This window comes from Cryptomeria japonica, chromosome 1 (genome assembly GCF_030272615.1).
Source record: "Cryptomeria japonica chromosome 1, Sugi_1.0, whole genome shotgun sequence".
Taxonomy (NCBI): Eukaryota; Viridiplantae; Streptophyta; class Pinopsida; order Cupressales; family Cupressaceae; genus Cryptomeria; species Cryptomeria japonica.
In genome coordinates this window covers 621,486,268-621,558,356 of record NC_081405.1, presented here as the reverse complement: position 1 = coordinate 621,558,356, position 72,089 = coordinate 621,486,268, and positions in this window count along the sequence as shown.

Sequence of the window (72,089 nt, the reverse complement as noted above, 5' to 3'; positions counted from 1 at the left end):
GGACTAAATTAAAGAGGTTCCCTTTATGTGATTAATCGTTAATTTGAATTGCTCAATTCAAGTTGGTAGCAAGTTTGATTAAATGGTTAAATTTAAAGGATAAATCTATTTTGTTTATGATTTTGGAAAAGAAAGATTTAAATTTATTTGAAATAAAATTAATTTAATTTCTTTCCCCTAAAAAAAAAAAAGAAAAAAAAGAAATAGAGTTAAAACTATTGCCTTAATTACTTCTAGAAAAGTTATTTAAATGTCATGAGAAAAGAGAAATAAAAGAAACGATTTTTACAAATAACTTTCCCATTTACTTTTTGAAAATTAGAAAAATAATTTCTTTAATTATTAAATATTATTATTTATTAGTAAAACATTTTTCAACTAAAAAGTTTAGGTTGAATATTTTTCTATATTATGCCTGTGAGTTCACGGAAAAAAAAAGGCATATTTTTGGAGAAATTTTGGATGCCTGATGGGAAAGCAGAACTAGAGCTTGGAGGTTTGATTCAAATTGTTTGCAGAGTATTCATCCAGCAATGAAATACTTCTCTGTATGTTGATTTTTCTGATAGATCCCTGTTCGGAGAGTTCTTAAAGTTGTTTAAATTTGAGAAAGGGTTTCCTAGTTTGGGAAAGGGTTTTGTTTTCCTATTGTATGAATTTGAAAATTTGTGGTGAAAGGAAAAGTCATGCTAGTAAATTTTTTGTAAATTTCTTCTTTCTGTGTATTTTTGTGTTCTTCCTGTGTAAGGAGAAAATTAGAGATTTTTGGTTTAATAAATTTCCCTTAAGGCTTGTGAAAGAAAGATTTAGGAAACTTTATGTTTTCCAAATCTCTGTTCTGTCACATATAGTTTTTTTTGGTTCCTAGTATAAATTCTTTTTCAAAAAATAATTTTATGGATGGTTGTAGTTTATTAAACATTTTTTATTTAAACAAAAATAAATTTGTCTGTGATTTTATTAAACTCTATTTTCTCAAGTGTTGCGAAAAGAGATTTTTTTTATTATACCTCAGAAAAGAGATTTTTTATAATCTCTAATTAAAAAATAAATAAAATAAAAGATATGTTTTGTTGGGCCTGTGTATACCCACAATTTGGGTATTGAGTTTATTAGTTTTAATAAATTTAAAAAATAAAATAAAAATCATTCCATGCTTATTTCACTCAGAAAATTTTCAAAATAAACTTGGCAATGGGAGTTTGATTTCTACGAATTGAAATTTTAGTTAAAAAAAAAAGGTTTTTAATTTTATTTAATTGGTAAAGTTTTATTATTAGTTATTAATTGTTTATATTTTATTAATCATGAATTAATAAATATTTATTAATTAATATTTAATTTTGGTTTTTGTCTTTATGTACGCAGGAAGTATTTTTTTTAGGAAAAGGATAAAATAATGTATTATTTGGAAACATTGGAAATTTAGTAATGTATCATTTGGAAAATTGGCAAGTAAATGATATTTTCATTTAGTAAAATAAATTGTTTAATTTATATTTCTCTTTGTATTGGGAAATAGGAAAAATTGTACTATTCAAATTGTGGTATTGAATTTATCTTGTATGCTAATTTTCAGTTATTATTTTTTGAAAACTTAGATCCTTTAGAAAACTGGATCGATTGTTGTGTGAAAACAATAGGAAAGAAGATTATCTTTTCCAATCTATGCCTATGCATGTTTAATTTTAGGTATTCATTTTATTTGTTGGATCCTATCATAGGTTTGTATTGGGTACCTATTTCTGTCCTCGATTGTCCCTTATGCGGGTGTTGAATGTTGATTTGTGGTTGACCATAGCTAGTCAAGTCTCTAGTTAGAGTACCATCATCCAGTACACCTCGTATGAAGTCTTGTTTCAACAAGTAGGTATTCCTACCATGTTGAACTCTATTTCCTTGACCTTGTGTATTCCCTGGTTTAGGAGTTCATTTGAGTATAGTCGGGAGTCATTTGGGGAAGTGGCTTTTGATTGGGGGCCACATCCAAAGTGGTTGCTGGGTACCGCATCGAAAGTGTGTCTAAATAAGTGATAATCTAATAGCATATTAGAGAGTTAGTTAATGAATCACTAAGTAAGATAATTGTGCCTCACGCATGGGATGAGTGCTAGCACAGATTCGTCATGCAGTGAGAAGGCCTGAAATGCCAAACCATCAACCTCGTCTTCAAGAAAGGTTGTGTTGGGTCCACATGAGTCTTGGATGGGCCGGAGGTTCAGAATAGGTTGTCAGGGTAAATGAGTAGATGGGACCAAATCCTATGAAGACCTACCATGTTAACCATACCAGGTTAAGTGATGACACTTGTCCCTTATGTTCGCTAGTGTGTTGTTTTATTGTCTTGATAGGAGCATTGTTGAGGAGTCATCCTGATGTTTATGCCCTCGTGAGAACGTGATATTAGGTTAGACCTTAGGTTGTGAATATTTAGTTTCACTGATGCTCCAGTTGATCTTTTGTAATTGCTTCTGATTATGTTTAGTTGGATCCTTTCCTAATGAGGGATCATTCATGTATTTATTTGACCAATGGGGTCATATGTATTATTGGTTATGTTCGCCTTGATGGAAAGATTGTGAATGATGTGAACCTTATGTATTCTTCTCTATTATATAATTATTAGAGGGGTCTTGTAGTTAAGGAGACCCGGAGATGTATCCCACTAGGGGTGAACTCCTAGATCATTTTGGTGTTATATGGTGTTTTACATTCTTATGTTTCCTTTTAATTTAGCATGTATGGATGACATTATGTTAGTATGTATAATGTGGATTAGATAAATTTAATCTCAAATCCATGTATGTAGTCTTTTTATTAAATGCAGTAAATTGGATCATGAAGAATGTAGATTTAAATAATGGAATGTATTCAATTATTGATTATGCAATTAAGTATGCATGGAAATTATTCATTAGTTTATGATCAAATTAAAGTACAATATGCAATTAGATGTGTAAGGCCTTCCATAAACCAAGCTTTGATTTACTTGTTTAACCATTTTTTACCCTATTAATAAATGCTAGATAATTCAATAGAGTGGACTGTGTTAGACAGATAGATTGGTGAGAAAAGTAACTGAACCAAGTTATAGAGTTATTTCACCTTGTGGTATACATTTTGATGTGTTATGAATTTGAAATCTTAAAAGATCCACTGATTGCACTAATACATTTGGACTATATTTGATTTTTTTGAAAAAATGCCCGCATTCATCGTAATTCTGATGGAAATTACCCATTTGATTTCGACGAAGAAGGCATTAGCAATGAGAATTTTCTTTTTTTCAAAAAAGTGCTCGAGTTCATCGTAATTCTAATGACAACGTCCATTACAAAATAAAAAAAGAGGTGGGGAATTCATTTGTGAATTGCAATCCCACATAGGCATCCATGGCAACTTCAACCCCCAAGAACATCAAACCCGCATCAAAGGCAATCCCACATAGGAGGTAGATTCAAATTGCCCTAGTTTTTAATTTCATGTTGCAAAAAATATACATGTGGTGGTTAATTGTCCTAGTTTAATCACATAAAACCATAGAACTGTTATTGAGGAGTGAGAGTTCAATTTTGTATCAGCAATCCCTTCCTCCCGTATACGCACGTGTTGATTGTTCACATGAGATCACATCTCTTTGTGGTATCGTATCAAATAATTCATGAGCCTTGTCCATGTTTCCACATTTTTCATTCATGTCAAGCAGGGCATTTGCAAGTACAACACCTAACAAAATTCCTCTATCTATTATGCTTTGATGGATGTCCATACCTTGTTCCAAAGCTCCCAATTTTGCACAGGCAGGGAGGATGCTGGCAAAGGTTGTAGAATTTGGCTTTATGCCTTCCAATTTCATTTGTTTGAAAGCATCTAAAGCCTTTTCGACAAATCCATTTTGTGCATATCAAGCAATTGTTGCAGTCCACAAGACAACATTTCTTTCAGGCATTCTATCAAATAGTTCACGTCCCTTGTCTATGCTTCCACATTTTGCATAAATGTCTACCAAGGCAGTTACAACTACAAAATCTGACAAAATTTATCTATCCTTTATGCTTCGATGAATGTCCACACCCTATTAAAAATCTCCCATTTTGGCACAGGCAGGGAGGATAGTAGCAATGGTTGTGGAATTTGGCTTTACACCTACCGATTGAATTTGCTTGAAAGTTTCTAAAGCCTTCTCAACAAATCCATTTTGTGCAGTTGCAACTACATCTAACAAAATTCCTCTATCTTTTATGCTTTGATGGGTGTCCATACCCTATTCCAAAGCTCCCATTTTGGCACAGGCTAGGAGTAGGCTAGCAAACACAACTAAAGAAATGCAATGATCAGCTCCAAAGACATCAAATCACTACTAACAAAACTGAGAGTCTAAAATATGATAGGGAATAGTGTGAGCTATCCTGAAATAAAATATTTTATTTTCAATTTCAACTAAAACATAATTACTCAGCCATTTAATGTTATTAATAAGTGTTTAATTTATGAAAGAGATAAATGGTTGGCCACAAGTACATGAGTTACTAAATTCACACAAATAAGTGAATGTGATATTCAAAACTATCTACAATGAATTCAATTCTTGTCCATTAGTCATTTATGTTTGCAATAAGAATCTTTCTTTGTTTTTCTTAATCTTTATTCATAGTTATGTGCATATTTCACATTCTATAATTAGGATATCAATTGCTATGGCTAAACACTAGCATGTTGTTTGTGTTGTGGTATAGATGTGTGGAAACATAATTATGGGATTGTTGTATTATAGAGATCATAAATATAGATATCACATATTAGTTATAGCTCTTCTTGGAATGAATCTAAAGTTGACATCCAGTCATAAAGCCATTATTAGCAGATCTATACATTTCTAGTAAAGACAATTGAGAAAGTCATTTTGATATTGAGAGTTTCGTATCTATTTACATATTGATCATTATTAAGCCATAATATTTAGGTATATTTATCTCTCTTGCAAAACCTTTGTAAGTGTCCTAGATTGTCCCTACTACTCACTCTTAAATTCAGAAAAATGGAGTTCTAAAGATTTGTTGCATAAGATGGTGTTGAACGTATCAACAAGGCTAGCATGGAAGGCATTTTCAAGCTTCCACTTGTACAACTTACAAAAAATTATTTGTTGATAGAAGAAATTCCTGAAATAGGGATACAAACGAAAGACAAGTAAGTACATACAAACCTCCTCAGTTGAAAATAAAATTTGTGTATAAAAAGAGTACATTGAATCCAAATCCATAAACACAATAGAGATACCGATGGAGACTTAATTGGATGTAGGATGTCGTACCAAAGTTGTTAGAGTATGCTAAGCTAGTACATAATGTTTCGTAAAGCCACATTAGTATTTTACCTAGATCATTATCTACCAAAACTAACTATAGTAATCCTTTTGAGGATTAATTTCATGGTGCTAGATCTGCATTTAGTTCCACTTCTTGTTGGAGAAAAGAACAATTATTTCTTGAGGTAGATGAATATCCCATCAACAAAGGACAAGACCCTTTCTAGAATGTAACAAATTCTACTCCAACAAAAGATCATGGGGGTTTCACTAGAGATATTGAATAAGAGATAGACTTCTACTGCTACATTAAAAGCATTGGCATGTTCTTCATTTATTGATGTAAACTCTTTGTGATGCCACCACAACCAACAAAGGTGTAAAAAGTTGTTTGCAATGGATGGATTTTTAGGATTGTCCTTTGAGAAAATAGAATTAAAGTATGGAAGTAGGATTTGCCAGCTCCTGAGGGAAAGACCATGTCAGACGATAATTTCTATTTTCTTGCCTGTGAAGAAAGACTGTGTCAGATAATATCAACGAACAACAAAATAAGGAGACAATTGCTAGATTGTGGTCTAACTTGAAAAGAAAAGGTGATGGAAAATGTTATTCTCTGTGCAAAATTTGTAAGGGGTTAAAGACTAGAAGACTTCTAATCAAAACAACAAAGAAACATTATAGGCTACATGGTCACATTGAAGTTGGACATGATTATCATCCATTAGTAAGTTTTTCATTATATCATTTTGACAATTTATATACATAATAAATCACGTGATGATGAGATCATGATCATGGTTTATTTATGTATATCAATTTTATATAGGTCGAGCACTCCTGAGCACATGGTATGGATCAACACAACCCTGAGAATATGGTTTTTGAAGTGGACAAACATGGAGGTGTGAATGTCGAAGCTGAAGATAATGATCCCATGGAAGATGATGATCATGAGCCAGAAAACACAATTGAAGATGATGGTACAAATACATTGATCCATGACTCATTTAGTACTCGCGCAGCTGATCATGATGATGAAGATGACCTTGATGTTGTTCATGATGTCCCTCTACTTGAGAAGGCATCTGAGGCCCTTTATGAAGGCTCACAGGCAACTCTTCTCTCCACTATATTGTTGTTGGTGAACTTGAAGGTTATGAATGGTTTATCGAACATAACAATGTCACATATGTTAAGGCATGTCATATATGTCATAATAAACTGTGAATCATGTTGTATCATTAATATTCATTATTATAACAAATTATATTTTGTTGTTGTAGATTGATAGGTGAGTTTTTGTTACCACCATCAAATATTCTACCTCGCTCATACCAAGAATTATCTGTCGTTATGAAAGATATTGGAATGGAGTATCAAGCAATAAATGCTTGTCCCAATTATCATATTATATATCACAAACAACATGAATTTTGAACTAAATGCCCTAAATGTCATATCAATAGATATCAAACAGATCAAATAACAAAAAGGGTTCCTCGCAAGGTTCTTTGCTATATTCCCATTATTCCACATATGCAACGATTATTCAAGTGCACTAGCTTGGCACAATTTATGGATTACCATGCATGCAATAGAAGTCAAGATGACATTATTCGAATGCCTACGGATGGTTAAGAATTTATGGACATAGAGGAAAAGTGGCCACACTTTAAAGAAGAACCTTGTAATCTCAGGCTTTCATTGGCAGCGGATGGTGTCAATCCATTTGGAGAGATGAGATCTATTTACTCAGTGTGGCTTGTTTTTGTTATCAACAATAACATTCCTCCATGGATGTCAATAAAGAGGGGCCACATAATGTTGGCAATGATTGTTCTAGGTATTTTATCATTTAAATATAGTCATCTAAATTTAATTATAAATATTGCAGTAAAATAGTCATAATAATTATGTAATGTTTTTATTCATTTGATTAGGTAAGTACCAAGTTAAACATATGAATGTATATATCAAGCCTCTTATCAACAAGTTGCTAGAGTTATGGAATGGTGTTACTATGTATGACATCTCTAGACCAATAGGACAAAAAAAATTTCAATTCTGTGCGATGCTTCTATGGACAATACACGATGCCCCGAGGCTAACACATTTTTGTGGTATGTTATAGTGTTTAAGTTGTGCATGAACATTATAATTCAAAAAATTATGATATTTAATCCAATTATACATTATCTTGTAGGTCTTCAAACAAATGGAAAATTTGCATGTCCTATTTGTGGTCCAAAGATGAAATATCGTCATTCAAAAAGTTTAGAAAAGCAGGTGTTTGATGAGTATAGGCACTTTCTCCACAAAAATCATAAGTATCGAAATACTGAAAAACATCTTTTCAATGGGAAAGAAGAGAATACATCAAAGCCATGAAGAATGACACCTCACTTGTGGAAGTTGGAATGTAATAGAATTAATCATCAAGGTAATGCCATTCCATCTATTAGTTTGTCATAAAACATCTTTACTATTTTGTTTTGTTTACTAATGATGTTATTGATGATCATGAAGGTCATGAAGGCATAAATGACCACCTTCCTAAGGGAATAAAAAGTTATCCCCGACAATTTAGTAGGTTGCCTTACTAAGAGAAGTTACAAATTGTTCATTTGTTCGATAGTATGCATATTGGAAATAATAGAATAGAGACATTATGGAAAATATTGGATGGAAGGCATGACAAAGAAAAAATTGTCAAAATATATAGTGACATTCAAGATTCCAATCATGCAATGATAAATGTCATTCAATCAAATAGCCATGGAGACTAGATTAATATAAGTGAGCTTCCTTGGTTATTAACGGACCAGCAAAGCAATGCTATAAAAGAAGTCATATGAAAAATTCGATTTCCCATAGGATTTGTTGTGAACATAAACAATCTCATATCATAGAAAAGTGAATTTGGGCTAGGGATGAAAACGCATGATTGGCATACCTTCATCAAGGTAATTCATGTTCTTGTGTTTTTATTATGTATTTAAGTACTGAGCGTACGTGTCCTTTTCATTATGTTACAAAAAAATGAAAAGATAATTTTATAATTGTTGCAATACATTCTACCTCTATCTCTCCCAGACGACTTCGACAATAATGTCAAGCAAGTCATATATGATCTTGGAAAATACATGAGGTAAGTAGTGATATTTTTTTAGTTCGTTGTATAGATATTATATTTGTGATTTGTTTTACTTCTTATGTAATATATTTTTTTGCATCTTGAATACGTTGTAGGTGGTTGTCATGTAAAGAAATCCATAAAGATGATATAAAATATTGGAAGAGAAAAATTCCTCATTTAATGTGTGAAATGGAAAAGTGTCTACCTCCAACATTTTTCAATGCACAAGAACACTACCTCATACACCAAGTTGAGGAGATTGAATTGTGTGGACCTGAACACACTAGGTCAATGTGGATGGTTGATAGGCACTTGAAAATTTTGAAGGCTTTGGTTCGATAAAGACCACATCCTGAGGGTTCTATGGTGGAGGGATATATGGTATACCAGACTATGGTGTACATTTCTAAATATCTTCCTAAGTTTGCAACAAAGATCCATGTGGATCACATTTGGGATCCCAACACCATTAACAAATTTGAAGGGGGGTACTTGATGAGGATAGGTAGATTGAGAAAAGTGAGAGGTAATTATAAGATGTTATTGTAGCTAATTAATTCCTAATCTTAAAAATAAATCAATTGTAAGACGTCTATTTATTTTTTGTACACTTGGTCGAGAGTGGGATATACTACATTTGTATATTGCAAACAATATTGATTGGATGATGGTATGGATTGAATGTTGTCAACATTCTAGATGCACATTAACATGGGAAGGTGTGGCTTCATTGGTTAAAGAAGCACATCGTAATGGAGATTCCAATGTTACGCAAAGGGAAATTGATTTAGCATATGGTTTAAGAGATAAATAGGTACGTATAAATTTATTAATCACCCATATGTTTATCAACTCACAATGCAATAAATTTTACATGTTTGACATATCACAGGTCAAACACCACAATGCTATGTGTTGGAATGGTCATAAATTTCGCATAAATAAGTTGGATGACATGAAGAAAACTTGTAATTCTGGCATCATTGCAGTCTTTGAGGTGACAAATATTTCATCGAGAAATGACATTCATCCTCAATAGTCTCAAAATCGATACTATGGCATTTTGGATGATATACTTGAGTGTGACTTTAATTCCTTCAAATTAGTTTTGTTCATCATCAAATGGTATAGGCTACGATTGAATAAAAATGATCCTGATAGAACTGTTATTGAACATGATAATGGTTTTATAATGCTAAATACAAGGTCATTTGAACCAGTTGGGGATGAGCCCTATGTTCTTCCAAGCCAATGTGAGCAAGTATTTTACTCAGAGGTTCCACATAAACCGGGTTGGTCATTTGTTGTTAAACATGATCCAAGAGGAAGGCCGATAAAGTATAATGTGATGGAAGAAGAAGATACCAAAGAAGTAGAAGATGATCATGATCGACAGTTTCACAATAATGATGAAGAAGAACAAGAAGAAGAAGAAGAAGAAGATGATGATGATGATGATGATGATGATGATGATGATGATGATGATGATGATGGCGATGGTGATGATGGTGATTATGATGGCAAAGACGTTGATGATGTTGAAGATGACGATGACGACGATGACGACGATGACGACGATGATGATGATGATGATGATGATGATGATGATGATGATGATGATGATGATGAGGAATGAAATGTATGAGGAATGCGATTAGTATATTATCTATTGAATATTGAATTGATAGAATTATTTTTACATAATTAATTCATTCTATTTTGAATTCTAATGCCATTACATAATTAGTTCATGATGCACCTTTTAATATGGAGATGGAGATAGGGGGTGTGACTATTTATGTGACAATTTTTAAACTGTGTTTATTTATGGAAATTGGATTGTTTATTAGTTATGTGACTATTTATGTGACCATTTAGTTGAGGATCCTGCATAGTCTACATAAAGTAAAGGTAAGGAGTTAAAAAATTTACAATGATTTTGATGAAAACATCTTTTTATTATTTAATACTCTTTTTGTCTAAAAACTTCATGTTGTTCATGTTGTGTATGATGTAATTGCGCTAATTTTTTTTATATTTTTTCTTTGTCACAGGCCGACATGGATCTATCACATATCGCAAACAGAGATTTACCTTGCGACACTTCTATCAAGTAGGTAAACCTCATTGTAATCATACAAATTAGGTAGAAGCAAACTGTTACATTATTATGTTCTTTTTTTAGTGATTTATACTAATTTTGTAATTGTTAATGATATTCTTGACACAGATGGATGTTTGGGGAAAGGGAGTTGCAGTACCTGAGCACCTTTCTATGGATGTGGAATCATTAGGGTTAAGCAATGATGACCCTGAAGATCCCATAGACCATGTGAAATTCTTTAAAATGCCTCTTATAAAAATTAGAAAAGATATTGTTGCTTTGGTAGCCATGCATCCTACCACTGATGAGATACAACAGAGGGTGGAATTATTGTATAAGATAGCAGAAAAATTGCAAGTAAGCAGTAATGAAAGCTTTAATTATAACAAAAGTTCAATAATGGTTTATAATTTATTCTCTTTTTATGTCATTAACTAAAATATGTACATATTGTTTTTATAGCAATTTATCCGCCCTCATGAAAGTCGTTCCTATGATTAGGGTGTTGTAGGATCAGGTGATGACGATTTTCTTGTATTATCACTTGCTTGGCTTATCACTCTAAGTACCCAAAACACATCATACTTGATACTTTCAATTTTCAAAATAAAGGTTCTTCCTTGTTTACAATTCTTGCACTTTTCATATATTTAATGTTTGATATATTTAATGTATTATTCTTTAGCTGTTGTCAATGTTACTGTGCAAATGTCGATGTTGCCTCATCAGAGGTCACCCTCAAATGTATTGCCGACTACAATGTCGGTAACACATAGCATGCAGACATCCTCTAGTGCATGTCATATTGGCCTGCCCACTGTTGGTAGATCCCTCTTTTGCTCTATCTTCTGTAATGTCTTTATTTCCCTTCAAGTGTTCTTTCTTGAATTCTAATGCCATTTCATAGTGGATTCATTTTTTGCAGGAGGAGATGCACATGAGGATGTGCCACAGGCAACTATTGCTGATAACATAACATCATTTCCTGGATCTTCTCGTATTGCTAGTACAAGAACATTGCATGCCACATTCATGGTGAACGATGAAGAAATGCTTCCCTTAAAGATACAAAAGGTTCCAAGTACTTTAAAATTATTATTATATATAATCTAATTGTAATTTACTTTATGATCACTTGTTTTGGACTAATATTGATCCCATGAATTTTTTGCAAGCAATGATATTTTCTATAAACATCTTAGTGACATTGCATTGCAAATATTTGGGCCCACCATACGTAAAAGGTGGTACATCATATGTGAACCAACCCTTATCCACTTTTGATTTCATATCATTGCTAGAATACTTTTCCTTTGTTCCATTTCTTGAAGTGGCATAAATGTAGCTTCAATTCATTTCTGAATCTAACAGGTTTGTTTTTGCTTTATAAGGTGGAATGACTAAGAAAAAAGGTTAAAAGATGAATTGACAAACCAAATGGTTGAGTGTTTTTGAAATGACACCTTTGACAAAACCAAGCTCCTTGAAAAAGCTAGCACATATCTAAAGTATGTGAGGGACCAATACAGGACCCATCTGGAGAGGAACCTAAAGTACGAGTCTCCCCCCATGATTCCAGAGAGGGAGTGGAAGGACCTGATTTTGGATGCCAAGGAGAAAATTGAAAGGAAAAAAGGAAATACACCAGTAGATGCCAGAAGAAGGTACATGATACTATTAAGAATGTAATTATGTACTAATTAATTACTCTTTATATTTATATAATCTAACATATTTTAGACTTTTTATAGACTAAGTGACATGTCAAAGGCAACCAAGGCAAGGCAAGAAAATCACAGGCAACACAAACTCAACTCTAGTGGTTACATGAAACTTGTTGCAAGAATTGTAAGTAACTCATGTAAACTCCCATATTGTCTCAAAATATTAATAAATTGGAGACATTTTCTTTTTATCAAACAATGCAAGTAAAATTCATGGTACCAAGCAAAAATGCAGGGCTCTGAATTCAATAGAGCACCCAAAGAAGATGACAAGAGAATTGCCTACTAGCAAGGCTATTCAGTTGTGGCTGATCGGCTATGAGAATTGAGTGGGCATACACTACATTCGAGTGCATTCCTCACATAGGCAAATATGCTAAATGGAAGTTATTTCAAATTGAATCCTTTACCAATAATCTAATTGATGTTGAGTTCCAACATAAAGTGACTATGTTTGTTTTAAATAAGCAAGCAATGATAACAATGTGCATGTCATTGGAATGCAGCCTGCTAATTGTGAAACACCACCTACACATGAAGGTCTAGATGTGCATCCAAGTAGTGGAGGTATTCATTTGCTATTCAAATTTATTTATTTAGCTATTAATACAATTAAACATCTTAATTTGTAATTAGAGTAGTAATTAATGTAACCTTTCTTGTTAATATTTTAGAGCATGTAGTCGGTGGTGAGCAAGTGGAGCATGATCTAGGTACACAACCTCAAGAACATGATGTTCCCCACTCAGGTAAAGAGGACCATGGTGCTCAGCATGTTGAGGTTGAGGCTACACAAAATGATGTGGCCCCATCAGGTAAAAAGCACAACAATTATGTTCTCTAAATTAATGAAATACTTGTAACAATAATAATTTTTATTTTTAATTTAACCCATTTCTTTGTTATTGCAGAGGACCCCCCTTCACTTTAGTGTCCTCGTCCTTAGTATAGGACTAGGCATACATTGAGATCATGAGCAGTTGACAGAACATCTGCAGAGGGGGGAAATGGTGAAGACACTGATGTTCCACTTAGTCTTTTCATAGCTTCAAAGAAAAAACAAAGAAAGAAATGATTGTAATATAACTTATTTGATAATGACTGATTTTTATGTGTTAGTGAACGTAATTATATGCTAATTAATGGTTATGGCTGATATGTGTGAATTAATATTGATGAATGTTGTGTGTTAATTAATGTTAATCAATGTTATGTGTTAATGAACATTATGTGATATTAATGAATGAATGCTATATTTTATTAATGGTAGAAAAAATTAATTAATGAATGTTATAAGATGTTAACGGGTAATTTAGAGTGATGTTAGCATGGGGGGGAGGGGCCAAATGAGCTTCCACCTTCACGTGGTTGGCCCTGTTAAGTAGAGAATATTAAACTATTCTCGAAACCAAGCAAAGCTCAACAAGGTAACACACTTTTCAATATTTTATTATGTTGCACAATTAATCTTATTGAATAATGTATATTGAATCTTCATTGTAGGGTCCAATAGAGCCAACATGAACAAAAACACTATGAGTTGCTTCTAGTGTTGATATCCAAGGTGGGACTGCAAAAGTTATGAATATGCCTCATCCTTGTAAGTTTTTTTATTACAACTCCTAATTCTTGAGACTAAAATTTTTGTTCTTGATGTTTTTCACTAGTTGTCATAACCTCTGACTTTGGTGCTTGTGCCTTAATAGAACTAGATGTTTCTTGTATGCATACTTGGTCAAGGACTACATTATGATGCTATAGGGCTACAAACTAAGATTATTTATTATATTGAGTTGCGCATTTGACATGAGTTGCCCTATGACTGCTATGCACATTTATGTATATACACTATTTCTAGTCTGTATATTGATATTAATTTTTAGAAAATATTACAAAACTCAGAGTATTCTCCATAAGACTAGAAAAAACCTCAGACAAATTTCTGCAACGTTTTCTTACAATTACTTGCGATCATTTTTTTAGGAGTGGTTATAAGTCCTTTTCAGCATCTGCGGCTTCCTCTGCTTTTTGTTTTGTTGCAACCTCCCGTAACTACTCGTGAGAATCTTCTTTCTATCCCATATACTTAGCTTTCCACTCCTGATACACATCATCAGTAGGCCAAGTAAAACTAGCAATCTTCTTTTCCATATCTTCTAGCCGCTTCCAAGTGACTCGTACATGCCCAATCTTTGTTTCTATGAAACCATAATGAGATTTCACTTTTTCAATTTCCTCAATTGTTTGGACAAATAAGGATGTGTCATCAGTACTAATAATCTGATTGATCCTTAGGGACAAATTGTGGTCCACCTCCTTTAACCAAGTCTTCTCTTCCTTTAGCTGGACAGGACCAATGAAACCTCCTGGAAACATTTCAAATTTATGATTTGAATATTATTTCCTATAAAGTTGGGATTTTCTTTTTATACCTGCTCCTTCCACTGAAAGAATATTCATCTCTTTTATAAACTCACATGTGGACCTTAGATTGTCATTCCCTTCTGCATCTGCATGGGAAGAACACATGAGCTCTAACTCTTTACCTCTAGGCACCCACTTATTTAGGATTGGTTCCAAAGTGGCTTCTACTTCTCTCAATTTGATCAAAATCTCAAGAATCCTCTTCATATTTATGTATACATTGGAGGTTTTGACTAAGTTAGCAAACTTCAAGATGGTGGCTTTCACCTTCTCCTCATATTTGTTTGCATACAATGTCTGAGCTTGATTCAATTTTTCCAACTCATGTTGGACATTTTCAAGTAATTGGGAACTAGAAGGCATAGGAGAAGGGGGATATTCAATGATGGGACTAGTAGGAGGGGGTCTTGCTGGACATGAGGCTATCATGAGTGTAGAAGATTCACCAAGATGATATTAACCTGCCAGTTGACTATGGAGTCTAGCAATTATGTTGTCTTTGTTGGCTATTCCTTCTTTAGCATCATTGTAAGCTTTTAAAATAGTCTCCAACTTCAATTGGAGATTAGTCTTTTCTTGTGCCTCTTTCTTTGCCACCGCAACATTGAATTTTGCAGTCTCTAGGACTATGCTTCCAACTGCCACTACCCCTGTGTCTTGGACTGTTTTAACTATCATGCCTCCTAAGAGGCTAGAATCTGATGCATCCTTCCTTCTTTTGTTTTCATGCTTCTTTAAAGACCACATGACAAGAGAAGCATTACCTTTGTTGAATGTCACTCCTTCCATAGGCTTTGTTTCTTTCCTCACTGCACCAAGCACTAAGGCATTAGCCATATCCCATTCAGGGAGAATCAACACACTAGCCTTTGCTACCATTTCTCTTCCTTTCTCAGGGGTGATTGCTTTGAACTCCTCCATCATTTCTTGCTTAACATGTTCTTCTGCCTGAGTTGTATTTTTAAGAGGTTGTTCACTTTTCCTCTATTCACATCTAGTCTTGAATTGATCAATATTTTGCTTCCATAGAAACTATATAAAAGCTCTTGATGTGACAAAATTACTGTTAGCTAGGAATTCTTCACTATCTTTCTTAATAGTAAGGTCCATTTCTTGGCCCTTTAACTCACCATCAATCAAATCCATTTCAGCATTAGGTGGCTCTTCGAGCATCCCCTCTTAGGTCTCCTCATAGGTATAGGCAATCTCACCGAGACTCCCTAACTATAATAATTGTTTAGCCACAGCTTGTTCATCTCCAATGTGGATAGGAGACTAAGATGGAGAATATTGAGGCTCATCAGTTTCAATTTCCTTTCCCACTCTCTACTTCTTAGGGGAATCCTAGATGTCAATGACATCTTCAATTTTCCTCTTCCCTTTTGAAGTGGAAGGCTCACCTGTCACTGGCATTATCACAGTGTACTTTGACCTTTTGTGCATTACATAGTCACCGCATGGGATATCTCTAGCAAAGGCAGGCTTAGCCAATACCATCTTAGCCTTATTAGGCTCATTTTGCATTATGGCCTCCCTCTTTTCTTTTAAGGTCTGCATGAGATCTTCAAAATAAAGAATCAGGAATTTTATTTTCTCCTCAAATGGATTGAAGCTAGAAAGGGGGTCATAGCCAGTGTCAAATTGATGGATAAAATCAAGGCCTTTCTTATATGTCATCCAGTTCTCCTTCCTCAACTCTTTCTCATCTAAGCTGAATTCATTTCTAATCAGATCTTCTAGGAACTGAAATTGATGTGGCCTACCTCTACACACTACTCTTTTTCTGAACATGCCATTGAAAAAATCCTTGGGGTCTGCACATCTTGAAACTACAGTAGACAGCCTATATGGCTTAAATAATTCTTCAAAAAATCTCCATCCAACCTTAGTGATCACAAAATGGTGAGCCATGGTAATAGTTGGGAAAATAGTCCCTTTACCTCTATTGGTTAGCTTTTCTTCTTATACTCCCCCAATTTATCTCTAAATCCAAACACTCTAAAAATAGTAGACATAGGGTACAAATATATGTCTCCCCAATTATGGATAATCTTGATATCCTCTGCAAACTCCTTTGGTCTAAGAAACTCCAAAAGAGCCTTAGGAATTCTAGGGTTTTCTCTACATAGAAGAATCCTAATTTTAGATGCAAAGCATCTATCAAACTTTAAATAACTTGCATCTTCTCTATCCCAAGATAGAATAGTACTCCATAATTGCACTGGCATCTCCTCTTTATCCTTGACCTTAATCAAGTCCATCTCCTTTCCAAAATAATCAGTCCCTTTGAATAGAAACATATGCATTAACATGGAGTACCATCCAAATGGCCTATCCACCTTACCATTTTTTATTCGTACTAGCCCTTTATGAATTGCATCAGCAAGGTATGAGGCATAATCAAATGTTATTGCTAGGGATGGGTTTATAATTTGTGCAATCATTAACATATAATGGGTTGGCATATTCTTCTCAACATCCTTTCCAAAAATCTGGCATAATGCCCAATACATACCCTTAGCTCTCAGAGTGAATAGGTTGAGAGAGAATGGTTCCATTGTGCTGGGGCCTACAACTGTTAACCCCCCTATCTTTACAAATAATTCTTTCAATGGGACACTTCTAAGATGATCCCTTTGTGTGTTGTAAACTTGGGCTAACGACTCAAAGTCAATAGGTTCTAACAAATTGGAGGATTCACTGAGTTTAAACACTTTCCTGAATTTATCTTCATTTATCTCAATCAAGACCGATCCCTTTATGTTCCTGATGCATCTTGCCATAGAGTCATAATTCTATGCCATTCAGGCTAACAGATCTATATCCATTAAAACACCTGGGACCACAAGCTTTCCTACATCCTACTCCCATATGCCATTCAAAGGAGCTGGGGAATTCCTCTACCCAAAACTGACTTTGAAGAGTCCTAAGCCTGACAATCCTATTTCGGGGTCCCTCAACCAATTACCCTTATCATAAAGGCCATCTCCAATTTTTAGATGAGGGTTCTTAGGTACTAGCTCTTTGGCCTTAGCCCCAGCATTGGTGGACATGGTTAACTGCTCTAAAAATCATCATAGATATTTCGGTCCTGGTAATTCACTTTCCCTATAAATTCTCTTTTGGGTGCCATTCTGGTCAAACAATTATACCACTAGAAGCTAGCACAGACCTCTACTGAAGTAATTTGCACAGCAGTATTTGAGAACAAACCAAGAGTTATCAAGAAAAACACAAGAAACCTGATTATTTGCCTGAAGAAAATCGCTCTTCAACAATTCGCTCTGCAACAAACTTCGATGAAACAATACTCAGCAATCAAGTTGATGCGGAATAAAAAGGGCAAGTGGGCATTTAATTTTGTAGAAATTAACTTCACATGCTTCGACTTTCTTTTCAGAATTAAATTTGCCAAATCGAAATCAAAACTGGCTCCAACGGGTCATAATTTCTCTAAGTCTTTCCTCTGTTTCGCTCTTTTGCTACTTCATAGAACATAAAACCCGTGCTCTTTTCTTTCACGAAACAACGTTGGCCATTGGATCTCGAGAACTTACATCACTTTTATCTTTGTTTAATCTCTTTTCTTTAGTGTCGGGCCCTACCTTATTTTCACCACTTCGCGGAGTTTAACAGTCATGCACTTTTCCTTCCCGAGGCCATGCCAAGTGTTAGATCAAACTCAAATCACCTAGCCTTTAACTCCAATCGGGACCGTCAATCCTTTTAACAGGCCACGCCTCATCTTGACGGCTTACGGTTTTCCCCATTTCACTGAGTTTAAGAAGCGGGCATCTTCGAGTCACGAAACAACGAGAAGCATTTGGTCAATCTTGACATGAATGCCTTTTAAGTGGGCCCTTTATCCAGGAATTACTTACCCCACTTGTTATCTAGTTAATAAACACCACATGGAAATCAACCATTAGGCCTGGAAACTCCTTTTGGTTCCACCCTTAATCTGCCGCGTGCTCCCTTTTTCTATTCCCACATAACTGTCAGTTACACCTAGGCGGGCCCTCAACCACTTTTTAAAACCACGTGTCACTCAACACATTACTATCAAGCTCTACAAAAAGTGGCAGCTGTTATGCCATGTCACTCCTCTGTGTGATTTCCACCTATCTTTCGCAACTTTGCAAACATTATTCTTTGTTTGGCTTGCAGCCATAAAACCATGAGAATCGTTAGATCAAAACAGACCTGATCTACTTTTAACTTCATGCCATGCCTGTCCCTTAGGCCCATCAACTTTTTTGCTACTTTGCAATGACTAACTTGCTAGCATCTTATCTTCACGAATTCACGTAAGCTGTTAAATCTCAATAACTTGCTCATTGTTTACTCTTTTTATGACAACCTTGCCTGGACCCACAACATACCACCAACTGAGTGCCTTGTCACCGCCATGTCATCGCCAACTATGGTTACCACATTTACTACCACTCTTAGCAGGACCCTCCACCATTTTACTATTTTGTTGAAGGTATAGCTCGTGCATCTCCCGGCCATGAAACAATGAGAAGAGATTGATCTTTTTCCAACCCAATCAATCTTTAACCAAAGAAGACCACTTATCTCTGGGACCCGCCAAACCCTTTCGCCACTTTGCGAAGGTTAAAATACATTCAACTTGATCTCACAAAACCACGCTGTCCATCCAATCAGATGAAACAAAGAGAGATGGCTTCTATCGATGAAACCATGTGTATCAGAGACATGCCTTTTAGTCTCCTTGAAACTCATTCTCATCGAAATATTTTGGCTGTCCATCGGGTTTCACGTCGAAGAGACTTTGGACTTTAGTGACTTCTTTTGTCCTCCCATCAAAACTCATATCCTTATCAATATCATTCATCGATCTAGTTTCTTCTGTTTTATCGATATCACTTTTTCGATGAGAATGCTTCTTTCAGTGAATCTTCTTTATCTTGCATCAATTATATTGTTTCTTCGAGTGCCTTTTCTCATCGGTGGGGTCCACCTCTACTTTCTTCAATACCTTTTGTTGGTGGGACCATCCCTTTCGGTGAGTCTTTTTGAACCAATAGTGTTATATCATCGAAGACCTTTTCTTGTTGATGAGAACCATCTCCACTTTCCTTGATATCTTTAATCGATGGAGTTACTATCTTCGATGAGTCCTTTCTGAAGTTCATCAGTGTTTGCTTTCTTTGATACCCCTTTTATATCGATGAGACATCACTGGGTTTCATCGATATTGTTTGAATCTTAAATACTTTGATAGAATGCTTTTAGCCAAGAAAGAAGTCCTTATCATTGGGTCCCACCAAACCTTTTCACTACTACGCGATAGGTAACTTTCGGGCATGTTGAGTTCACAAATCTACATGAGCCATCCGATTATCTGAGAGTTGTGCAACAATTACAAGGCCTGATGGTCATTAGAAAAGGCAATTTAAAGGCAAATAAAAATTAAAACATTTAAAAGGACCGCCTAGGTAAAAAACAATGGAGGGAATACTTTGCATGACAAAAGGACCCATTACTTAAGTGAATAAAGTAACATGGAAATAGAATTATAAGGGTTTTTTCTCAGACATTTTGAAAGTGATTAAACCTAAACCCTAAACACTCTTTAGGACCCAAAGCAATAGAAGTCACAAGGCCATACCAGACCCAAGAATTTCATAGACTTAGCCAATTATGGAAAAGAATACCCATTTTTTAAATAGTGATAACAGTAACCTCTGAACCTTTATCTCTTCCATCAAAAATGAAACTTGCCATTTGAATTCCTTTCTCATATTCATTAGCTTAATAATATTTGTTCAATGTTTTTTATCATTAAAACATTACCTTCCTTTTAGATAAATTAGCTAGATTCTTATTATGTTGAAGAACATATAGTTAGTTTTCTCCTTCAACTAAAGTAGTTATGTTTTATTTTGAAATGCTCAATTTTTTATCTTAATATAGATCATAATTTATTTTCTTTAAGTATAGAATTAATGGAATATTACATATGGTGTCAGAGCAACCAAGTTCAACATTGAACCTCAGGCTTTCTACCTATAAACAAAACTATATACATATGCAGGCACACCATGGCTAAGATAATATGCATGCGCACTATATACAAAACTATATTCATAAGTAAATCTTTTATTCAAATCCACAATATGAAACACAGAGTTTTACTGGAAGAACACAAGTAACCTTATCTCCTTTAGATAATATCACAAGTAACTACCTACAGAAAGATGCAGTAATGCATAGCATATACACAAAGGAAAGATGATTGATTATATTATGTATGTTTGCAAAATGGTAGAATATTAAGCCTAAGGCTATATTCTACTTCTTCTCTAATGATCCTTATTATTACAAAAATTCCCTCATTTATATGAGGGTATACATTGTCACCAAGCATCGTGGCTTTTCATCACATAACTATTAATTAGCACTTTTGTTAACAAACTGGAAGATAAACAAGTTCAACATTCCTATGTGTTCAATGTACTTATCATCTTTATACGTTAGAATGCCATTTTTTAGTGTCCTCATGTCACTTTCTATCTGGAAATGATTGGATAGAATATTGTTAACACAAAGTGACAAATCTTTTTCCCAATCCAACTCTGCTACTGGTCGATTCTTCTCAACACTGAACTCTTGTTTCCACTATTCCAATGATACTAACTCACCATTACTGTAAAAAGAGGGCACCCTAGGGGTATTCCCCTCATCCACCCTCTGATGGTCTTTCCTTAATTGATTTGCCAATTCATCATGGGACTTTAAGTGAGCCTCGACTTCAATTTTCTCACTTGGATTCATTAGACTATTGTCATTCATCAAGCCTTACAACTGAGACCTAAACCTTTCATGCTCTTTCACAGCTTTGACTATTCCAGTGTATGTCTTCCAATAGATTTCTGCAACCTGCATCATACTTTTGAATCTATGGTCAATGACCTTGAGAACTAAGTTATCCATCTTTTGCTGTTCCTTTTTTAGTTGTCGAGATGTCTTTTCAGCCTGGTTCCTCCAATACATAGCATTTGTCAAGGAATCCATGGCATCTCTATCAACATCATATGTCATCCCTATTTGACTAGTACTTGTATCAATCTGAAGGAATCTTGCTTGCAGGCTCTGTTTTTCTTCATCGGTTTTCTCATATAGGCTTTTGTACGTACAATTTTCTCAGACCAGAAACTCTATATGATCTTGGTTCAATTTAGCAATATCCAAATTTAGTTTGGCAGTTGTTCTAGGGTCAGTCTTTCCAACCTACTACACCATGAAATGTCCAAAATCTTCTTTGGAATCGACCAATATAGGGCTTTTATCTTTGGGATAGATAGTCCACTGTAGAAGAGCCTTCTGATCTAGATCATATCCTGATCCTCTAAAGAGTTTATCAATCTCTTTTGGCATCATTTGCCTACTTGGGTCCTATTTCTTGAGGAATCCATCAAACAATAAGGCAGATTTCATGTCCCATCCAGAGTATAATAGCACACCAGCTTCCTTAAGCAATTGTCTTCCCTTCTTAGGTGTCAATTCTCTCATCACAAGATCCATCTCCTCTTGTAACTTTTGAAGTTGCTGCTCTTCTTCACTATTTCTCATCTTATTCCTAATTTGAGATCCTTTATGTTGATAGAGGAATGTGGTGAACTCCTTGGAAGCAATGAAGGCACTATTAGCAATGAAATCCTCATGCTCCAGGAATCTGATGTCAGCCACTTCTCAGACATTCAATTGTCCCACTTCCAAGTCTATCGGTGTATCCTCTACATAACTAGGGGGGTAATCCTCTCGAGGAGTGAATGGAATGTTACCAGATGTGGAAGAAGGAGATATATGAGCCAAAGGCTCTATATTCCTAATAGTATCAATGTAATCCCTAAAAACATGAGGCAGGACTCCCTCAAGTATTTTCAATTCATGCTCCATAAGTTTGTTGGTCAACTCCAAGGGATCTTCAATCTGTTATGGTACATTCTCATCCATTTTCCTTCTATAAAGCTTCCATTTATAAACCTGCATTACTTTCTCAAACTTTATTCGCTTCACTTTGGCCTCTTCTCTGCCAATGTTCTTAATGAGGTCATCCGATAGGTAAGATTTATTCTCTCTAGCCTTCAGCTTTTGTGATGACCGGGCTATCCTTATGTATCCTTTAGGATTGAAATTGGGCCTTGGATCCCCCATAGCCATGCCATAATAATCCAATTTGTCTACAGCGGGCCATAACTCTTTGAACTTTTCATAATAAAATCTGAAAATACTAACAACCTAGGTATAATTGATTGTTTTCCATGGCTTGTCAGATGTTCTGCACTCACTATTGATAGTTGCCTCACAATTTCTAGACAAACCACTCTGTTAGGGACTGTAAGTGGTAGTAAGTATGGTCTCCCTTCAGACCTGTATACCCTGACTTGTGTGCAGTCTGAAAAACAATACCAATCTCCCCAATTGTGTTCAATTGAGGGATCTTCAGCAAAATCTTTTGGTCTTAGGAATCTTTGAACCTCTGGTGCAAGGGCGTGATTGCATGGGCATCCCAATAGTCTATATAATGGCTTGACAAATAAATCCTCAAAATGCCAATATTGATTATTCACATACCTCTGGTCCCATGAAGAAACCTGTAGTTGCACTGGTTTTCTCATTCCAGCATTGTCATATGTCCTGACACATAACTCTTCTGGCCATAACCCTTCATCTTGTCTGACATACAATAGCATATGCATAAGTAAGGAATAATGCTTGAAATGAACATTGATGACATCCCCCTTTAAATTTTCTAACCCATGATTCAAAACCTCAACCAAATAAGCATAAAAATCAAAGAAGCGAGGGTCCTTAGAGTACAGATTGACACAAATGACCATGGCTGCAATATCCATCAAAGGATGGGCTTTTATCCATAGCACTTGGGCAACACAGTAATAGGTATACTTGAAATATGGATGGAAAGAGTTGACATCATAGGGAGCTTTGTCATCCTCACCTAGTGGCACTAAGGACCCTGCATTCCTAGGTCTATGTATAGGGAGTCTCCACATTTTGTAAATGTCCTCTAGGTTAAAATATTCACTTGTTAACTTCTTGAGGTCAATCAATTCTTCAAATCCCTAATCCAACTCGAACACGGTGTCAATAACCTCCATTGTGATTTCAAGAATTGGCTCACACATGTAGTTATATATGGTCCTGGTTTTAGGGTCATAGTTGTTTGCCAATGCCTTCATGAGCTCCCCATTCATGAATACATTAGCCACAACTAACCTTCCTAAGTTCAATCACCATAAATTGTTGATAGGTTGAGGGGCAACTCTTTTGTTGTACTCATATATGAATAAGTCATACCCTCTCAACTCTATCCATATGTCTCCAAGATCCTCAAACCGGTCCTCCAAGCCTTCTTCATCAGCTCTAATCTTCTTGGACCTCAAACTAGATGATGGGCACTGGTCAATCAGGTCCTGGGCCAAAGAACACCCTTCCCTTTTTCTGTCTTTTAGGTTTTTCTTCTGCAATGATAGGTTCTTTTCCCTTTCTAGTCTTATTAGTTTTAGATGATGATTCCATTTGAATTTTGTAAAAAAGGTCTGTGTGCAAACAACTTACTTGGAATTTCTGAGCTTTATCTATGAATTCGCCCAATTCCTACTTTCAGTTTGTCGCCTATGAATTCCTTAATGCTATGCCCTTTGAAGGTTGATCCACTACTTACAGCGTATTTAATCAGTTAGTAATGGCACTTTGGACAATGGTCACTCGGGCACACGTTTGAATTTAATGGCGATGTGACCTTCCCTGGGATTTGTTTATGATTTTCATAGCAATCAATAATCATTTCAATGAGGATATGTCTTTCGATCATTTGTTTCTATCGACAATACTTTTGTTTCGAATATTACTTCAATCAAGTATTTTTTCCCTTCATCGAATTACTGTATTCGGTTAGTATGGCTATCTCCTCATTGAAACATATCTGATATCCATCAGGTCTTATGTCGAAGAAACCTTGGGCTTCGGCATCCTCCTTTATTTTTCCATCAGAATACTTCTTTCATCGATATCACTATGCCCCATCGATGAATGAGTCTATTATCTCACCGAAGCTTTTCTTTATTTTCCCTTATCATTCTTCACCAATAAAGTTACATCGGCATAACCACGCATATTGAGAACATGCCTTTTAACATCCTTGAAACCTATACCCTCATTGATATCTTTTACTGATGTAGCTTCCTTTTCTTTGATCGATAATATTCTTTCGATGAAAACACTCCTTTTGGTGGGTCCTTTTTATGTTGCACCGATAGTATTATTTCCTCGAGAACTTTTCCTGTCGATGAAGACCCTCTCTGCTTTCTTTGATATCTTTTGTCAATGAATTTTATCCTCCTCGAAACCTATATCCTCATCAATATCTTTTATCGATGTAGCTTCCTTTTCTCTTATCGATATTATTCTTTTGATGAAAATGCTCCTTTCGGTGGGTCCTTTTTATGTTGCACCGATAGTATTATTTCCTCGAGAACTTTTCCCGTCGAAGAAGACCCTCTCTTCTTTCTTTGATATCTTTTGTCGATGAAGTTTAACCTCCTCGAAACCTATATCCTCATCGATATCTTCTATCGATGTAGCTTCTTTTTATCTGATCGATATTATTCTTTCGATGAAAACGCTCCTTTCGGTGGGTCCTTTTTATGTTGCATCGATAGTATTATTTCCTCGAGAACTTTTCCCATCGATGAAGACCCTCTCTACATTCTTCAATATCTTTTGTCAATGAAGTTATTATCTTCAGTGAGTCCTTTTGGCATTTCCTTCCTTTGATGGTTCTTTTATATTGATGATAATTATTTATTTTTTTATAAAAATGATCATCATCAGAATTACGATGAATACCAAGCTTTCGACTTACGACTTCTTTGACCATCGGCAGAGTCCATTGGATTGTCAAATTTTTGACAGGCATGGCATTGTCGACCAATCCGACGTCGAGTTTTTGACGATCGGTTTTGTCGACACTTCGACGAAAATTCATCGAAAATCCGACAAATGGCCGTCGGAAATCAGCTCTGAATGTACTAGTGTTGGATAATCTTGAACTAACGTATGTCAGCTATATTTGGATTTGTGAAACTTTATTATGATGTTGGAAGTATGATGCGTATCTAATAAGTGAATGAAATTATGAGGATTATGATAATGGCTTGTGTGGATAAATTGAGATATATGAGATATTAATTTGTTAATGTCAATTGTATGTAGAATGTTTGATGTGTATTCTTATTCATGTGTTTAATATTTTATGAGGATATTTGGAAGCACTAATATGTAATTTAGATGCGTAGGAAAATTATACATGTGACCATGGAAATATTATGGAGAACCAAACCTAGACCTATGTACGTTTGCAAAACTAGGGTTTGTCTATCTGGAGAGACAACACCCCATTTGTATAGTATTTTATTTGTGAAAGTGGATGTTGCATGTGTGTTAGATTGAATTTATTTATTTGTGTAAATCCAACAAGAGACAAGATTCATGTATAATTTTGTAAAAGTATTTTTATTGTGTCACTTGACATGTGTTGATTTATGTTTGATTTTTGAATTGTCTCTTGGAGGGAGTCATTTAACCATAGCTTTATCAAATAAATTAATGTGGTTCTATATTTTTCTAGGGTAACGAATCTTTGGGGTGGTCAACTTAGGTTTGACCCGAAAATTAACTTCAGAGGGGTTTAAAAGGGGTTAAATGGACACCTAGGGGTAGTTTACAAGTGTTTCCTAAAGCCCAAAAGTTATACCTAAGGGTTAGGAGTAATTTTAGGCATGTTTCAACTCCCATGTGACCATTTAAACACCCTAAAAAAGTGGTTTCCCAAGTTGAGCGAAAATTGAATTTAGAAGGCATCATCTAGGCTAGTAAACTTTCCTTTTGATGAGAGATCCCTTTTGATCTTTTTTGGACTTTTTCATTTTTCAATTTTAGAAACCTGTGAGAACTCTCACTAAGGTCTTCTTAGGCAAGAATGTGAGATTTTGTGGGCAATCACCCACTCTCCATTTTTGGAGACAAGGAATATTGAAAGAAAAAGATAGATTTGAATTAGGTATTTGGCTAAGTGTAGAGAAGGAAGGGGTTGTGGAATTGTGCTGCTCATCCTCAACTAATCTAGCATACCTTTGGGTAGTTTGAAGGTTGGTTTAACTTTTCTTGTAATGTTTTTCACATTGCATGTTATGTAGAAAAGAATTGCTTGTATAAAAAGGCTAGTTTCTTGTATGTTTTTCTTGGAAAATTATTTGTGTTGTATGTTTTACTTATTGTATGCATTTTATGTGCTTTGGGAGTAACCAAGGCCTCCTACTCTTGGGAGAGAGGATGGTCTTGTGGATGGTAGAAGTTTGACAGCCCTTGAGTGAGAGGCTCTCATTATGAGAGTGATCACAAAGGATATTTATGTGACCCTTGCTGCATGGCTTGTTTATGCATTTGGTTGTCATAAGGAGGAAAATAAGGCATGAATGCCTTGGGGGGCATAAGGATGTGGGGTTGTTATACTTATGATATATTTGGTTTTCCATGAGGTGGCTTTGTGTTTTACCATACTTGCAGTCTCCTTAGGGTACTTGGTCCACTACCACCCTTGAAAAGACATCACAATGTGTGGTGCACTGTAACCTAGGTTGGGAATGTGTACGCGATTGTTTTTCCCATGTTTATTGTGTTTGCATGTGTGTAACCTGTCTAGGGCTTGGTTTTCCAAGCTCGGGGGTGGCTACTAGTTATCCTAGGCTAGGAGGTGAGCACTCCATGGTCATAGCTTATGATTTATTCGCAGGTTGTTGGAAGAAAGGAAGAGGACAAGTAGAAGTTACAGGTTTTAATAGTTTTCAGAAAAGATTTGGGAATGGAAAATTTATGGTTTTAAGTTGCAGCAACGTAAAGGGGAACTATGTGTACCTATTTTCGAAAGGAAATGTATTTTATATATTTTTTTAAAAAGATCCTCATTTAATAGAAATGAGAGATCCAGTTTTAAAGTTGACTATAATGTATTTTAAATATACTTCAGGGAAATACATTGTTTTTATTAAAGTATTATTTGGTTATAAAATGAATTATTGATGTTGAGCTTACATTTTGAATTGTTCTTGGAATTTTAAATAACTGCGCGCATGTTACTTTGATAACAAAAGTTTAAGTTTACTTTGCATGTAAATTCTGAAAAAAATAAAAGAATCTATTTATTTCCTATGCATATCTCTAAGATTAGATTTAAATAATAACACATTTATTTAGTTGCTGCTAAATTAATTGAATTCTGTCATTTATATAGTTACTGTTAAAATTATTAAATTTTATCATTTGCTTATTTGCAGAAAATAAAATCTAGAAGTTAAATAGACTATTTGTTTTTAATAATTTCGTAATCTATAGTTTCTACTTATATTTATTTGGATTACAGTCCATCATTTATTATAGAAAATAAAACAAACAAACAAATTTTTTTTACATAAAACAAAATTTAAAAAAAAATTGAAGTATGAAAAAAAAAAAGGGTTTGGGGGGGGGGGGGGGGGGGGGGGCGAACCCACTATGTGTACACACAGTGGGTGGCACCTAAGCACCACCATTGTGTGGACACATAGTGGGCCAGTGCCCCGCGCCACCACCATGTGCACACACAATGGGCGGCACCCGTGCGTACCCAGGCTAGGGTTTTATTTTTTCCCTTTTTTTTTGGTTGCAAGGCGGACAACGAAGAGTAGCGGCATTTTTTTTAAGAGGTGGTGGGGGTGTCGGGCACCACCCACTGTGTGGACACACAGTGGACAGCGTCGGTGCCCCCACTGTGTGGTCATATAGTGGGTGGTGCCCGACACCCCCACCGCCTCTTAAAAAAGTTTAAGTTATAAAAGATTAAGAAAAAATTTAGCTTATATAATTTATTAAGGGTTTATAAATTATATATGCTTTAATGAACATATGGGCAAATAATTGTTTGATAACCATAAGGATAAATTTTTTTTTAAAATGATGTTCAAATTATATTATTATTATTTTGGAGTTTTAATATGAGATTTAAACTTAACAGGTAAATATTCTTTAGGAATTTAATTGACTTAAAATAAATTTTAGACATTATAAACAAAGTGCTAGGACTAATTTAATTAGTTCCTTAAAGCATTTATTGATTACTGAAAATTAATAATACCTTCGCTAGTTATTTTAGAGAGTTGTGATTTAATTAATCTATTGACCAAAATTGATGATGTAATAAATAGTCCTTTTTAGTTTTCTGCATTTAATTTTAAATTATTTATGTTTACTTAAGTTAGTGGTTTAAGTTAACTAAAACATAGTTAAGACGAAACTTGTTAAGTGCATTTCATATTAGTGTATTTAATGTTATTAAGTGATGATTTAAAAAAAAATTATCCCATTCATGCCCAAAAGTTTGGGCATGACAAGATGCATGGCATATGTTTAATGTTAAGATTGTACATAATGCTTGGTTAAATTTTATTGGATAAACTTAATCATGTCACCTATACTTTTAACCCAAATGGATGAACCTTATCATGTGATCTATATTTTTATCTTACCGAAATAAATTATCCTTGTTTAAGTATTATCTTGTCATTATGTTAATCAACTTAATTGGATTAATTAACATGAGTTGAGTTAAATGTTGGATTAAGTAATCACGTTGGGAAACTCTTTAGGTGTTATTTAGTCTTCTGCTATAGTATCTGAACTTATGATAACTCATTGTACCGTTGTGTTGTGTTAAATTTTAAAAAAAAAATTAATTTGCACTCTATTCTTGTGTTTTAGCTTAATCCCTTTGGGGTTTCCTCGCGGGGCATTACATTTGGTATCAGAGCCAGGTTTGCAAACACTGGGATCTCTGGTCGCTTGTGCCCTTAGTTGGTGTGATGTGTATCGACCTTATGTTCTATGCTTTTCCTCCTTTTATATGTGTGTGATTGAGGCATAGTATCTTGAAGATATTAAGGACTCATGTTATGTTCTTTTGCATAATCTTTTGAGCAAACCTTAATTGTGTGTAACGTGTGTGTTCACACCTTACTTTCACCTTCTTGATGTTGCTTCTTTTTGAGTGATTATATGTGCTTGTCTTGAATCTAAAAGTAAGAAATATGCTTTTATTAAGATTATGATCTAGCTTAGTGTTATACACATGAAGGACTTGTATAGTAGATATTGAAGGCTTATTTTATAGCAAATTGAACGATTATCACCCTTCCTCCTCTTTCTCTCTAGAAATTAAAATTTTTGTTGTATGTATATGTATCTCTTATGTGAGTTTTCTTATTGAAAGAGAAAGGTTGTGACTTCTTGAACCCTTGTGTGAACCTTATGATGCTTTTGTGCTTCTAGATGATAAGAGGGCTATGGGTTTACAAGATCATAGTGGTTATTGGGAGGAATTTTTTTATGTTTTTGTAAGAGGATTCTCCATGTGTATTGTAGGAGTAACATAATTAAATTCTATCTTAAGTAATGTGCATTAATGTGCGAATAGTTTTTATGTGAAACTGCCTTTTGGGTAAAAGAGGTATAAAAAGGGAACATGTTATAGTGGCTAAGAGTGTATTAATGTGTTCCATGAAATATTGTTTGATGTATTTCATTATACCAATTTGATTGAGGACCTATTTTAACATTGCTACACTGAACTTGCTTTTGGATATATATAATAACTTAGCTTGACTAGAGAGTGCAAAATGAAAAAGTTTGTTTCATGTGCATGTATTGATGTATATTATTTAGTTGATAGTTCATGGTTACCTTCTTATCATACCTTAGGTTTTCAAAGAAAGGATGCATTGATTTAATTAGAATGTTTATAAAGCATATGAAATTGTATTTTTGTATTTTGACTTCTTATTGAAAGATGGAAGTCTTAAGATTCAGAAAGAAAATTTGCCTATCTAGCAATGTGAATATGAATGCTTATTGGAATTAGTGAAAGATATTGGAATGACGTTACTTCCTTAAGTAATTTTGAATTGTTTAGAATTTCAGTACTTTTAACTAGAATAAAATTTCTCTAGTTATTCATGTGAAAAACATAATTAAAACCTTCCTTGAGTAGATGATAGCATACAAAAAAGTACTCCCTATAAATGTGACTAAACCAGTACTAGTGCTTTCTTTGTGTAATGTAAGAAACCCATGCTTGCTTTATGTGCCCATGGGATGATGAAGTAATCTACCATGGATGATATGTTTACTTATGAGTATGGGAAAACCATACTGTTTATGAGATGTTGCTTATTGGTTACCCTACAGAGTACCAAACCTCAGGTTGTTGGTAATTCAATATGTTAAGGGGTAGTATTAGAAGTCACCATTCCTTGAATAGTATGGATCGGCGTACGATTAATGTCAACATGAAGTGACTTTAGCTTCTCTATTTTGAGGAAAAATATAGTTATATAGTCAAACTATTTTAAAGGTGTACTCAATACTTTCCCTTTTTGATGAACCAATTTATAAGGTTTATGTGTGCCAACCTGTTCCTCTCCTTTATTTGAGCATATTGATGGAAATTATCACACATTGTGATGGTGTATTTTGGAGGATCTTTTGCCTTGTCTTCATGAAAGGTAGGTTTTGTCCACATGAGCTGCTAGTTAGTAGGTGTTGGTAGACATTTGGGTGGACCTTAGCCATGTATACCTCTGGCTTATGATGAGTATCTTGTGAGGTACGTCATTATGCAGGATCGGACCTACGTGTACTTTTTTCCGTGAGGTACACTACCATATGGGATACGTCCATTGTGTTTCTTCTCCGCTTGGAGTATTGCCATGCCACGTGATGATGTGATGTGGGGTGATGTCGAGGTGCACACTACCATGTCGTGTGGATGTGTGACTAGGCCGCACCACATGATGAGCTACTATGACAGCTATACGATTGTTCCCTCCTTCCTCGTAGGTGGCTAGATGCTATTCACATAGCGATGTTATGTGCAGTTGTGATATTCTTATTTATTTCTTTGTGGACCAGCAATTTATTCTACTTTGACTTTGAATGTTTAGCCACGATCTTATGATCTTTTTCTTCTTGATTTGGTGTTGCAAATTCTAGATTATTTTCTTGCCTTATTGTTGGAATTGATGATTTATTATCTTTATTCATCTATACGTTGGTGGCTAAACTAGTTTATCCTAATTGTTTTTGTATGTTGGTCTTGCGTTGAAATGTGAAATCCTCTCCAAGGATGTATGAGATGGTCTTGGTTGAGTGTGTACGAGGAAGTAGACATAGGGAACCTTGAGGATGGGAGTATGTGAGGTTGTGATGTAGCTAGGATTCACTACCTATCTATGTGTGGTGACTATCTCTTGGAGGCTAACCAGTTTACTCAATAGGGGATGTTCACGAAGGTCTTGTATGGAAGGTAGCACCACTACGGTGTGTCGTAGCACCATCGAGCCCTTGAGTGAGATGTTGGATATTAATGATCATGTTAGTGTTCTGAGGTCAGGCATAGAGATGTTGATTGTGCATGTTATCTTTCACCGAGCATTAGACATGCTCACATGTGGCCTTTTGAGTTGTGCATTCTAGTTATGTGGATGTTTATTATGTGTAATCATGGAGTAAAATTGTGTTATCTTGTCACTATGTTATGGGACATAGTCATTGAAAAGGTTCTTATATGCCTAGAAAGTGTAAGCAATTGTGTTCTATATGTTGTTCATATTCCACGAAAGCTAACTTGATTGTAGAATTTGAATTTTTAAGCTAGTTCTATGCAATAAAGTTTAATGAAAAGATGGATTGGTAAAGGAAATTGATCATGATGGCATGTTTTCTTGTCATATTGGTAAATGAGTATGGTAATTGTTGGTTACCTTTTTTTATGATTTAATTTGGTATGATGAAAAGGAGAAAATTCTTGTTTCTCTGCTATGATTATAGATAGTTCTTAGAATATTTTAAGAAAAGTATGGATTTATATGTATCTTGTCAATGGATAATGGCATTTGTAGAGGATTTAGCAATAATATTTCATTTATTTGTGGAAATATTCTTATGTGCAATTTGATATTTGTTGAATGAGTTTCAAGGCTAATGCGTGTGACATGTTATTCGTCTAGCCTTACAACTTCCGGGAGTAAGTTGGAACCTATAGGGGGAGAATGTAGTACCCTTATCCTAATCAGATTCTAATTTTGGTTTGACCTTGGTTAGTTTATCATGTTATAATGTTATAGTCATATGTTTTGATTATTGTGAGTATCGGTTAATGTGGTTTTCACATCAATTTGTATGTAAGCTTATGAGTTCTCCTAATTCGTGTTATTAATCTCGGGCTAACACTTTTATTAAATAAATATATGTATGCATGTGTGATTCATGGTTGTAGGAGATTGTAGGTACAGTACCGCATGGGTGCGAGGGTCATCTTCACCTAGATTCACAGGTTTGAGTGTTCCTCATTGACCCTTTGAAATTGGATTAGGTGGTCGTGAGACCCTCGTTTGACCATAGTCATGCTCAAGTGTGCATCGTCAATCGTCCGTCAATATCCCCTTTAGTGGGGTATGGAGGTCGTCTGTCTGTTTGTCTTTCTTGGGTTGCATGTTTTGTGTATGATTAAATTGAGTAATTAATCTTTAAATGTTTAAATTGATTTAATGTGTGTTTACACATTAGTAATTAAGGGACTGAATTAAATAGGTTCCCATTATGCGATTAATCGTTAATTAGAATTGCTCAATTCAAGTTGGTAGTAAGTTCAATTAAATGGTTAATTTTAAATGATAAATTTATTCTATTTATGGTTTTGGAAAGGAAACATTTACATTTATCTAAAATAGAATTAATTTAATTTCTTTGCCCTTTAAAAAAAAAACAGAGTTAAAACTATTGCCTTTGTTAGATTTTGCCAAGATCAAGAGCTCAATGAAATGTACAAAATAGAGACATAATATGGGACAAGAATAAACTATATTCTCATCAATAGAAAATGATCTATAATATGATTCAACAGTTACATACAATGTAGATGAGGCTGCTTATATAGGCAAGGCTAGGGATATGTGAGCACACAAACATGACATGTGGCTCAATAAGAAACAAGGGTAGGTAGGAAATAGGTGTGGGTAGGTAGGAGAAATAATATAATAGTCCACATGAGGTGGATCACCAACTGAATGTGGAGTGTAACAACAAGAGTGGAGTGTAACAACAAGATCAACACCATAAAAGGTGGAATTTCTCCTACACCCACTATCGCAATGTGGCACAAACACCCAAGTGTCTCATACCCAAACTACTATGAAATGCATTATCCTAAGTAAACTTAAATTAAGTGTAATAATATCCATGATGAATAATTATTTACACCAACACCCCCCCTTAAGTGCAGCTTAGGGGAATGCACTTAAGTCTACAATGCAACTAAGCAATGCAAGATGGGTCCCGGCTACGAGGCCATGTTAGGTACCCATGTACAAATGCAAATGCATGCAAACCAATGCAATGAAAACTCTTACAAAGTGGGGAAAGAGAGAAAAACCCAATGGGAAAAAACCCTCCCCCAAAAGAGAGATGAAAACATACAAGAGAACTCTCATAGAAGAATGTGAAGAACAAAACCCCATGTGAGGAAAAAGTCCCCCCCATATGAGAGAAGAAGAGAAGTCAAACTATGACCCCCCCTCAATGGAGAATCTGCACCAATGATAGAAGCTCGATGTATGAAGAAACTACTCCACGAACGTCGAACAACACTCCTCCCCTTAGGAAGAAACAAAACCAAAGGTGTATCCATGAAGTCTCCCCAATCATGAAGGGAAGATGTATGAAGAAAACTCATGATGAAAGGAATCTCTGAAAACTGCTCAAGTGTCCCCATGTCGATGATGAAAGATACCCCCTCCAAAGGTGGTAAACTGTGTCACACTGCTGAAAAAGGCACTCCAAGATCTAGTGGAGATGGATGTAGAACATGTCCCAAAGACTCACATGTCTCCTCAAAACATAAAGAGACCTCCTCCAACTGCTGTACATAAGTATCCATAATCATGTCAACCTCGAAAGAATGATCATGTAGAGAATGAACAAGAGAGTCAGACTGTGCCCTCGCAACAATCAAAGATGGATCATCTTCATCAAAGAGAAGATGAATGTCATCAATGATGTCTCCCAAATCTGCAATGTAGGATTCCATAAATAAACTTTCAATATCTATCATGTAATCATCCCATGAATCGGAAGCTGGAAGACAATGAATATCTTGCTGGACTGAATCACATGAAGGCAAAACTGTCACACTATCCGCATCATTAGGTACAATAGGTGATGTGATATCAATATGAGGAGATGAAATACAAGACTCAAGAACGGATTCACATGTGAGAATCCCCATGTTCAAGTGCCCAAAGTTCTCCTCAAAATCTGAACCATCACAAGAAGTGTGATCATAATGTGTAGAATCATCAAATGTGAAATCATCATCATCAACAAAATCTGAAAAGGAGTATAACCAAGATGCATGATCAACCATCCTAGTCACAATGATAGCTCTAGTATCCAAGTCTCTAATGAAAACTGAGTCAGGTGTGAACTCCACAACTCTCTTAGTTGCGCCATGTGTGATTTGATAGATAGAAAGGAGATTGTTTGTCAAGTGGGTTACACACAACACATCATTGAAGGAGTTATCCCCAATGTCAATAGATCCTTTCCCAATCACATCCATGTATGTATGATTGCCCATCAAAATCTGTGGCATGGTGCAAGGCTCAAATGTAGAGAACATGGACTGTGAAGATGCCATATGATGAGAAGCCCCGGAATCTAGAAGCCATCTCTCTGAATCATGACTGATAGTAGCACATAGAGCTTTTCCTTTTCTTGTTCCAAAAGAGTGAGTCTTCCCACTTGTAGAAGCCATGAATGCTTGCCCTTTTCCTTTTGAATGTGAGGAAGTGGAAGTTGACGAATCATCCTTCTTGTAGATTTTAGGCAAATCAATGTTATGCTTTTTGATGATATGTGTGAGCTCATCAATCTTCTTAGAATGGCAATGATGTTCCTCATGACCAATCTTTTTACAATAAGCACAAGTAGGTCTCTCCCTCTTTAGTAAATTATCTCTCTTGGAAGAGGATGAATCTCCTTGTTTTGGAGAAGATGGTACTTTGTCCTTAGGATTTGATTGCCATTTCTTCTTGTTTGAGTTGTCCTTTCCTTGATTTCCTTTGTTCCCTTGATTTGCCACTAAGGCTTGAGACTTAGAAGCCTTAAGAATGCCCATGTTTATCAACTTAGTTTGTTCCATCATCAATATTTCATTGAAAGCATCAAATGTAGGCATTTTGTAGCTTGAACCCATTGTCATCCTATGGGTTTGGAAACTAGAAGCAAATGCTGCATATTCTTGTGGAAGCTTGCCTATCAAGTTGAATATCAATTGAGTATCCTTCTTATCAATGCCACAATCTTTGAGTTGTGCCCTCAACTCATTTGCCTTAGTGACATAATCTTGTATAGTATCAAAGTTCTTAGGATCTAACATGGTGAGACCACTATCAATTTGATATCCCCTAATCTCATTAGCTTGACTATACAAGTCTTGAAACTTTTGCCAAGCATCCTTGATTAGAGTACATTTCTCAATATGAAAAATGAGATCCTTTGATACATACTTTCTTAAGGTACCAATTGCCATGATATTTTTAGTGAGCCAATCTAAGTGACCAACTGGATCAGCCTTAGGATCAGCTGGAGCAACAATAGTTCCATCAATGTAATGAGTGAGTCCTTTTTCCATAAGTTTACTCCATGCATCAATTTTTCAAGTAGCATAGTTATGTGGAGTTAAGAGAGGAAACATAGAAGAACCCATAGTAGCAAAAAGGAAGGAACACAAGAGCACAAAAGAACAAGAGAGACCCCCCCAAATTCACTCAATCAAAGTACCCCCCCTAAAGTGATGATTTTGGTACTTTATACTTAGTGCGATTACAATGAGCCACTTCCAAAACAAGGAAAAGTGGACTTATGATGCAAATTTTACAACTTCTCAAATGAGATACAAGAGACTTCAATCAATAGTGCAATGAATCTAACTAAGATTCAAGCAAATATACAAGTACCAAGAGAGCCAAGAATGGCCAAAATCTGAAAGTAAAATTTCTACTTACAATGGCATCAATCTGATAGAATCATGTGAAAGTAGATGAAAAAATATGCACTTTCAAAAAAAACGGCACCTGAAAAGGAGGTCATTTGACCCCAAACTAAGCCTCTGAAGTTGCAAAAACTCGGATTACTCAGGTACAGTGACCAAAAACTGCATTTTCTGAAAACTCCGTGCATCAAAATCAAAAAATTTCTTCACCACTACGGAGAGCACAAAATTATAGCCCATTTAAAAAAAAATTGAACCCAAAAAGGAGCAAAAATGAGCAAGTTATGGCCATTTGAAGTTGAATTGCAAAATCAAAAATGCAAATGAGAGGGGCCTGCCAAATTTTTGAAAAATGCTGACGTGGCACTGATGTCAGCAATTCACTAGATTAAATTTGATGACCTAATGACCGTCGCAAAAACTTCACCCTCTACTAACTAGGCGTCCATACCGTACGGACTGTTGACTAGTCGGGTGACTGGGTAGTATGGATACTGACGTGGCAGGCTAATTTGGCTGCCGATGTGGTGGCCGTACAGATGTCTGCATGGCACAGTGATTGTGTGTACGGAAGCTGATGTGGAAGGGTTTGTACCCGCGGGCCAGTGGCCGCCTACCACGTGGCGGACGCGAGATTCGTCGGTCTGGGTGACTGGTCGACAGTTCGCGTGGCGGGGTCTTTGGCCAGAGAGAGGGTAGTCGCCGGAAGGAGCTAGCGGAGTCTGTGGGTGCCGGTGGAAGCTGCAGAGTCCAGCGGGTGCGGACGTGGCATGGGCGGAACAAGGTGCGGGCGGCCCAACGGTGTACTGTGCTGCAGACCTGCAAATTGCGGCGACAAGTACAGCGGTGCCTGCAGAGACAGACCTGCAGGGTACGGGGTCATTGGGGGGGTCTACGAACCCCTCAAAAACTTTTTTTTTTTTGTTTTTTTTATTTATTTTTTTTAACTTTTCAATTTTTATTTTATTTTTTCAGATTTTTTGATTTTTTATTTTTCTGAAAATTTTTTTCGAAAAATATATTTAAAAAAATTGAAAATCTGTACAATACTAGCAAAATTGGAGAAAAAAATTTCTCACCAAAATAGGCCGACTTTATAACCAAAATTCATGGAAACGGCCTTCTGGACAAAATGGCGGGGTCAAATCTGGTCTAGGATGCCTCCAAAAGATGCTGCTCCTCAGATCTACCTCTTGACGTCGCAATAATGCCTCTTCAAGATGAATCAATGAAGCCCCAATGGCTCTGATACCATGTTAGATTTTGCCAAGATCAAGAGCTCAATGAAATGTACAAAATAGAGACATAATATGGGACAAGAATAAACTGTATTCTCATCAATAGAAAATGATCAATAATATGATTCAATAGTTACATACAATGTAGATGACCCTGCTTCTATAGGCAAGGCTAGGGATATGTGAGCACACAAACATGACATGTGGCTCAATAAGAAACAAGGGTAGGTAGGAAATAGGTGTGGGTAGGTAGGAGAAATAATATAATAGTCCACATGAGGTGGATCACCCACTGAATGTGGAGTGTAACAACAAGATCAACACCATAAAAGGTGGAATTTCTCCTACACACACTATCCCAATGTGGCACAAACACCCAAGTGTCTCATACCCAAACTACTATGAAATGCATTATCCTAAGTAAACTTAAGTAAGTGTAATAATATCCATGATGAATAATTATTTACACCAACAACCTTAATTACTTTTGGAAAAGTTAATTAAATGTCATGAGAAAAGAGAAATAAAAGAAATGATTTTAACAAATAACTTTCCCATTTACTTTTTGAAAATTAGAAAAACAATTTTTTTTATTATTAAATATTATGATTTATTAGAAAAAAAAATTCAACCAAAAATTTTAGGTTTAATATTTTTCTATATTATGCTTGTGAGTTCATGGAAAAAAAAGGCTTATTTTTGGAGAAATTTTGGAGGCCAGATTGGAAACCAGAACTAGAGCTTGGAGGTTTGATTACGATTGTTTCCAGAGTATTCATCTAGTCATCCATGATTGCTATCACAGGTTGGGTGTTTTTCACTCTTATTTTTGTGTTGAAAATTTTAAATTTAGTTTTAAAAAATATACTTTTTTTGTATGTTGATTTTTCTAAAAGATCCCTGTTTGGAGAGTTTTTAAAGTTGTTTAAATTTGAGAAAGGGTTTCCTTGTTTAGTAAAGGGTTTTGTTTTCCTATTGTATGAATTTGCAAATTTGTGGTGAAAGGAAAAGTCATGCTGGTAAAATTTTTGGGAATTTCTTCTTTCTATATATTTTTGTGTTCTTCATGTCTAAGGAGAAAATTAGAGATTTTTGGTTTAATAAAATTTCTCTTAAGTCTTGTGAAAGAAAGATTTAGGAAACTTTATGTTTTTCTCAAATATTTGTTCTGTCACAAACATTTTTTTTGGTTCCTGGTATAAATTCTTTTTCAGAAAATAATTTTATGGATGGTCATAGTTTATTAAACATTTTTATTTAAACAAAAATAAATTTGTCTGTGATTTTATTAAACTCTGTTTTCTCAAAGTGCTGGAAAAAGAGATTTTTGTTATAATCTCTCAGAAAAGTGATTTTTATAAACTCTAATTATAAAAATAAATAAATTAAAAGATATGTTTTGTTGGGTTTGTGTATACCCAGAGTTTGGGTACTGAATTTATTGGTTTTATTAAATTTAAAAAAAAAATAAAAAAAATCATTCCCTGCTTATTTCACTCAGAAAATTTTCTAAATAAACTTAGCAATGGGAGTTTGATTTTTATAGAAAGAAAAAGAAATAAAAAATTCCAAACCTATGAAAATATATAAAAAAAATAAAAATAAAAAAATCAAATAGACTTTTAAAATATTAAGTCAAGAAATTTATGACTCTGCTGGAAAACTCATAAATTTCTGAGTTTTGCTTTGTGTTATCGGAAGTGAATTTTTTGTTAAAAAAAAAATAAAGGTTTTTAATTGTACTTTATTAAAAAGTTTTTTAATAGTTTTTATTTATTTATTAATTATTATTTAATATATATTTTATTAATGAAAAAATATATATATTAATATTTAATTGATAAATTTTTATTATTAATTCTTAATTATTTATATTTTATTAATCACGGATTAATCAATATTTATTAATTAATATTAAATTTTGTTTTTTGTCTTTATGTACGTAGGAAGTATCTTTTTTAGGAAAAGGATAAAATACTCTATTATTTTGAAGCATTGGAAATTTAGTAATGTATCGTTTGGAAAATTGGCAAGTAAATGATATTTTCATTCAATAAAATAAATTATTTAATTTATATTTCTCTCTGTATTGGGAAATAGGTAAAATTTTACTATTCTAATTGTGGTGTTGAATTTATCTTGTATGCTCATTTTCTGTTATTTTTTTAAAAAACTTAGATCCTTTAGAAAACTGGATCGATTGTTGTGTGAAAACAATAGGAAAGAAGATTTTCTTTTCCAATCTATGCGTATGCATATTTAATTTTATGTATTCACATTTTCTTTAGAAATGGAAAGTATTTGATTTTGTTTGTTGGATCCTGTCATAAGTTTGAATTGGGTATGATCTTCTGTCCTCGAACTCGAGTTTTGAATGTTGTCTTGTGGTGGTGTTGGAACCAGTCATGTCCCTTATGCGGGTATTTAGTGTTGGTTTGTGGTTGACCATAGCTAGTTAGGTCTCTAGTTAGAGTACCATCAGCCAGTACACCTCGTATGAAGTCTTGTTTGACCAAGTAGGTATTCCTACCGTATTGAACTCTGTTTACTTGAACTGGTATATTCCTTGGTTTAGGAGTTTGTTTGAGAATAGTCTAGTGTCATTTGTGAAAGTGGATTTCGATTGGGGGTCGCGCCCAAAGTGGTTTCTTGGTAACCCATCGAATGTATGTCTAAATAAGTGTAATATAGTAGCATATTAAAGAGTTAGTTAATGAATCACTAAGTAAGATAATTGTGCCTCACGCATGGGATGAGTGCTAGCATAGACTCAACATGTAGTGAGAAGCCTGATATGGCAAACCATAAACCTTGTCTTCACGAAAGTTTGTGTTGGATCCACATGAGGCTTGGATGGGCTAGAGCTTCAGAATAATTTGTCAGGGTAAAGTAGTGGATGGGTCCAGAACTTATGAAGACCTGCCATGGTAACCATACAAAGTTATGTCATGACACTTGTCCTTTATGTTCGGTACTGTGTTATTTTGGTGTCTTGATAGGAGCATTGTTGAGGATTCGTCCTAATGTTTATGCCCTCGTGAGAAACTGATATCAGGTTAGACCTTGGGTTGTGAAGATTTAGTTTCATTGATGCTCTAATTGATCTTTTGTAATTGCTTCTTATTATGTTTAGTTGGATCCTTTCCTATTGAGGGATCATTCATGTATTTATTTGACCAATGGGTTCGTATGTATTATTGGTTATGTTCGCCTTGATGAAAAGATTGTAAATGATGTGAACCTTATGTAATCTTCTCTACTATTTAATTATCAGAGGGGTCTTGTAGTTGAGTAGACCCAAAGATGTAGCCCAATAGAGGTGAACTCCCAGATCATTATGGTGTTATGTTGTTTTTTACATTGTTATGTTTCCTTTTAATTTAGCATGTATGGATGGAATTATGTTAGTACGTATAATATGGATTAGATAAAGTTAATCTTAAATGCATGTATGTAGTCATCTTATGAAATGGAGTAAATTGGATCATGAAGAATGTAGATTTGAATAATGGAATGTATTCAGTTATTGATTATGTAATTAAGTATGCATGGAAAGTATTTATTAGTTATTGATGAAATTAAAGTACTTTATATATTTATGACTCTACTGGAAAACTCATAAATTTCTGAGTTTTGCTTTGTGTTCTCGGAAGTGAATTTTTTGTTAAAAAAAAAATAAATGTTTTTAATTTTACTTTATTAAAAAGATTTTTAATAGTTTTTATTTATTTATTAATTATTATTTAATATATATTTTGTTAATGAAAATATATATATATATATATTAATATTTAATTGATAAATTTTTATTATTAATTATTAATTATTTATATTTTATTAATCATGTATTAATCAATATTTATTAATTAATATTAAATTTTGGTTTTTGTCTTTATGTATGCAAGAAGTATCTTTTTTAGGAAAATGATAAAATACTGTATTATTTTGAAGCATTGGAAATTTAGTAATGTATCATTTGGAAAATTGACAAGTAAATGATATTTTCATTTAGTAAAATAAATTATTTAATTTATATTTCTCTCTGTATTGGGAAATAGGCAAAATTTTACTATTCTAATTGTGGTGTTGAATTTATCTTGTATGTTGATTTTCTGTTATTTTTTTTGAAAACTTAGATCCTTTAGCAAACTAGATCGATTGATGTGTGAAAACAATAGGAAAGAAGATTGTCCTTTCCAATCTATGCGTATGCATGTTTAATTTTATGTATTCACATTTGCTTACGAAATGGCAAGTATTTGATTTTGTTTGTTGGATCTTGTCATAAGTTTGAATTGGGTATGATTTTTTGTCCTCGATCTCGAGTTTTGAATGTTTTCTTGTGGTGGTGTTGGAACCAGTCATGTCCCTTATGCGGGTATTTAGTGTTGGTTTGTTGTTGACCATAGCTAGTCAGGTCTCTAGTTAGAGTACCGTCAGCCAGTACACCTCGTATTAAGTCTTGTTTGACCAAGTAGGTATTCCTACCGTGTTGAACTCTGTTTACTTGAACTTGTATATTCCTTGGTTTAGGAGTTCATTTGAGTATAGTCTAGTGTCATTTGTGATAGTGGATTTCGATTGGGGGTCGCACCCAAAGTGGTTGCTTGGTAACCCATCGAAAGTATGTCTAAATAAGTGATAATATAGTAGCATATTAAAGAGTTAGTTAATGAATCACTAAGTAAGATAATTGTGCCTCACGCATGGGATGAGTACTAGCATAGACTTGACATGTAGTGAGAAGGCCTGAAATGGCAAACCGTAAACCTTGTCTTCATGAAAGTTTTTGTTGGATCCACATGAGGCTTGGATGGGCCAGAGCTTCAGAATAGTTTGTCAGGGTAAAGTAGTGGATGGGTCAAGAACTTATGAAGACCTGCCATGGTAACCATACCAAGTTATGTGATGACACTTGTCTTTTATGTTCGCTACTATGTTATTTTGGTGTCTTGATAGGAGCATTGTTGAGGAGTTGTCCTAATATTTATGCCCTCATGAGAAACTGATATCGGGTTAGACCTTGGGTTGTGAGGATTTAGTTTCGCCGATGCTCCAATTGATCTTTTGTAATTGCTTCTTATTATGTTCAGTTGGATCCTTTCCTATTGAGGGATCACTCATGTATTTATTTGACCAATGGGTTCGTATGTATTATTGGTTATGTTCACCTTGATGAAAATATTGTAAATGATGTGAACCTTATGCAATCTTCTCTACTATTTAATTATCAGAGGGGTCTTGTAGTTGAGTAAACCCAAAGATGTAGCCCAATAGAGGTGAACTCCGAGATCATTTCAGTGTTATGTGGCTTTTTACATTCTTATGTTTCCTTTTAATTTAGCATGTATGGATGTAATTATGTTAGTACGTATAATATGGATTAGTTAAAGTTAATCTTAAATGCATGTATGTAGTCATCTTATTAAATGCAGTAAATTGGATCATGAAAAATGTAGATTTGAATAATGGAATATATTAAGTTATTGATTATGTAATTAAGTATACATGCAAAGTATTTATTAGTTATTGATGAAATTAAAGTACTTTATATATTTATGACTCTGCTGGAAAACTCACAAATTTCTGAGTTTTACTTTGTGTTCTCAGAAGTGAATTTTTTGTTAAAAAAAAAATAAAGGTTTTTAATTTTACTTTATTAAAAAGCTTTTTAATAGTTTTTATTTATTTATTAATTATTATTTAATATATATTTTATTAATGAAAAAAAAATATATATATATATTAATATTTAATTGATAAATTTTTATTATTAATTATTAATTATTTATATTTTATTAATCATGGATTAATCAAAAATTATTAATTAATATTAAATTTTGGTTTTTGTCTTTATGTACGCAGGAAGTATCTTTTTTAGGAAAATGATAAAATATTGTATTATTTTGAAGCATTTGAAATTTAGTAATGTATTGTTTGAAAAATTGGCAAGTAAATGATATTTTCATTTAGTAAAATAAATTATTTAATTTATATTTCTCTCTGTATTGGGAAATAGGCAAAATTTTACTATTCTAATTGTGGTGTTGAATTTATCTTGTATGCTGATTTTCTGTTATTTTAAGAAAAAACTTAGATCCTTTAGAAAACTGGATTCATTGTTTTGTGAAAACAATAGGAAAGAAGATTGTCTTTTCCAATCTATGCATATGCATGTTTAATTTTATGTATTCACATTTGCTTAATAAATGGCAAGTATTTGATTTTGTTTGTTGGATCCTGTCGTAAGTTTGAATTGGGTACAATTTTCTGTCCTCAATCTCGAGTTTTGAATGTTGTCTTGTGGTGGTGTTGGAACCAGTCATGTCCCTTATGCGGGTATTTAGTGTTGGTTTGTGGTTGACCATAGCTAGTCAGGTCTCTAGTTAGAGTACCGTTAGCCAGTACACCTCGTATGAAGTCTTGTCTGACCAAGTAGGTATTCCTACCGTGTTGAACTCTATTTACTTGAACTTGTATATTCCTTGGTTTCAGAGTTTGTTTGAGTATAGTCTAGTGTCATTTGTGAAAGTGGAATTCAATTGGGGGTCGCGCCCAAAGTGGTTTCTTGGTAACCCATCAAAATTATGTCTAAATAAGTGATAATATAGTAGTATATTAAAGAATTAGTTAATGAATCACTAAGTAAGATAATTGTGCCTCACGCATGGGATGAGTGCTAGCATAGAGTGGACATGTAGTGAGAAGGCCTGAAATGGCAAACCATAAACCTTGTCTTCACGAAAGCTTGTGTTGGATCCACAGGAGGCTTGGATGGGCTAGAGCTTCAAAATAATTTGTTAGGGTAAACTAGTAGATGGGGCTAGAACTTATGAAGACCTACCATGGTAACCATACCAGGTTATGTGATGACACTTGTCCTTTATGTTCACTACTGTGTTATTTTGGTGTCTTGATAGGAGCATTGTTGAGGAGTCATCCTAATGTTTATGCCCTCATGAGAAACTGATATCAGGTTAGACCTTGGGTTGTGAAGATTTAGTTTCACCGATGCTCCAATTGATCTTTTGTAATTGCTTCTTATTATGTTCAATTGGATCCTTTCCTATTGAGGGATCATTCATGTATTTATTTGACCAATGGGTCCGTATGTATTATTGGTTATGTTCGCCTTGATGGAAAGATTGTAAATGATGTTAACCTTATGTAATCTTCTCTACAATTTAATTATCAGAGGGGTTTTTTAGTTGAGTAGACCCAAAGATGTAGCCCAATAGAGGTGAACTCTGAGATCATTTTAGTGTTATGTGATTTTTTACATTCTTATGTTTCCTTTTAATTTAGCATGTATGAATGGAATTATGTTAGTACGTATAATATGGATTAGATAAAGTTAATCTTAAATGCATGTATGTAGTCATCTTATTAAATGCAGTAAATTGGATCATGAAGAATGTAGATTTGAATAATGGAATGTATTCAGTTATTGATTATGTAATTAAGTATGCATGGAAAGTATTTATTAGTTAATGATGAAATTAAAGTACTTTATGAAATTAGATGCATGGCATAGGCTAATTGTAAGATTATACGTAATGCTTGGTTAAATTTTATTGGATGAACTTAATCATGTCATGTATACTTTTAACCTCAATGGATGAACCTTATCATGTGATCTATATTTTTATCTTACCAAAATAAATTATCATTGTTTAATTATTATCTTGTCATTAAGTTAATCAGTTTAATTTGATTAATTAACGTGAGTTGAGTTAAATGCTAAATTAAGTAATCACGTTGGGAAACTCTTTTGGTGTTATTTAGTCTTCCGTTGTAGTATCTAAACTTATGATAACTCATTGTACCATTGTGTTGTGTTTAATTTTAAAAAGAAAAATTACTTTCACTTAATTCTTGTGTTTTAGCTTAATCCCTTGGGGGTTTCCTAGCAGAGTATTACAGTGGGTCACAAATCCCACCATGGTTTTTACTCTTTTGAGGTTTTCCATGTATAATTTTGTTTGTTATGGTTCTCATTTATGTGATTGTCTTATTGGTTTATTTACTTGTTTCAATTCTGTATGTACTGGTATACTGATTGGTGTATGCATGTTTTAATAAGACTAAAATTGATCATTCTGGTATAACATTGATTCACCCTCCCTCTCACTGTCATTGGATTCCAACAGAATGTTCCTGCATCAGTAGAAAACTCATCTGATAACTAAGCCATTCACCTTAGGGGGAGGAAAATTGATGACAAATCTTGCATTGCCCCTCTTAGTGGTCTGAAAGCCTATTTCAAATCTCTGGAGAAATCAGTTTGAAGGTTAAATGACGAAGATTTGTTGGATCTTGGATCTGGTTTGGTTTACAAGTAAGTCACTTTATGAGTTATGATTTGGTCATACATCTATAGTTAAGTATTTTAGAATCTTTGGAAGTAAGTGTTATATCAAAAGAAATGATTCCATTTGAAAATTTTGACCCTAGATGTGATGAAGGAATATTTCTTGGCTATTCAACTTAAAGAAACGCATATAGATGTTATAACAAAAGATTGCAGAGAATTATGGAGAGCACTAGTGTGAAAGTAGATGAGCATTAAAAAGACCAAGATAAATCTTATGACAGTGAACCGACAGTGGAAATTATCATAACTAATTTGGTAGTGCCTGTACTGGAAAAAATGTTGAACCAATTACCTTGACATCATCAGAAAAATCAACTGTAACTAAAGATTAGAGCAGAGAAGCAGAAAGTTAGAAGACTCCCAAGTATGTAAAGTTGAATCAATCAGAAGATCACATAATTGGACAAGATGATGGTTGGCAGCTAATGAGGTATGTTTAATTTCTCAAGTTGAACTAGAATAAAAAATTGAAGCTTGTAAAGATAAATGTTGGATATAAACTATGTAAGAGAAATTGGATCAGTTAGAAAAGGACAATACATGGACTTGGATGATTTTGGAACTAATCTAGATTGGTCTACAAAGGATATTCTTAGAAGGAAGGAATTGATTATCAAGAAACCACTTTGGGCGTGACCCCCAATCAAAACTATTCAAACTTGAGTGATGCTGATTAGTGTCAGTCCATCATGCATTTATAGAGGTTCTATTCATTCCAAATTGATGAATTGGTTCTACTACTCTGGGGGAGTAGTCAACTGTGTGGTTTAGAGGCTATGTCTTTCTTTTGTGTTTATGTCATTGTAGACATATAAAAATGACCACTTTCCTAAATGAATATTTAATGTTCATTTTATTCTCATTCCTCTATTTAATCAAATTCAATTTAATTAAATCATCCACACTCATCTATTTGATTAAATAAACTATTCAATTTATTTAATTAAATACACCTAGGCCTTTCATGTCTTTTAATTGAATAAATCACTTTATTTATTTAAATCCCCCTCCTACTCTTTTTAATTAAATTTACATTTAATTAAATTGTTCACTTCAAATAAATAAATCTAATTTATTTAAATCCTCCACTTGCATCTATTTTGTTGAAATAAAGCAATTTATTTTAATTAAAATTACCCTCCATCCACTTGCATTCTCCTACATATCCCACTTGCCTCTCTAAACCCCTTCTAAAATTATTCTAATCCCTTCTAAATTAGCTTAACCCATCTCCTAAATATTGTCACATCCCTAAACAAAGGGAAGTCTCTTCTCAAACCCTTAAAGTCTTCAATAACTATTAAAGGCCTTTTATCCTCAACAACTTAACCATTTAAGTCTCTTACATAGCCATTAATGGTCAACTCAACCTTCTTACATGGTTGGATACTTTTTTCCTTACTCAACCCTCATCTAACCCTAGGGTCTCATCAAGCATTCATTTCTTTGACCATGGTTATTCCTTTAACCCTTGTACAAGAGTTTATCCTCTGGGTAAAAGCTTTATTCAATGGGTTTTCTTAGCCTAACCTTAACCTTTACCTTCTAAGGTAACCATGAGGCCTTCTCAAGCATTTAATGCTTCTTGCATCTCCTCTCAAGTACTCTCTTGTTGACAATTGTCACCATTTCATTGGTGAGAATTGAGTGCATGGATTGATAACTTTCAATCTTGACCCTTGATAAGATCATGCAATCTTGACCATCCATTGCCCTATTTTTTCCTATAAATAGAGCCCTCATTATCTAATTCTGATATCCAAGTCTTTAGCATCACACTTATAGGCATTTTACTAAGTATTTAATCTCTCTTTGAATAGAAATAATCTAATAAACATTTTAGAAGCATTTCTATCATCCTAAATAATCATAATAAGCTAGTATATCATGTTAGGATAGTTCTTTTACTAATCTTTTTATCTTATTATCATACACATGCTAGTTTAGTTCATCTTTTGTTAATATCATGCACATTTAGGATTGCATTCATGTTAGATTGATCAAAACATCCCTCATTCTCATGATTGTCACCCCTAAGTCACTTTTCTCAGTGATTTGAGAGCAAAGGCATTGGCTTATGGGGTCTTGTGAGATAGAGAACATTGGAACGTCCCTTGGGAAGTTGAGTTATTCAATATAACTACATAACTTTCACCAAGAGTCCCATTGGTGTGTGGACTAGTCCTGAAATCGTAATATATGTTTCATTGAGCCACTTTTGCCACATACAATCATATTTCTAGCATTTATGTCAAAGGGGGAGATATATGTATATCAAAAAATAGAGCTTAACAAGATATTAGTCTAAAGGGGAAGATTGCTGACAAAAGGAGGAGAAACAAAATTTTAGATTAGTTTGTCCCATAGGGAGAGTTTGGTTCGGGTCTATGGATGGTTAATTGATACAAAGATATTTGGTTCAGAGCTTCATTTATATATCATTTTATGGGAGATTGTTGGTTGTTTTCCATAGGGGAGACTTGTTTGGCACTTCTTGGCACTTGGATGTTTTTCACATCTAGTGTTGCCATCAATGCCAAAGGGGGAGATTGTTGACATTTTGGAGGAATTGATTATGTGTTGCATTGATATTTTGGCATTGATGGCACACCGGCTATTTTGGTTGTTTACCGATTTCTAGTTGGTTCTGATAGAGTAGTTGGATTATGATATTGATCCAATATGCTCCATTAGGATTTGGTTGGTGTAATTGGTTTGGATTGGTTATTCATGTGTTCTAATGCATATCACATACAGTTGATATTGACCTAATGATCAGATGCTATATTATGTTCCAGTAAGCCTAAATGTAATATGCATCAAAACACATGAATAACCAATCCAAACTAATTCTACTAGCCAAAGCATACTGGAGCATACTGGATCAATATCATAATCCAACCACTCTACCAGAACCAACTAGAAATTGGTAAAGAAGCAAAAAAGTTGGTGTTTCCATCTATGACAAAACATGAATGCAACACATAATCAATTCCTCCAAAATGCCAATAGAAGGCACATGTGGTGGTGAGGGTCTTCTATTTGAGTCTTCTAGATCAATGATCTAGACTCCTCTCCAAGGTCTAACCTATATTTCTTGGGCTGCCTCTGCCCTCATTATCTTCTTTTTTTTCCTCCTCACCAAATTTCAACTGTCACTACCATTATCCTCATCACTACTCTCCTCATCCCTTACTCTTTTTATTATAATACAACCCCTTAGAAAGGGGCTCATAACTAGTTCTAGTTTCTAATAGCCCATTCATTCTATGAGGTAGAGGAAGTGGTGATCCTAGTTGTTTCATCCTCATTTGATGAATTATGGTTGCATCTGCAGGTGAAATGTGTGTAGACCTCTATATATTCCTTTTCTCAATCTGTCGGCCATGAATTTCCTCAAGTTTGGTCTTCTTCTTTTTTAAAGAAAGAATTAACTAATCAAAATTATTCATAATAAAGTCAACTTTGACACATAAATGATTAAAGCTTCTCCATTGATCATAACTTGGATCCATTTTTTCTACAATTTCCCATAGGTTTCTCAGAGCTATCCACTTCTCCTTTTTCCAATCTTTAGTAGAGAAATCAAAATAATTTCTAATTACATCTTCAGGAAAACAATGTTCATGAGGCAATGCAACTCCTTTTATTCTTTGCCTCAAAAGATTTTATAACCCCTTTGGATCGATGTTCCTGACTACACAAACCCCTAAGTGATATGGTGCAAAACGTTTATCAAAATGCACATACCCTCCTTTCATAATATCAAAGTATGGAATAATAGTGTAATCAGGGAAGATAGTTCCGTTGTCCTTACCCCTCAAATCCTTATCCTGGATATAACCTATTTGCCAAATTACTTTAGCAAAGGCTAATCTCAATGGGACATTAATAGGTAACACATGAGGTTGTCCTGAGAATCCATAAACTCTTATGACCATATTGATTGGGTAACAAATAATATCCCCCCAATTATGCTTAATTCTCATGATTGGCAGCCTCTTCGTTGGTCTTAGGAAATCGTGTAGCTGCGTAGGAATCCTTGGCAGATTTACCATCAATTTTGCCTTAATTTGGAAGCAAAACCATTATCAAATCTTATCAAACTAGCTTCCTACTTGTCCCGGGATATATCCATACTCCATAGCTACACTGGTATGTCAACATTATCAATTGTCCTTCTAAGATTCATGGTATCTTCAAAATAATCTGATTTCTTGTACAAGAAGATATGAATCAACAATGAATATCAAAAGAGGTTAGTGCTTAATATATTATTCTTAAAGTCTAATAGTCCCTCATGGATCTTTTCTTCAAGATATGGTGCGAAATAAAAAACCATTGTTAAATCAAGATGCTGAATTTGAATGGCCATATGCATATAATTCAGTGGCATAACCGTGAAAGGGTTAAAACCAAAAACCTGGCATAGAAAAAAGAAAGTGGCCTGCAAATATTTGGTGAAAGCATTAATTAGAAAAGGCTCCACTAAACCTAGACAAATATGGTATGATGTGTCTCCCACTTTTCCCAAGTGGGTTAGGAGAAGGTTTTATCTGAAAAAACCCTTTTTTTGTGATACTCAGCCTTTATTTCATTCAAATTTATTTGAATTAAGGAAATAGAGTGTTCATATAAACCAAAAAATTCTTGGAACTCCTCCCTTCGGATTCTCAACAAGATCTCTCCATCATTCCCCCTTATCACTCTTCAAATAGGGTCATACCTATCTACAACGTCTTTGAGAAGGTTGACATCCATGAACACAATAGGCACCACCAGCTTGCCTAGGTCATACTGCCATGCACTTGAGAATGGAGACTACAAATTCCTCTATCCATACCATAAATTAAACATGTATATCCCAGTCATGGGTACTCTAGCATCTAGAATTGTGTATGCTTTATCAACTAACCCTTCTCCTATGGTTTTCCCTTGAATAAGATTTATCCCTTAATACTTATCATTTATTGAAGGTTTTAATCAGTCTATAAAATCACCATACAAATTCCTCCTTAAATATTTTATCTATCATGAGTGATTTCATGAGGGAGCCATTCTACTAAACTAGGGCCTTCTTAATAATTATTGACAAATAGGGAATAGAAACTAGGGTTCAACACAAGAATTGACAATTCCAACACGAAAGAATGAAAAATTCTTAAACTCCTTTTTCCAAGACCGTAAAACCCTAGATCAATCTTTAATCCTTTCATCGGGACCACACAATTTACACTATCTAGCTTTGAAAACACAAAAGGGAAGGTAAGCAACTTACGGTTTTAAAAGAATTTAGAAAACCTTAATTCCACACTATGACAGCTTGCTTGAATCTTCTCTGACTTTGGAATCGCCTTCTGGTCACTTCTGAATTTTTTTGTGAATCAAAAATAATTCTGAAAAGTCTTTTAGTGCTATTCTGGGATTAGGCATCACCATATTGTTCACCATTACTTCTCGTGCAAATAGAAAATGACTCAAATTCATATTTGAACCAATTTTGAAACTAGACCATCAATTCCTTTCATGATGGCACATCACATGATATATACTAGTCAATCTAATATTGACCATCCTTTATGGAAAGTGGAGACATCAAAAGCATGACACATCATCTCCAACTCATCATCCTTCTCATTGCTTTCAGCGGCCCCCACCATCTATATTTTCTCAGCCTTCCCTATACATATGGAATCATCTCGCAATGCAGATATCATTATCTTTTGACCACTTTTTACCATGGGGTAGCGAGAACCATTGCATCTATCTTCAATTTAAACTGTTAATGACTATGTGCACTCTCTAGTCATTTAATGATAAAGCATGTTTTTTGATCTTGATTAAAATATCTCAATCCATTAAGACATGTGCAGACAATTGTAAACATTAGTAGCCTGACTGTTATTACAAATATGTTAGCTAAAACTTGAAAAGGGACCCTCCTAGGAAAATCGAAATGCATACTTCAAAAAATTAGGACCTGCACAATAGATAAACACCTAGGTCATAAAAAACGCCCCAACAATGTTACTAGAACCCTCAGGATTAAGTGAAAAGGCAACGCAAATTTATAATAATTTCAAGCGATCTCAACAAGATTTAAACAAAATCCATAAGACCCTAAACCTTAAGCTTGAAGCTCAAGAGAAAGAGAGAAAGACAAGATCCAGATGACTCATTTTAATCTAAGGCATGAAAAACAATTTCTAGGTCATTTTCACTAACCATCATAGGAAATAGGTTTGCATTTGTAATTCTCAAAATAAGCTTCAGACATAGAGATGGGAAAACCCATTTTAGCATACAGAAAAATTCAAAGGATCACGTTGTCACACCATGGTCCCTTCTTTTACGGGGCATTTTCACACAATAGGTCTGAATCAGCTTATACTGCTCACATCTAGGTGCACGAAAAAGTCCCAAACCAGTAGCTCACTATTTTCTCAAATTTTTCTTCAATTTTAGTAATTTACCCTAAATCAGCACTTCAACTTACAAATGAGGAAAAAACACATCATAATCAATCAATCCATGTAGTATTTATTCCTTATCTGATTTGAGATTGAATCTGGGGAATTCCTCCCCCAAGGTAAAAGTCGATTTGGTGATTTCTCCTTCTATGTTGCAAATTTCCAAATCAAATTTTTTGCTTGACAGTAATGAAGAAGATCAAGAGGTTGGAGGAGGCTCAAGTGAACTCCATGACTGGTAGGAAATGTCCATGGAGATAGAGGATCTCAATGTCATATTTTAGAGATTGGAAGCACCACAAAACTATATAAGCTATGAAAGAAATAGAGAATGAATTAAACAAATGGAGGGTGGCATTGAGAAGCTGATCAAAAATCAATATAGGACAAATGTAGATGTATGTGATGGAGGTCATTAATTTAGCAAATAAAATAGAGAAGAAAAATAAGTGGAAATCTCTTGCAAATATGGAAGATGGATGGACTAAGTGAAAGATGAGCAACAACATACTCCCTTGGGAGGATAAGTTTAATGATATGCTAGATAGTTGGGGCTCTATCTTTTAATTTTGCTTGTTTTTTTCTTTTTTTTTTAATCTTCTGTCTTAACTATTTTTAGATTTTTTATTTCAAGGTTTATATGTTTAAACTTAATTTATGTTAGCTCTTTTAAACTCTACAAAGTTTGATGGACTTGATCTCGAAGCCCTTGTTTTATTTTTTGATGAAATTTTTTTTATTTAGATATGTAATGGGTTGGGGCCTTTCTGTACTTCATAAAAAAATATTACAATACAAAAGCACTAATATAATGATGTATATAATAACATTCAATGTCTTTCAAACTACAAAAGACAATTACTATAATTAAAATTTGAAGACTAAAAAATTATGTAATAAAAATATTGTTGGTGTAAATAATTATTCATCTTGGATATTATTACACCTTACTTAAGTTTATTTAGGAAATGCATTTCATAGTAGTTTGGGTATGAGACACTTGGGTGTTTGTGCCACATTGGGATAGTGTGTGTATGAGAATTTCCACCTTTTATGGTGTGATCTTGTTGTTACACTCCACATTCAGTGGGTGATCCACCTCATGTGGAATATTATATTGTTTCTCCTACCTACCCACACCTATTTCCTACCTACCCTTGTTTCTTATTGAGCCACATGTCATGTTTGTGTGCTCACATATCCATATAGCCTTGCCTATAAAAGTAGGCTCATATTCATTGTATATATCGATTGATGATCCAGTTGATCAGTATTTTCTCTTGATAGAATACAGTTTATTTCTACCATCTATTTTGTTCTCTCTTATTTGTGCTTTCCATTGCCTCTTGATCTTGGCAAAATCTCACATGGTATTAGAGCCATTAGAGTGTCATTGGTTTGCTAATTGAGAGAAATTGATGCTATTTGGTATTGTGTATTTTGGAGTTTTCTATTGCAAGTAAACTATTGAAGCTTGATGAGTCAAATTTGAGGTCACCATTGGATTGAGGAGGACCAAGAAAGTTAGTTTTGCCTTTTGTTTCATCCAAATCGGACTTCGGAGGCCAAATCTAGAGGCATTTGAAGTTTGATTCTGCAGCGGAAAGTTTCCAGAAATTATAATTTTGTAGGCAATTTTCAAATAGCAATATCTCACTCATCCGGACTCAATTTTTCAAGAAATTTTTTTTGTTTTGGGGTAGAATTTCATGATCTATATAGTGGTGCAGAATTGTTTTGATTTTCAGATACAAGTTTTTTGAAAATCATGAAATCCCAATTTTTACAACTTTGGAGGCTTCGTTTGGGCTCATATGGACTCCTTTTCATGTGCTGTTTTTTTTTAAAGTGCATATTTTTTCATCTACTTTCATAATCTACCATTTGTTTGTAGTGATTTTAAGTAGAAATTGAACTTTCTATATTTGGCCATTTTCATATATTTGGTACTTGTATTTTGCTTGGATCTTAGTTTAGATCACTAGCAGTATTTGTTGAAGTCTCTTAGATCTCATTTTGAGAATTTGTAAATTGAAATCATAAGTCCACTTTGCCTTGTTTTGCAAGCGGCCCATTGTATACGCACTAAGTATAAAGTGCCAAAATCACCATTTTGGGGGGTTTCTTGATTGAGTATTTCGGGGGGGTGTCTTGTGTGATTGTGCCTCTCTCTATCTCGTGTTTTTTCATTTTTGGTGCTATGGGTTCTCTAAAATTTCCACTTTTAACTCCTCATAATTATGCATCATGGAAAATTAAGGCATGGATTAAACTAATGGAAAAAGGACTCATTCATTATGTAAATGAAATGATTATTGCACCACCTGATCCTAAGGCTGATCCTAATGCTCAAATTGAATGGCTTACTAAGAATGCTATGGCACTTGGAACTCTTAGAAAGTATGTATCAAATGACCTCATTTTTCACATTGATAAGTGTACAACAATTAAAGAGGCTTGGGATATTTATAAGAAATTGTATGGTCAAGTTGATGAGTTTAAGGGCTACAAGCTTGATAGTGAACTCACAACTTTGGATCCCAAGGATTTTGATACAATCCAAGATTATGCCACAAAAGCAGCTGAGCTAAGAGCAAAGCTAAAGGATTGTGGAATTGACAAAAAGGATGCTCAATTGGTTTATAACTTGTTGGACAAGCTTCCTTCAGAGTATGTAGCCTTTGTATCTAGCTTTCACACCCATAGGTTAGCTCAAGGTTCCTCATACACTTCTCCCTCATTTGATTCATTCATGGAGATGTTGATACTTGAGCAATCTAAGTTGACCATGATGGGGATTCTCAAATCTTCAAAGTCACAAGCTTTGGTGGCTAATAAAGGGAATCAAAGTAATCAAGGAAAAGGCAAGAATCACAAGCAACCTAAGTCAAAACCACAACAAGATGGAGCACAATATTCCTCTCCACAACAAGGTCATTCACTATTCTCACCTAAGAGGAAATCATATAAGGACATGAAATCATATAAGGACAATCTTTTTTGTGGATATTGTAAGAAGTCAGGACATGATGAACATCATTGTTATAAGAAGGATATTGATGAGTTGAAGAATCTTCTTGAGAAGAATAGAATCAACCTACCTTCTAGAATGTCTACATCAGCTTCTTCTTCCAGGGATAAAGGAAAGGATCACTCTTTTAGGACAGATAAAGGAAAGGGACAAGCTCTTTGTGCTACTACAAGTCATGATTCAGGGAGATGGCTTCTAGATTAAGGGGCTTCTCATCATATGGCATCTTCGCAGTCTATGTTTTCTACATTTGAGCCTTGCCACATGCCACATATTTTGATGGGAAATCATACATAGATGTATGTGATTGGGAAAGGATCTATTTCCATTGGGGATAACTCCTTCAATGATGTGTTGTGTGTACCCCACTTGACAAATAATCTTCTTTCCATCTATCAAATCACACATTGGGCAACTAGGAAAATTGTGGAGTTTACACCTGATTCAGTTATCATTAGAGATTTGGAGAGTAGAGCTATCATTGTGACTGTGGTGGTTGATCTTTCATCTCGGTTGTACTCTTTTTCAGATTTTGGTCCTATTAATGAGGTTGATTCTTTGTATGTTGATGATTCAGATTTTGAGGAGAACTTTGGGCATTTGAACTTGGGGATTCTCACATGTGACCCCATTCTTGAGCCTTGCATTTCATCTCCTTCTATTGATATCACACCACCTATTGCACCTGATGATGCAGCTAGTGCGATAGTTTTGCCTTCTTATGATTCAGTGTAGCAGCATGTTTCATGTCTTCTAGCTTCAGTTGATTGGGATGCCTACTTGACAGACATTGCAGGTTTTTTTGTGGACTCCTACATTGTAGATTTGGGAGACACCATTCATGGCATTCATCTTCTCTTTGACGAAGATGATCCTTCTTTGATTGTTGTGAGGGATCACTCTGACCCTCTTGTGCATTCTCTACATGATCAATCTTTAGAGGTTGATATGATTGTGGATACTTTTGTACAACACTTGGAGGAGGTCTCTTTATCTTTTGAGGAGACATATGACTCTTTGGATATTGTTCTACATTCATCTCCACTAGATCTTAGAGTACCTTTTTCAGCAGTGTGGCACAGTTTACCACCTTTGGAGGGGGTACATTTTAGCATCAACATGGGGACACTTGAGCAGTTTCCAGATATTCCTTTCATCATGAGTATTTTTTCTCCATCTTCTTTTCATGGTTGGGGAGACTTTATGGATACACCTTTGGTTTTGTTTCTTCCTAAGGGGAGGAACGTGGTTCAACATTCATGGAGTAGTTTCTTCATTCATCTTTGAGCTTCTATCATTGGTGTAGATTCCAGATTGAGGGGGGGCTTCCTAGTCTCTCTTCTTCTTCTCTCATATGCAGGGGACTTTTTCCTCACATGGGGTTTTGTCCTTCGCATACTTCTATGAGAGTTCTTTGTATCTAGTTTTCATCTCTCTTTTGGGGGAGGGTTTTTTCCCATTGGGTTTTTCTCTCTTTCCCTACTTTGTGAGAGATTTCCTTGCATTTGCATTTGTGCATGGGTACCTAACATGGCCTCGTAGCTGGGACCCTTCTTGCATTGCTTAGTTGCATTGTAGACTTAAGTGCATTCCCCTAAGTTGCACTTAAGAGGGGGTGTTGGTGTAAATAATTATTCATCTTGGATATTATTACACCTTATTTAAGTTTACTTAGGAAATGCATTTCATAGGAGTTTGGGTATGAGACACTTGGGTGTTTGTGCCACATTGGGATAGTATGTGTAGGAGAATTTCCACCTTTTATGGTGTGATCTTGTTGTTACACTCCACATTCAATGGGTGATCCACCTCATGTGGAATATTATATTGTTTCTCCTACCTGCCCAAACCTATTTCCTACATACCCTTGTTTCTTATTGAGCCACATGTCATGTTTGTGTGCTCACATATCCATATAGCCTTGCCTATAAAAGCAGGCTCATATTCATTGTATATATCAATTGATGATCCAGTTGATCAGTATTTTCTCTTGATAGAATACAGTTTATTTCTACCATCTATTTTGTTCTCTCTTATTTGTGTTTTGCATTGCCCTCTTGATCTTGGCAAAATCTCACAAATATAACTAAATTCTAATAGAAAAATAAAATAACATCAATATTTTCTTTGCAATCAATATGAAATGATAATAGCATTACTAAGAGTTGATGTATTGTAATAGGTGAAAATTAGGGTTTCCACCATTACATATAAGAAGAGTAGTACTTTTTCTTAGGGACCATTACATTAAGAAAAAGATAGAAATTTGATATATCTAAGCCTAATAGTCCTAGATTCTAACTTGATTCTAGGCCCTTTTGATGGGGCTCTTCTTTCCCTTGAATTTAATTGAATTGAATTTGTTGAAGATATTGAAATTAGGGTAAATGTGTAGATATTGAAGAGATTGGGCATAAACAGTGAGCTAAAATCATCGCATGGAGCCACAAACGTCGATCTAAGAAATAAATGAAGGTTCAAATCTCTTCCTATAATTTAGACCTTAATTATTTGATTGTGGTTGTGGTTGCCTCATTTCTTTGAACTTTTTTCCATCGAAAAGGGAAGCTATTCATCTCTATGAATGATGGCGATCCTAAACATTACAACTCTCTACCTATTTCATACACATAGAAAGAAAGCGGAAATTTTTGGGAATAGGGGTTTGCCTCGGATTTGCAATTGTTGACAATGATCTTATTCTTCTTGAATTTAATCACATATGTTGTATGAAATGGAATGAACATAATAGACCCATAATCACAAACACATTATTCCATATGATTGATGTAATTTTGTTCCATAATGGGTGAATGAAAATATTCAGCCTTGAAGATCTCTAAAAAAAAGCTTGATAATGAATGCTTCACAGATGCAAGGATTTGATTACTTGATTGATAGAATGCATAGATGAAATTAAGTTGATAAAATGTCTTTATATATGGGTATCTAGGTTATTTATTTATTAGGCTGACCTCCAATGGTCGTGCGGAGTCACGGAGTTGAATTCCTATTGAAGAGATAGGATCCTTCCCCAATTTCAAAATTGGGCCCAACTAAGAAGGACCATGGCACTGGGTGCCATGGTCCTTCTCAAAAAGGAACCACAATGAAGCCCTAGGGAGAAGGGTTCCTCACCAAGGAGTCTACCAGTTGGTGTACATGGCATCAAAAATGGAAAATAGTCACAAAACGGACCTAGATATGTGATGAGAATAGGGCACACTAAAGTAGGGGCACAAAAATGTGTTGGAATCAAAGATCACTTAGAAGAAGGAATGAATCCGTGATCTACTTGAAATTAAAACCACATACTTATTCTTTATCCACTAGTTAGAAATGTATAACATAAAAGAACTTAAACATGCAACAAAGAATACACAAGTCCACAACACTGGAATTTTTACGTGGACACCTAGAAAGGGAAAAACCATGGTGGGGCTAGAACCCACAATATTCATATACTATGGCTAGGAGTACATAAATATTTCATAGATAGAGAATGCACTTGCATTCAAGCACACTTCCTAGAGCTCACTACTCAAATATAGTTTCCAGGAAGGCTACAACTTTCAGGGAAGTCTCACTAAATTGCAGTTTGTTTACAATGAGAAAATGCAATGAAATGAACTCTCAATTAGCATCTGACTATGCAAGAATGAGTTTCGGTTAAGAAATGAATCTCTAACTATCTTCCCTCTGCTGAATACTCTTTTTCTATCTTAGTCAACTACCGGTTGGTCTGAAAGAAAAATGTGTATGTGAGACTGCACTCAATCGCACCAAAACAGATCATCATAACTCTAACATATTGAAAATCAATCGCTGAATCAATCTTATATATCCAGTCTTAACAAAAAAGCAGTCTCCTTCAAATCAACTTTAAGAAGTATAACGTGTATCTCCAAGTTGACTTAAACATTGAATAAAACATAGCATCGGACCAAAAGATTATAATCACATGCTTCCTAAGGGTCTTCCCAATCACCAAGATGACAAAAATGATCACCAAAAACACCGCAATGATTGGAAATCACTCTGGATCAGACATTACTGAAATACCCTATTTTATTGGTTAACTAACTACACATTCACTTCATCTTCTGGATAAGATGAATCACAATTGATAGATCAAATTATAAGAAGAGTTTCCATCAATGAAAACCCTAAACAAATATGCAACTACTAGAAACTACCTGAACTCACCGGATGAGTGTCAATTGCCAACAATCCCCCCCTTTGGCATTGATGGCAACACCTATGAAAAACAACTAATTATTGAAACCTATGAAACCTGTACACCAAAGGAAAGAACGAAAGAATTTGAAGGATCCCTCTTAGATCAACAATCCAAAAATATGCATCACTAAACTATACACAATTAGTATATACATTTTCCACCTCATCTCTCCCCCTTTGACAATAATGTGAAAGATGGGGTAGTGCCCAAAATTGATATACAAATGATATATACTTTACAAATACTTGAATAGGTCAATATATGTATTTTTTAAAAATCCTAGGTGAGTTTCCCACCCATTCTTTAGGTTATCCAAAATTTTGATAAATGCATTGAATATTGCGGCATGAATATCTAACTTTCTCAGATCTAATGTTATAGGTCAAGCCATTTCCTTCATATAATCTACCTTATTTCTTAGCATAGTGCCTATCCAGATAGCAATAAAGTTTTGGAGTTCACCCACTTTCCTCAAAAGTTTCTCCTTATCATCTTGAAGGTTGGAGATATGATCATTTAGGGCTATAATTTGTCCTTCAATTCGAGTCAAAATATTGAGAAATACTTGCAAGCTTTCCCTAGCAGCCATTTTTTTTTATCAACATCAGTAGTGAATCTAGGAAAAATGAGACAAGATTTATACAATTTACCAGCTTCTAACAATGTGTCAAAAATGGTCTACAGCCTCTTATTCAATGTAACCCTATCATCTTCAATCATTTTCAAGAATGTCTACTTTCTGACTTCCTTAAATCTATCCAAAACTTTCTGGGTAGTCATTTTCTCCAAAGAATCAAAATTGCTATTTACACTATTAATCAATTGTAATAATTTACCAGAAGGGCTGTTATTTGAATCTAATTGTACATTGGAAGCCACCTTCTGCAAAACATCTATGGACATCAAAATTATCTTTTTATCTTCATTTTTTGATTTTACCATATCCTGGCTGGCTTGAGCTTGAACAACAACAACAAGCATAAGCTTCTTTGTAGGAGACAACTTCCCAAGATCAATTGAGCCATCAAGATCGATTTGAGTTGGGATCCCTATAAGTAGAGGAGTGCAAATTGATGGATTAGCTATACCTTTACCTTTGTCCACCTTAGCTTCTCCTAACTCAAAAACCTTCTTCTCACCCTTGTGCCCAATATTAGTCTATTGAATTATAGGGACTATAATGCTATCAGTTAGTAGAGGAATGTCACCGATCTCAACATCAATTGTGATATTTCCTTGGTCTTTTGGTTGATCTTCAGACTGAGTCTGAACCTTCCAACTTTTAGAATCACCTTGATTATCTTCCAGCTAAGATGATTTAAATGCATCTTTATAAAGAGGGTCATTCTCAATAATCTTATTCCATATTTCCTCTGTCTCTTTTCTCACATCCTCTACATTGCCAATCATTAATCAATTAATTATGTTCTTACTTCTGAATTCCTTTTTATTATCTTCTTTTATCAATCTATTAACTTCACTATGAGTAATACATGTACATCTATTTACATGCTCTCTCTCCTTCATTTTTCTGTCCATTTTACTTGCATTCATCCTTCTAGCATCTATTATACTATACAAATCCTTTGGAATAGACTTTTCTAATTCGATTAATATCTTACTAAAATTATGTAAGTATAATACTACTACTTCCTCAACTTTCCTTTGATCACCATCATCAAAATTTTCAAAATTTTCTTAAAGATTCTTTAAATTTCCATCCACTAATATTTCATCTATTAACTAGTATGTTGATAGTGGAGGAATGATTGTATGCTTACCTTGTATATTCCCTGATTCAAGGTCTTTTTTGAGTTTAATTTTGACCTATTTCCTTCTCTGGGGTCTTTCGGAGGGATCAGAATTTGACTTAGTCTATTTCATGGCTTGTACTCCTCTAAATTGAGGCTTTCTCACCAATCTAACAAATTATCCCTTTTTCTAGGCTATTCTTGCCTCTTCCTTAGATTTTGTTTCTGAGGCCACCAAAGATACTGTAACATAGCTTCTCTTGGGTTTTTCCTTCTTCTTTATCACACCTTTTCCAGATGGGCTAGGTTTTACAGGTTGTGCCACTGGAGCAGGAGAAAACTTAGTTGCCTTACGTTTTCCCTTGGAGGGAACTAGATCTACCTTGGGTTTCTTGGTTTCCTCTCGGGCCTCCTTTTGAGCATATTTTTCCCTTGCTTTCTTGACCTCCTCCTTGGTGAACCCCATGTGAGTAGCTACTTCTTCTTCCATCTTAGTTACTTTTCTCTTCTGGGAAAGAGTAGTGAGCTACATATGCAAACTCAGGTCCTTTTCCTTGAATGTGACAAATCTCCCTTCCTTAGGATCTACTGGTTGACCTAGAAGATGTTGTGCATATGCCTCAAGTGTAGAAGAGTCAACTTCATACCCCATGGGAATGATCCAGAGTATTTGGAACTCCACTGCTTCCATCAGAAACTGATCCTTATCAATGATGAAGCAAATGGTTTTCTCGTACTTCTCAACTACCTCATTTCGAATCCTTTCCTTGTTCTTCATGATTGCTTGGAAAGTTTTAAAGTATCCACAGAGAACAGATATCCTCAAGTTCACATCACCAATTCCCCATAGACCTTCCTTGATCTACATGGCCACCAGTCTATCATAGGCCCCTTGTACCTTACTGTTGATACTGGGTATCTCATGCATGAAGTGTAGTTCTAGGAAAATAAGGAGTGTACCATACTTAAAAGTGTGCTTTTTATCCTACTTTATTTTCTTCAGATTGCTCAATAATTCATTCAAAAGTCTCATTCATAGATCATACCTCTTATCTTCTTTGAGAATTTGATATGCAGAGTAGATAGCAGTACTGGAGATAGAGTTGTACCAGCTGGACTGGTAAACCTTGTATGCGACTACCATTGAAGCAAACTTCACATCAGTATCCAAAATGTTATTCACAATCATGGCTCTATTGTGAAAGTTGGATCTAATGGTAGCTATGACAGTGTCATTTGATAATTTTCTCAAACTGGGCACATCACTAGTTACAACTAAAAGTTACTGCATGGATTGCTTTCTTGGTAATTTTGTGTGGCCTATGAAGCTAGATAAATTTATCATGCATGTGGATAAGGATTTAATCCATTCTACCTCATCAAACAACAAAAAAATGCATGAACTATGAGAAATGTTTATCCTGCAACACCTTATAAATGGGTTTGATATTTTCCAATTCATTGGCCAAATGCTTGTTACATAGGTCCAACATATTTGCATTCCCAAGCTCTTCCAGGTCATAGTGAATGTAGGCCTTGATACCTTCACTGTGCAGCATGTCGTAGTGCACCAATGAGAATGTGCCTTTCGGATAATCCTTGATCAATTTAAATATACGTTTTTTGAAGACTAGATGAGTCATATCCTTGATTTCAACCACTAGAGGAGTCACAATACCAGAAATAGAAGCCATTTCAAATCTAGGGTTTGTAAAAGATTGAAAATTTGAATAGATAAATACCTTGCTTCACAACCGGGCACTAAAATTCATTTATAAGTTGCTCAAATTGTTGTTTAGATTGTCAAGTTTATTTCTCTTTCCTCTGCTCGTACTCTCTTGATCACATTGTGATGAATGAAGTCTTGAAATGCATTTTTATCCTTCGAAAACCTAATTTTTCACTATAATAAGTACAACAATCGATTATCATGATGTTCATGATATTTCATACCGGAGCACAAGATCCTTCAGAAAATTTTGAATATCATCTGCACATGTGATTCAATCATTCTACAATCTTTCAGAATCGATTGTAGACCACCAAAGAGGGGGTTCTTAGAATCTGCATGAAAAGTTCCCCCTAAGGCATAAAGCCATAGTTATCGGTTGAAGATCCTACTCTAGAATCATGTGTAGACCCGTTGTCAGCTCTAGATTCATCCTTTCTCACCCACATCTTCTCATGCTTCTCCTTGATCTCTTCTACTTTTCCTTTTCCTTTTTCATATGATTTCTCATTTTCTACCAGAGCATTATTCTTATTTTTGCAGTACTTTGCAATATGACTGGTTTTGTTGCATGCTTGACAAATAACATTATTCTTCATAGGCCTAAAGTTCAGGGATAACTTTAAGAAACCACCCCCAGGGGAACTGTGTAAAGTCCTAGCAAATCAGACATTATTTTTTGGGGAAGTTTTCATATTAATTGCGATTTTTTGTTTTAAAATAGGGAAAAAATTATTTTGTATTGCCGATATTTTTCTAGGGTACAAAACTTCCATAGATTTCTAGCGAATAATACCTTGTTCTATGGGGAAAATATATATTGTGGGAGGAGAATAATTTTTGTTAAAAGGAACAAATATATAATTGTATGATCAAAAACTTTTACTCCGAAGGAAAAATTATTTAAATGTATTGGCGATTTTTATCCACCGCTTGAAAATTAATTAAATGTATTGGCGATTTTTATCCACCACTTGAAAATTATTTAATTTGTTTTGGCGAATATTTTGTTATTTATGGAAAAATATATAATTTATTAGTGATTTCATGAATTTATTGCCACTAATAGACAAGGCACATCACATCACATTGAGTCTAGACTCTTCACGATGTATCAATAAGCGCAGCCTCTTTGACATGTGAAGGGTGACACATACCTAAAATCTATCACTGATTTTAAATTGTTCAATTATCGTAGATCAATGGCTGAAGTTTTAGTTTGGCCCAATTTTTTGAAGAGAACATAGCTCACCATAAAGTGCCTGGAATAGAATTGGATTCAATAGTCATGTATTAAATGTCATGAATCATGATCAATAATTTCATTCATTTAATATATATCTTTTCACTAATTGCAATCCACTTTGTACCCATGACTTGGTATTGGTTTATAGTTGTTTCCATTTTCACACAATAGTGCATTTATGAGAAAGATTTGTAGAGATACAAAAGATTTAAAAAAATTTAAAGCAATTAATAGAGTTAGATAAATAATTATTACAATAAAGAGCTTCAACTATTTATATAGGATCTTTGCTTCTTTCATCTTCAATTAGCCTTTGCCATTTGGTAGATAAATTGTCGGAGCTCATGGTATTTAAATTCTTTCTCTGGTTTAGGTTTATAGGCTCAGGTTGTTTAATTTGTTAATCTATTTTCTCAAGATGGACACTCCCATCCACTTGAGAAGCCTTTTTGTAGAGGACCAGACGACCTTACTAGGCTCCATTGGAGACCCAACCCTCTAATCAGTCTGCAAGGAGATTGGGCCGTTTACCAATGAGGTTGTGCAGATGGTGTTGGGCAGAGAGTTTCTGCGAAATGAAAATAGATACCATGTCAACATGGACATTACATCCTGGTTCTTAGCATCTCTTCTGGACCTCAAAGGAGATAGGGTGGATATGCTGATGCTGTTGAGGAAGGTTTTTAAGGAAGACTTCCTTGAAGAGGACATTACTCTTGTCATCCTTGCAGAATTAGGGGTGGGGATCCCTTGGGTGAGTGAATTATCCAAGCTTCTCCTCCCTGACCAAATAGTGTCAGTGGCTAGGAAACTGTTTCTCCTGAACTTGAATGTGGAGCAGTTGACGCGTCATAGGAAATGGGTGCAGATTGGCAGGGACTTTCTCTAGAAATGGTTGCTCCTAGATGACTTTCCAAACTACATGTGGCTTGAAGAATTCTTTCAACTTATGCTATCTGAAGAAATCTACATGGAAGGAGGGCTAGATTCTTAGTGCAAAATTGTAAACAATTCCACTACCTATGTCATAGCCCTGCCCCCTTGGGCCCCTAGTATTTTTTTTTTCCTATGTCCTCGAACCCTAATAGGCTCAGTGGCTCACTCATTTTGGATTTTAAGTTTTTGAGGAACTCAAGTCTGAGACGTAAAAATTGAAAATTTCCAAAGCATAAATATTTATGATAATTTTTCAAATTCTAGTTTGTTTCAGTTTGCCTCTTAGAGTCTTATGGATATAAAAATGCTTTCTATAATTCTATTTCATTTTTATTAATTAAAGTTTTTCAAATGCTTTTTGTATATGAGCTATGTTATTTCAATTATTTGTTAAACAATGGAAATAAATTTAATAGTATGATCTTTTTTATGTAATGCTTCTTCTTCTATATTTAATATATAAAAAAAAATCAGTTTGTTCCATTAATTATTTGTGCATTGATTATGGTTGATTATAATTTTATAAATATATAGTTAAAATTTGAACTAAAACTCCAACTTACTTATATTAAACTAAATTTAATTATATTAAATTTACTTATTTTAATTATATAAAACTTACTTATTTTAATTATATTAAATTAAAATCTATATTAAACTAAATTTATGTTGAACTTTTATATTTATTTTTAGTCTTTATTTATTTATTAAATTAAAATTTATATTACACTAAATTTATGTTGAACTTTTATATATATTTTTAAACCATCTTTTAAAATTATATATCGTAAACATATTTTTAAAGAATTTTGTTAAACTTTAAATTAATACACTAAATTTATGTTGAACTTTAATATATATTTTTAAAATATTTTTTGAAATTATATATCATAAACATATTTTTAAAGAATTTTGCTAAACTGTAAATTAATATTTTAGATTTAATATTGAATATTTTCTTTTTTATATTAAACTTTTACCTTTCAAATTGTATATCAAAATTTATATTTTTATTTAGTTATTTATTTTATTCTAGAAATTAAGTTTCATGTTTTATACTATTTTTCAATTTCAGATTTTTACAAAGAATATTATTATTAGATTTAATAGTTATCTCAAACTATCACACATTTAAAAAAATGAAATGTCTCTTATTATGGGACCGACGACATCTGACAACACTCAACAGGTACCATCATCCATTGGGTGAGAAAAGATGAATGACTTAGGGTGGATTTTGGCCCAAATGTGGGAAGTGAACACATTTGTGAGAACTTCGCTAGGAATTTAACATTTTAAATATAATTAAGTCTTGTAAAGTGGAAAAATTGAACCCTAGTTGTTCTCCCCTCCCCAACTCCAAGGAGAGAGAAGGGACAGTCACTAGGGTTGATGGTTTTCACTTAAGAGAGAATTTACATTCAAAAGAGGGGTTGAAACCCACAAGATCCAATCCCACACAATGCAAGATTGGATTCTAAATGAGTTTCAAGGGTTGTGATAGCAAGGATACCCTCTTTTGTAAAGAATGTGGATAGAAAGATTGAACTAGGAATGCATGTAGAAGGAAGAAAGATTCACTTATAAACAGAGATAGGGATATGGGATGAAGCTGTGGACCTGGAATTAGCAGTAAAATGTCGAGACGGTGTTGTTCTGCAAATTTGAGTGAAAGTTGACGGGAGGATGGCGCCCGACGTGCACATGGTCCTCCAAAAAATCCGCGAAATGAAGGTGGATCTGTTCGTCTCTGCACAAGGATTCCAGATCTTCAATTACAACCGCGTACCTGCAACCTACACACAAAAAAGAGAGGATGATTGGGGGGTTAGGGATTAAGGGTTTGCCTTTAGGTCAAACCTCAGTTTTGGAATTAACCAAGAAATGAGAATGTTGTAAATGTAAATGTTTGTAATGTAAATAAGTACTGATACCTTGTTGTAAGAATGTTTGTATTCTTACATGCGAAGGTGTAATGTATGTAGTATGTTGTATGTTGTATGTGATCTCCTCTTCAATGGTTGAATCCTTGTCTTGAATGCAACACTTAGCCTTGAATGGAGACTTAGAATGCTCAATTGCTTGAAGGAATGCTTGAATGCTTGAATGCTTGAAATGTTTGAATATCGCTTCCGTGTCTTGTTCTTGCTTATTTTCTTCCTCCCTTTCTAGGAGAGGAAAGTAGTTTATATACTTGTCAATTAGGGTTGATAGACTGATTTTTCCGACCTTAGGCCGACCAGGAAACATTATTTCCCGAATTGCAAACTTAAAGACCCGATGCCCAAAAGAGACCGGGCCCAAAATAGGGCTAGGGAGTAGGGTGCTGGGTGCCATGGTGTTGGGGGACCAAGGCACTGGGCGCCATGGTCCCACCTCCCGGGACAGCAGGGTGCAAGGAGCGATCAGGCCAGGGTGCAGAAAAATGCAGTTTTTGGTGTTGTTAACAGGTTTCAGGGTCTCCATTCAGGTTCAACGTTGCGCCGCCATCGTGAAGACCCAAATGCAGTTGAAATTGCAAGTGTCAAAATTTTAGGATGCTACAAGTCTATAAAGCTCTTTTTCAAGCGTAATTTTAAATTAAATTAATAGACTCAAAAAATAGACTTGAAAAGTGACACGAGTATGGTGACGTGCTAGAAAAATGGAAGAAGTCATGGGACCCACGACATCTGACAATAGGTACCATTGTCTGTTGGATGAGTAAAGATCAACGACTTCAGGTGGATTTCGGCCCAAATGTGGGAAGTGAACACATTTGTGAGAACTTTGTCAGGAATTGAACATTTTAAATTTAATTAAATATAATTAAGTCTACAAATCTCTTTTTCAGACAGAAGTTTAAAATGATTAAATAAACTTAAAAATAGACCCAAAAAGTGACACGAGTATGGTGACATGCTAGAAAAATGGCAGAAGACATGGGACTCATGACATCTGACAATAGGTACCATCATCCATTGGATGAGAAAAGATCAATGACTTAGGGTGGATTTCGGCCTGAATGTGGGAAGTGAACACATTTGTAAGAACTTCGTCTGAAATTGAAACATTTGAAATTCAATTAAATATAATTAAGTCTATAAAGCTCTTTTTCGGGTGGAAGTTTAAATGATTAAACAGACTTTAAAAAAAAACCTAAAAAGTGACATGAGTATGGTGGCGTGCCCAAAAAATGGCAGAAGTCATGGGACCCACGTCATCTGAGAACAGGTACCATCTTTCATTGGATGAGCAAAGATCAACGACTTGGGGTGGATTTCGGCCCGAATGTGGGAAGTGAACACATTTGTGAGAACTTTGCCCATAATTGAACATTTTACATTTAATGTCCTTAGAATTTATACTAAAGTAATGAATGTTTTATCCTTTGGAATGGAATAGTTATTAATAATAATTAATAAAATTACAATATGATTCTAGATATTTTGCCCTTTAGGTATTACTTTTGTACTTTTTAGAGTTGTCAAAATAAGAGACTCGTAAATCATAATTGTATTTCATTTCAAGGACAAACCTGTAAATTGCAGGAGATTTAGAAACAACTACTAGATTGAGGAATGCAAGTTGCAACAGAGACTATCTGTGCCAATCTAGTGAAATAGAAATTCCGGGTAAAATCTAGAACACCTACATCCAACCTTTTTTTCTTTTTTAAATCTCGTGGTCCAATTTGAGGGTTAGCATTTTCAAGTTTTTATCTAGCATTATTTTGAATTATTAACAATAACAGTGATGGGGAAAATGGCAAGTAGTAGTTCAACAGGAAGCCAAGTGAAAAACAAAATTTACCTAACCGAACTGGTTAAAACACCAGTTTTCACTGATGAATACCATGATATGTATGACCCTGCTATACACGGTGAAAAGCATATCATAAATATTATATATGCATTGTATAGTAAGGCGATAGATGCATGCAGGGCAAAATTTATTGTTTTCAACTCAATCTTACAACAAAGAATATATAAAATCGCATCGTGGGATTCTGGATTGGGAAGCATGTTGTTACCTGAAGTATTCCCTTGCCCTGATTTTGTAATGGTTTGTGCTGAAAATTATGATGAAGATAAAAAAATAATTGTCAATAAAAATACAAAAGAGGAAATTCTATCCATAAATGAGGGAGAATTTGCTTGTTTGTTGAACCTAGGATTTGAAGCACAAATCTCAAACGTCCAAATTGACCTTTGAAAGCTGACAGGGAATTATGAGAGTCTCAATCCAAGTTGCAGAGATTCATTTATCAAAGCTCTAATAAAGAGTGGTATTGGTATTGTGTTGGATTAGAATCATAAGGCTCCTTATGATTCTAACATTTTTGTTCCACGGGTTGGGGGTACTATTTCCTTGGTGTCATTTTGCCTGGGATTGGAAAATAATAGAGAAGTGGGTGCAAGCCTTCTTGAAATGATTTATAATATCCATTGTGTAGGTCAGCCAACAAGATATAATTTTATTGAGCACATTGTTCGATCCATGCAAAAATAATTACTAATGATAAAAAAGGGTTCCTATAAGACATTTAGGTTCTCGTCCTACTTGTGTTATCTCCTTCTATCCAAGTATCGTGCAATATTTAAAACCAACAAGCTTTAAATTGTGAACTATAAGATTGATGAGAAGACTAGGAAGTGAATAGAGTGTCCAATATATGAATGGACACCAAAGATAAGGATGCATGATAATAAAAAGAACTACAACCATTTTGTAGACTTCTTTTTGGCACCAATGTATAATGAAATTACAAGCACTCCAATGCCTAGGTTGTCTATGTCTTGTAGAGATTGCATTCAACTTGGAAGTCAAATAGAATTGGTTGACTGGTTCTTCATGGAATAATTCACTATGTTAAGGTTTTACGAATCGACAGTAAAACCATACAGACTTCCAATACATGTGACAAAGAGGGTATTTGCATTGGATTATGTATGACAATTGGAGAGAACAAATAGGCACTTTTGTGGTCAGAAAAAGAAAAGCATATTTCCTTCCTTGCCTTTCTCATGTGGAGGGTTCACATTTGAGAGAAAAGCATTCAATGTGGCACATGATTTTTTGATAGTTTTTAACTTTGGTGATGAGGATCTCTGGCAAAATGATCCAATTGGTGTAGTTCGAGTAAGGCTTAAGAAAATGGGGAACTCTTCAGCGTTATGTCAACATGAAAGTAAACGATTACTATACAATCTTAGAAACATGGACTCCTAGGATGAGGTTAGAAAAGAGATGGAGAAAATTGCAGCTTACAATAACATTTCAATAGAAGAAATTTCATCACAAATAATGACATTACACACAGAAAGGATAACAGAGGAGGGCTAGGGCATCCAAAATAGTAGGTCCTATAATTTCTACCTAAAATTTGCTAATCCATCTAAGAAATCTATTCCCAAATCAATTTTGCAAGAATGTAAAGAGAGTTTTCGGAATCGAACCAAAATAAATGGTTTTTGGACTATGAGGAAGAATATTGGTGAACCAAAGAGTAGTGGAGAATTTGAGACCATCGACGAGGATGAAGAGTTTAGAAAATTGTGGAATATGGAGCATCCCACAACAACACATGACATGAGTGAAGATGATGATGAGTATGAGGTTGAACCCACTCCAACAACTACTACAACCCCTAAAATATTAGGTGCAGTCAATGAGCCCATGAAAGAAAAATATGGCAAAGGGGCAAGCATTGTGGAAAAAATGGGTTTTGAAGGTGGTGGTCTAGGTGCCAGAGGAAATAGAATTTGGTATCCACTTCAGGTACAACTTCCATCAGAGTCAAAATTAAAAGCTCCTATTAAACCAGTCATTGGACTTGATTCTTCAGATTCATGACGGATAGGTACTACACATTACCCTCAGGGTCCACCTACATTTTTTTCAGGTTCAAATCCACAACCACCACCAAATCATGGTATTCCCATTGGTAGTGAATGAAGTGCCACTGCCATAGGTGGGGAATCTGGGGATAATATTCCCATTATTGTTCAGTCAAGTGATGTTGTGATTGGTGGGGTTGGCATGGGTACTACTAGTACTACTCATACTAGTTGTCTTGTTGTTGGAAAAGGGCTACAACAAAATATCTTTCGCAAGAGGCCACTAGTGGTAGATACTAATACTATTCAGAATACTATATCAAGTGCCGATGACACTACAAAACAATCATTTGTAGCTTCAGATCAC